At 37.6% G+C, this 60948-nt stretch overlaps 2 protein-coding genes and 1 pseudogene across 6 annotated transcripts; 2 read left to right on the forward strand and 1 right to left on the reverse strand.

Annotated features, from left to right (window-relative positions):
• Positions 1-35778: 35778 nt before the first annotated feature.
• On the forward strand, positions 35779-41441 carry LOC147499517 (uncharacterized). Its single transcript, XM_086563492.1, has 8 exons — positions 35779-35896; positions 36000-36045; positions 38774-38831; positions 39352-39519; positions 39820-39993; positions 40838-40884; positions 40994-41074; positions 41180-41441. Exons 1-8 carry the CDS (start codon positions 35779-35781, stop codon positions 41304-41306), a joined length of 819 nt encoding a protein of 272 aa, XP_086419618.1. The 3' UTR covers positions 41307-41441.
• A 5161-nt stretch (positions 41442-46602) lies between these two features.
• LOC147499518 (pentatricopeptide repeat-containing protein At5g19020, mitochondrial pseudogene) lies at positions 46603-48261 on the forward strand (annotated as a pseudogene).
• A 2262-nt stretch (positions 48262-50523) lies between these two features.
• On the reverse strand, positions 50524-60549 carry LOC147499519 (CMP-sialic acid transporter 3-like). Of its 5 annotated transcripts, XM_086561273.1 has the most exons (7): positions 58273-60549; positions 57712-57769; positions 53306-53362; positions 53085-53162; positions 52952-52993; positions 52601-52660; positions 50524-50829 (listed from the first exon to the last, which is right to left on the reverse strand). In XM_086561273.1, the coding sequence occupies exons 1-7, from the start codon at positions 58305-58307 to the stop codon at positions 50803-50805; spliced, it is 357 nt and encodes a 118-aa protein (XP_086417399.1). In that variant the 5' UTR covers positions 58308-60549; the 3' UTR covers positions 50524-50802. The 5 variants fall into 5 exon arrangements, 1 of the variants encoding a protein (XP_086417399.1); XR_015195909.1 differs by lacking the exons at positions 50524-50829; positions 52601-52660 and having other exon boundaries at positions 52667-53162; positions 57970-58386; positions 58575-60549; XR_015195908.1 differs by lacking the exons at positions 50524-50829; positions 52601-52660 and adding an exon at positions 57970-58138 and having other exon boundaries at positions 52667-53162.
• Between the last annotated feature and the right edge of the window lie 399 nt (positions 60550-60948).

Raw genomic sequence — 60948 nt, forward strand, 5'->3', positions numbered from 1 at the left:
AACAATGCCCCATTTGGGTTATCAGTATTAGAGTGTCCTTTAATCATAGAGTTCCAAATATAGACACTTGGTTTTTTAATTCGAACGAAAACCGTTTCGGCGTAATGCAAATCATGGGGTGATTCTTTGTTTGTTAAAAAATCAATGAGTTTACTTAATGGGATTATTGATTTGATTAGTGATGTGGTTATCATTAATCCATGTATTTGTTTTAACTGTTTTAAGGTTGTGCATTTTTCTAGCAAAGTGAGGATGGTGTTGTAGTAGTAGTGGTAGTTTTTCTTCATGAATGTTTTTTTTTTCTTTCTTCATTTTTTTTTAAAATTAACGGCTATATAAAGGGTTATTTTGTCTTTTTTGACTTTAACCGAACAAATACATTTCCATATGTTTGGTGCATATGAAATTTCCTTCTAGATGTTGATAAATGATAATACCTTTGATGGTTATCGCTCATAACTTATAAGGTACGTTTTGAAATGAAGGACAAATGAACGTTACTACTGCGGTGATCAAGTGTGATTGATGGATGAAAATGCTTATGTTTGAAGATTGAATTTGGTATGAACGGAACCAAGTTTTTGATTGATAAAGTTGGTTACAACTTACAAGTTTCTCTTTTTCTCTCCAGTTTATATTTGCAGTGGAATAGAATACAAGTAAATCCCAATACCTTGCAGAAAAACAGTATAAACAAAGAAAAGGCTTTTCATTATTATTTTTGACCATATATAATTGCATCGATCAACAAGAAATTTAGTATTTTTATCAACTTAATGTTTCAAAATACACGGCTCTATAAACAATTGAACCTTCTCGAACTATTTCTTTTTAAGAACCAAAAAGATTTGTGCCAGAATAACAGATGCTAAGAATAAAAAAAAACCTTGGACACGTGATGGGTCTTGAAGTACTATTTCTGCATCTCCCTAACCAAATCCACCCACATTGGGATTGCTCGTTAATGGTTGATCAAGCTTGATGGATTCACCCTCTGAAACAAGAAGTTCGTCCCGGGTATAATATCAACGACCGGTGTCCGTCGAATGCATCCGCTATGGTTATTTCATACCCCTTTTTTTACGCATCATTTTGCTTACTATACCTGATGTTGTAGCATTATAGACTGTATTGTTACTCTTACTTCCATCGGGATAAATCTGACCCCTTCCCCTATTACCGCCCACGTATATAGGATATTTTAAGAAGTAAGCGTCTTTTTTAGTAATGGGGTCCGGAGACAAAATAGGAAAGGTGATTTCACTATATTTCTGACCAGGAATAGGACTTATCACAAGAATATTTTTTTTAGTAGGACGATAACTCTGAAAAGACAGATTGCCCATCTTTTGTTTCATTTTCGGAGAAATACGATCAGGAGGGGCTGATTCGAACCCCTCGGGTAAAATAAGAACATCACCTACATTCAAAGAACCCCTTTTACCATTAGAAAGAACTTACTTCAGTTGGATATCATAAGGAATTCTAACAACTGCTTCAAATACAGTATCGGGAAGTACTGCTTGTGGAACCTCAATATCCTCAGACTTATTAGCTAAATGACAATTGGCGCATACAATACTTGCTTGCTTCTCGTGGATTTTCATAACTCTCATTGTGCAAAAATGGGATACACATGTGAAATAGATGTCCGAGTTATTACATATATAAATATAATGATCGATACGGAAATGAATCGATTCATCTGTTCCTTTATCCAAGAAAAAATATTTATATTTTGCATGGTCCAATTATTGATCCCAAAAATTTCTACAATAAATTTGATAGGTTGCTAGTAGAGTTCCCTATCCACGATTCTGCTATTTTACTGGAATCTAGGAGGAATTTCCTGGATGGGTAGAAACATAAATAATAAGTAATACTTTTAATGGTTTGTTTATGTACGAAGTAAAAAACATTATGAGTAGATTCAGATCAGCGGATCATTCTTTAGTCATTCATTGAATGATAAATCACTACAAATGACGGAGATACACGATTTAAATAATGGAAGATCCAATATTTTAAAATTGTATCTAGAATGACTGGAAAGGTGGAAACAAAACCAGATATAATTTGATTGTTATGAGAAAATCCAAAATCCTTATAGACAAAACCAATCATTAATTCCCAACCGTGAGGTGAGTGGAATCCAATACATAAATCAGTTAATAAAAGAATAAAAAAAGCTTTTATTGTGTCGCTTAAGTTATAGAAAAATTCCCGAACCCAAGAATTAATAATAACAAGTTCTTTATTACCCAGAATATAATAACCACTTAGAATAGCAAAACTTATTATATTTGTCGAAAAATGTAAAATGGTATGGATATAACCCTCATTGTGCATCTTGACCAATTGTATCGTTTCTTTGTGTATTCCTATAGAAAGCATTTGTATATGTGTATCCGGGTATTCCTTTACCATTTCGTCCAAAAGGAATAGTTCTTCTAATTCTATAAATTTTTCTAGAACGCCGTTTTCTTGAATATCATTTAAAAACTTCAGATTGCCACAAGATTCCACCAATTAGTCACCAAAGATTCCATACTTTTATTAAATGAGAGAGAAATCCACCAGGGGCAAAAATACTATAGATGCAAGATATAGAAGGGGGTGCAAGCTTTCTTTTTGACATTTTAATCTGTGAATTGCTAATGAAACCACCTCATTCCTCGACTCTATCCAATCTAATATTTCCATGAAACACGAAGTTCTATAACACGGTATTGAATCTATAGATCTACTCCCTCCCTTTTCATTAATTGGTTAGTCCTTCGATCCGAAACAATATGTTGTTTTATTATTTCTTCATTCAAGCAACTTCATCCTTTCGATGAATCCCTCATCGAGCCACTTCAAAAAAAGCTTTTTCGGATTTCGAGGCAAAAGAACCCCCTTAGATCAATTATTTCGAAAAATTTCGCCGACTACCCATAGATCGGGAATAATTGAGGGAAATTTCAGAAAAATATGGATATGATAAAATAAAAAACGAGTAGCAAAAAAAGAGAGAAATAGAATGATTATAGTTATAAACGACCCGCTTTTTTGATCCTCTGTTTTGAGCGCTCTGAAAAAACTTAAGCTAAGTTGTTATATAACAAAATTTATGAGGTCCTTACTCAATGCTGCGAAAGCATTAATTCTTCAATTCATTTCAAAATACTTCAATTGGTACGCACAAAAAATAGGCCAACTCCATGAGCCTTTTTTCAATTTCTCGGAGTGAAATTCTCATCAAGACGAGTCAAGTGGATGGCACCCTCGGCCTCTCGATTTCCATATAAAGTACACACCGAGGGTAAATACCTTCTTTAACCTCTATTCTAATCGACCGAATATCTCTCATAAGGAATCGAAGGAAGATGCGACGGTTTCTTCCAAGGAATCTCCAACGAAAAATGCACACTATTCCTTTTTTTTTTTTCTATTGAATCTATTATAACCACTACCTACATTCCACCTAAATTGTGCACCACAAATACGAAGCTAATGAACAAACCTCAAGATCCCATAGAAAGACATCACGATCCCTTGTGGAAAAAAAAGAATTTGCTGAGAAGGAAATAAGGATATAAGATTCCTACCAAGGTAACTAGAAGTTCCAACCAATAAAAATCCTAGTGAGCCTAAAAAAAGAATACAGGCCCAACAAAAATTACTTGTTTTTCCCCCGCTATAAGTTCTATCCATATACGTTCTGATCGCCAGTTCATACTAGATCCAGTTATTTCATTTTATTGGAATTGAGAGAATAACCCAAATTAATTTGACTTTCTTTATTTTTTTTTTATTCCCGAAGTAACTCTCATCAACTAGCACTATTATTAATTATCATGTGAACCATTAGGAGTAATTCATCGAATCAATTAGATAAAAAAAAATATGTATATATCTTCATATGATCCCACTATGGATATCTACATCCATATAGATACTTTTACTTTTCATTTCAGACATTTGCTAATTCCTTTTAAATAAAAATAAAATATATATAATGCACCATATATACCATATATCATGTCATGGTTACACGCCAAGATAACAACTTTTTTTTCGCTTGTGTTCGAAGAAGACACGCGACCGCACCCTATTCTACTAAATGGATATCTCATTATGATCCAAGTCCTAGCCTTGAAAAAAATGGATGAGATTAGGTCCCTCGTGCATAATCTAGACAATCTTGTTTTTTTTTGACATGAAGAGATAGAGAAGTCATTGCAAGTGCTGGAAATACTAGACCCACTAAAGGCACAAAAAAAGAGGGTAAGTTGAAAGTTGTCATAGAATGGATACCTCGATTTAATATTTGTACATGTTTTAAAGATATCTTATGATAAGTATATCTATTATCAGTATATAATAATAGGTATAGGTACAAGAAATATAGAACTAAATAAGTGTACCTATTTACCTTTATATTTATGATTATTCTTGTTTTCTTATACTTATCTTCTAATAAAGACCAAAAGAGTTTCTTACAAGTTATCAAAGGATTCGTTAGAATACTATCCAACAGGGATTCCTAGTAAAAAATGGAAGTTATCGGGGAATCTAGAAAAATAAAAGCAAGATTTCTATTCTTTATTTTCTACATTTTAATAAGGTAAGAGAACATTCATTTTTTTTTTTCATAACTTATGATAAGAATTGACTCTTTTATCCTGTTTATAGAGTCTTTACGATTACTAATTATGAATCTAGATAGAAATAAAATGGATCTGGAGGAAATAATAAAAAGTAATTATCAAAAACTTCGGATCCTTTATACAATTAGATCTTATGACCTCAAGCAAAACTCCATGCTTATTATTTTTTATTTTTACTTAGAATTTGATTACTATAAACTAAATACTTATGCACCTCAAAAAAATTGAATTAGAATTAAATGATCTACTTGATTTCATTTTGATTCAAGGAAAAGAAACCGTGAAGCTGAAATAACTCACCCAGAACACCTTTTAAAAGATTACGTGGTACGATTGGGTCGAATAAGCCCTTATGGAATAAATACTCGGCTTCTTGTGAACCGTCCGCAATCGTCTTATTCAATGTTTGTTCAATGACTCTTTTACCATAAAAATGCAATATAGGCATTAGGTTCGCAATAATGATATCTCATAACACACCAAAACTAGCGGCCACTCCACCGGTTGTAGGAGATGTAATGATTGCTACGTAGAATAATTTTTTATTTGATTGATAATCATATGAAGCTGAAGATATTTTAGCCATTTGCATCAAGCTCAAACTTCCTTCTTGCATGCTTCATCCGAAGCACACACTATAATAAGAGGTAGAGATCTATTAGTAGCATATTCGACCAAACGGGTGATTTTCTCGCCTACTACGGATCCCATACTGCCCCACATAAACTGAAAATCCATAATCCCAATTGCTATGGAAATACCATTTAGTTGACCTATGCCTGTTTGAACAGCCTCAATTAACCCTGTTTTTTTTTTATAAGAATCAATACGATCTTTATAGGGTTCCTCCTCCAAATGAAATTCAATGGGAAAACCATGTCCTCGTCCATAGCACCCCAAGTGCCTGGATCAATCAAAAGTTCGATTCTTTCTGAACCACTCATTTTCAAATGATATCTACATTGTTCACAAATATTAAGTTTTAACCTAAAAAATTTCTTATAATTTAATCCATAACAATTTTCGCATTGAACCCACAAATGCCTGTATTTTTGGCTTATATCAAGATCAAGATATCTTCCTATCATATCGAAATCACTTCCATTTGTGCTAGTTTGTATAATTGAAACTCTCATTTGTCAATATTATTTACGCTTTCACTACAAATGTAACTATAAATATAACTCTTATCAGAATTGTTTCTACCGCTTGAAATGGAACTATCCATATTTATGTCGAAACGAAGATAAATCTCAATGCAACTAGTAATGTGATTATTCCAACTATATTGAGTATCATACATGTAACGGTCATAGTAGTGATTGTCACTCTTAAACCCATCATTTGGATAACTAGAAAAAAAAAAAAAAAACTTCCAATTCACTTTCGAAAAGAACGATCATTTTCAATCTCAAAAATTTTATTTTCAATATCAAAATATATGGAATAATTTTCACCATTACTATCCCTAACTAAAAAGTGTCATCGAGATCAAACTCCTAATGTCTCGATACCAAAAAATTATCAACATTATTATTAGCTATCATCCCAACCATGAATCATATTATTCATAATAGGGTCTTCACTTCCGTTGGTATTTTCAATGGGACCAATACCGCTTAGTGATTTACTTAGCCCACACCTGTGTTCTAACTCTTCCTTAGACAACATTGAATTGAACCACCATTTTTCCATAGAGCCTTCCTGCCCCCTTTGAATGAAAAAAATATAATAGATGAATAGCCGCTCGATGAATAATCATTTGAAAATTTCCTCTCGGAATAAGCATATAGATCCAATCACTAGGATCATTAACTAATAACGAGTAAGTATTGAAAGAAATGATTCTATTGTGGAAATCGGGGTATCACTTCACTATAGATGATGGCACCCTTTACTTCAATTCAAATATAAAGAGAGGTTTCTCCCATGTTGTGAACAAATTTTCATCGAAAAGATAAATATTTTTTCTCTTATTATATTATATATTCTTATATTATAAATATGAAGAATTACTTTTCTTATAATTTCGTACAATAATAAGTTTCTAGTGCAACACGGAACGAAAAGGACAATATACGGGGTGGGTAGACGGTGTTGTGCTCCTTGGCTCAATCCACGGTATATAAATATCAAATAATCTACCAATCCCAAGATCCATAGGATTAATTATGGATCCAACAATAGAAAGACACATTTTGGTTGTTTATTCTTAATAATTAAATTATATATGATATGAAAAATATAGTAACTTCAGTAAAAGAATTGAGCCGAGTTTAATTGCAATTCAATTAAGGTAACGAGCGGTAATTAAATTACTAGATTACGATTACAAAGTGTCCATTGCTTCAAATTCGAATTTGATCTCCTTCCATACTTCACAAGTAGCAGCTAGTTCAAGGCTCCATTTGCAAGCCTCGCGGATAATTTCATTACCTTCACGAGCAAGATCACGCCCCTCATTACGAGCTTGTACACATGCTTCTAGGGCTACTCGATTAGCTACAAAGACCGGTGCATTTCCCCAAGGGTGTCCTAAAGTTCCTCCACCGAACTCAGAAGTACGGAATCATCCCCAAAGATCTCGGTCAAAGCAGGCATATGCCAAACGTGAATACCCCCAAGCAACAAAGTAACACCTGGTAGAGATACCCAATCTTGAGTGAAGTAAATACCGCGACTTCAGTCTTTTTCAATAATAAAATCGCCGCGATAGTAAATCAACAAAGCCTAGGGTGATCTCTCTTTCCCCTTCTAGTTTACCTACTACGGTCCTAGAGTGAATATGATCTCCACCGCACATACGTAACACTTTAGCTAGTACACGGAAATGTATACCATGATTCTTCTGTCTATCAATAACCGCATGCATTCTTGCGGTGAATGTGAAGAAGTAGACCATTATCTCGACAATAATGAGACAAGCTAGTATTTGCGGTGAATCCCCGTTAAGTAGTCATGCATTACGATGGGCACCCCCAACTCTCCGCAAATACAACCATTTTATCATTTCTTCGCATGTACCCGCAGTAGCATTCAAGTAATGTCCTTTGATTTCACCGGTTTTGGCTTGTGCTTTATAAATTGCTTCAAAGACAAAAATAGGAAACGGTCTCTCCAACGAAAATGGTTGGGAGTTCACATTCTCATCATCCTTGGTAAAATAGTCCACCGCGGAGACATTCATAAACCTTCTCTACCGTAGTTCATAGCAGATAATCCCAATTTTGGTTTAATAGTACATCCCAATAGGGGGACGACCATACTTGTTCAATTTCTCTCTCAACATGGATACCATGGGGCTGCCCCCGAAAAGTTTTAACATAAGAAACAGGAATTCGTGAGATCCTCCAAACGTAGAGCCGTGAGCTTTGAACCCAAAAACATTACCCACAATGGGAGTAAACATGTTAGTAACAAACCCTCTTCAAAAAGGTTTAATGGATAGGCTACATAACAAATATATTGATTTTCTTCTCCAAAGAACGGGCTCGATGTCATAGCATCGCCCTTTTGTAACAATCAAGGCTGGTAAGTCCATCGGTCCACACAGTTGTCCATGTACCCAGAAAGATTCGGCAACTATAGCAACCCCCTCGCTTCTTCGTGGAACTCCGTGTTGAGGAGTTACTCGAATGCTTGCCAGTGGTATCGGTATCTTTGGGTGTATATTGAGGAGTATAATACGTCAATTTGTAATCTTTAACGCTTTGAAGCCAACACTTGCTTTAGTCTCTGTTTGTGGTGACATAAGTCCCTCCCTATAACTCATGAATTAAGAATTCTCACAAGGACAAGGTCTACTCGACATGGATTAGGCTTTAATGAAAACCTTTCACAGGAATCCTTCACAAAATTATCAACAAATCTTATCAACTAATTCGAATGGTTCGTTATTACACCATGGTATTTGATTCGCCAAATACATCATTATTGTATACTATTTTATATGTATGGCGCAACCCAATCCCCTTTTTTGCAAGTTTTGAATCACTCACTTTGTATATATATATATATATATAAATTAAGTAAATATCTAAATAAAAAGAAATTAACTCTTGACAATGATATATGTTGTAGTTGTATATCTAAATCCTAGATGTGAAAATATGTGGAATTTATCCATGAATGAAAAAAAGGTATTATATATAAGTATAAAAAGAACAAGTATAAATAGATATGATGAAATAAAAAACAGCGGCCAATGTCATAAAAATGATGAATCATAATAATTCTTATCCATCTACTTTATTTTTGAAAATGCACTCATTGAATGAGTAAACAATTGAATTGGATTCAGTTGGATGGTACCAACAAAATCGAGTACTCACTTCCATTTCTTATTGAATTAACCGACCCACTTGCTATCAAACATTTTTTTATTTTATTCTGTTTGCAAAAAAAAATCAACATATAATACTTTATTATTATTATGAAAATAAATCCTACTACTTCTGGTCTTGGGGTTTCCGCACTTGAAGAAAAAACCCGGGCGATCGCTTCAAATAATTGGTCCAAGATCGATGTATCCTTTCCGGGGGAAAGATGCCTAATATTTACAATGCTTTGGTAGTTAAAGGTCAAGATAGATATCCAGCAAAAATTAACGTAACTTTATGAGGTACAACAATTATTAGGAAATAATCGAAGTTAGGGCTCAGTAGCTATGAGTGCGATGACGGTCCGATGAGAGGAATGGAAGTGATTGACACGAAAAAGCTCCTCCGAAAGTTCCAGGTTGGTGGAGCCGACTCTCGGACGAATTTTCAATGTTCTTGAGAACCCGTTGATAATTTGGGTCCTCAGATACCGCGACAACATCTCCTATTCATAGATCTGCTGCCTTTATACGCTTAGATACCAAATTATCTATTTTGAAACGGGATTAAAGTAGTGGATCTTTTAGCTCCTTATCGCCGTGGAGGAAAAATCGGGCTATTCGGGGCCGGGGGGTAAAACAAGCACTCATCATGGAATTGATCAACAACATTGCCAAAGCTCATGGAGGTGTATCCAGATTTGGCGGAGTGGGCTTAACGTATCGCGAAGGAAATGATCTTTACATGGAAATGAAAGAATTCGAGTGATTAATGAACAAAATATTTCGAATCAAAAGTAGCTCTAGTCTATGGTCAAATGAATGAACCGCCGAACTCGTTATGAGAGTTGGTTTGATCTGCCCTAACCATGGCGGAATATTTTCGGATGTTAATGAACAAGACGTGCTTCTATTTATCGACAATATTTTCGTTTCATCCAAGCGGGATCCGGCATCCGCTTTATTAGGAAAGAATGCCTTCCTCAGGTTATCAACCTACTAGTTAGTACGAAATGGGTTCTTTGCAAGAAAGAATTATTACTTCTACGAAAGAGGGATCCATAATTTCGATTCAAGCAGTTTATGTACCTGCAGACGATTTGACCGACCCCGCCCCTGCCACAACATTTGCGCATTTAGATGCTACTACCGTACTATCAAGAGGGTTGGCTGCCAAAAGGTATCTATCCAAAGATTAGATCCTTTAGATTCAACGCCAACTATGCTCCAACCTCGGATCGTTGGTGAGGAACATTATGAAACTGCGCAAAGAGTTGAGCAAACTTCACAACGCTACAAAGAACTTCGTGACATTATAGTTATCCTTGGGTTGGACGAATTATCTGAAGAGGATCGTTTAACCGTAGCAAGAGCACGAAAAATTGAGCGTTTCTTATCACAACCCTTCTTTGTAGCAGAAGTTTTTACCGGTTCTCCCGGAAAATATGTTGGTCTAATAGAAACAATTAGGGGGTTTCAACTGATTCTTTCCGGAGAATTAGACGGTCTTCCGGAGCAAGCCTTTTATTTGGTAGGTAATATCAATGAAGCTACCGTGAAGGCTATGAACTTAGATGTGGAGAGCAAATTGAAGAAATGACCTTAAATCTATGTGTACCGACTCTAATCAAATTGTTTGGGATTCGAAGAAAAGAAATCATTTTATCGACTAATAGTGGTCAAATTGGTGTATTATCAAATCACGCCCCTATTGCCACGGCTGTAGATATAGGCATTTTGAGAATACATCTCAACGACCAATGGTTAACAATAGCTCTGATGGGCGGTTTCGCTAGAATAGGTAATAATGAAATCACCATTTTAGTCAATGATGCAGAGAGGGGTAGTGACATTGATCCGCAAGAAGCTCAAAAACTCTTGAAATAGTTGAAGCTAACTTGAGTAGTGTTTGAAGGCAAGAGACAAACAATTGAGCAAATTTAGCTCTCGACGAGCTAGGACGCGAGTAGAGGCTATCAATGCAATTTCATAACTAGTTGTTTGTTGGTGCGGTGCGTCCGAATAATAAAAAGAGTTCTGTTTATACACACCCTATTTTGATTCTGCCGATCCAATCAAATGTAATCAGATTTAGGTGCAACGAAAAAAAAATTAATAGAATAAGAATACGAGTAGTGGAGTATGGAAAAGATAAAAAAGAAATAAAAAAAGTAAGGTGGGTAGAAATATTTATTAGATACCATTGACTGCGGAATCTAATAAGTTCTACCTACTATTGGATTTGAACCAATGACTCCTACCGTATGAAAGAAAGCAATACTCTAACCACTGAATTAAGTAGGTCATTTATCATCATAAAGAGAAACAAAAAGGAACCTATCACGCCACATCGATAGATTATAGATGGAATTTTACTTCTAAGCAATACCCGTCTTTGGTAGGAAACAGATCAGAGAGCTATCGTGTCGGATCATGCAATATTCACCTTGACAACAAATTATACACATATTAAAATATTTATCACAAACACAAGGGCTATAGCTCAGTTAGGTAGAGCACCTCGCTTACACGCTACCCAATGCTTTTTCAGAGGAGTCCATCATGCAATCAAATGTAATTTATCTTAGTAAAAATTGATGTCTTACTCCATGGATTCGAGGGAACAAGAGAACAATAGCCTGACAAATGGTTGGTTGGTCCAATTGAGGCACCAGTTTAGGGCCAAATAGAACCCACCATTGATTTTATAATTGATAAGGTGAATACCTAGTCCATTCAATGCCGGCATAATGAGTATAAGGATCTAAAAAAATATCTTTTTTCGGCCCTATGAACTTGAAGGTGTATGAAGTTTCATATTTGATGCTTTGGGCGAGCGATAGAGACTCCATTTAACTTAGGTTGATGTAGGCCGGAGGCAGACCTACGCCAAGATAATTCTTTTTGAAACACTTTGGTATTGCTAATGAATAAAAATAAAGAATCGAGAGCACGCGAGCCATCTCGTTATCTTTCTATCAAGAAAAAAGATGGCGGACTCGGCTGATATTTATATCAGTTGATGAAGGAGTCCAATGCAAAAAAAAAAAAAATGCATGTTGGGTCTTTGAAAACAGTCAATCATTTGGATAAAAAAATAAGAAGTTTGATCTGTTTTTACCGAGAAGGTCTACGGTTCAAGTCCTATAGCCCTAATTTTTCATTAATATTAATTTTATTAAAATAATTTTTTATTTTTACATAGTTTTTATTTCCATTTCCTTATTATTATTTGTTGTTTGTAGTGGTCGGTTGGTTGCTCCATCGAAATCGAAATAGAATCATTCCTACATTCTCGCTTTAGGGGATCCTTCAGAACGTACATGAAACTAAAAAACATTTCAATGGAACCAATTGGCATTTTAAAATTTCGACAAACCCACTCTTTTTCATTTATCTTCGTGGGTGAATTACATACACACGCATTTTCCTGTTTTCCTATCCATGATCAAAGAATTAGTGATACTACTTTTTGGTATACCAAAAAGTAAAATTTTGAAGTAAAAATCATGACATAAGCCCACTAATATACTCAAACCCAATTGCCCACCATTCCAAATTTGAATTCTCCTGATGCTGGGCTTTATCCAAGAAGATTGAGGCCCATTTGAACTTAGACGAATTAGGAAACCCCTACTTATCTTATCAACTTTTTACGTAAGAACAACCAACCCCAACTAATTGTTTCAGAGAAAATGAATTGATCCTAATGGGGATAGGAGCCTATGTGTTGTTATATGTAAGGGCTCCTCGCAATTCTACGCATTCAATCCAATCTTTAAAGTCTCGTACATGGAGAGATAAAAAAATAAATAGGTCAATGCACTCTATTTCCATATAATCTATTAATATAAAAATATTCTGCCTGGATCTTAATGATAAAGTGTATACGACACTTTTTTTATATATTCATTTTTTTTTTAAATATCAATAAATTTATTATTATTATATAAATATATAATAATATATTATTATACATACTGATTAATGTACTAATATTAATTAAATATTAATATAGTATTTAATTTAATATATATAATACTAGTGTTATTGTTTTTTTGTATACGAGCATGATATGTCTATACCATATCGAAATAGAATATCAAATCGAAGAAAGTTTAAATTGGGATTTTTTATTCGACAAATATTGAAACGAGACATATTTAGTTCGACTAAATACTTATGGATGAATTCACATTACAATTTGAATCGACTAATCCGGTATATTTTCCACATTCATAGGAGTGCATCTATGTTTCGCTTCACCTAATATGATATTTTTTTGGGCTTTTCTAATAATATCAAGTGTTATTCCTATTTTGGCATTTCTAATTTCGAGTTTTGGCCCCAGCTTATCGAAGGGCGGAGAGAAACTTTCTAGTTATGAATCGGGTATAGAACCGATGGGCAATGCTTGGTTACAATTCAATCCGTTATTATATGTTTGCTATAGTTTTTTGTTGTTTTTGATGTTGAAACGGTTTTTCTTTATCCATGGGCTTATGAGTTTCATGTACCGGGTGTATCCGTATTTTTATAGAAGCTTTAATTTTCGTGGCTTATCCTAATTGTTGGTTCAGTTTATGCATGGCGAAAAGGAGCATTGGAATGGTCTTAGCTCCTTAATATTCAGACAATAATAATAAAAATAAAAAAGAAGAAAAAAATTACATTGAGAGAATTATGAATTCCATTGAGTTTCCATTACTTGATCGAACAACCCAAAATTCAGTTATTTCAACTACATCAAATGATCTTTCAATTTGTCAAGACTCTCCAGTTTATGGCCAGCTTCTCTATGGTACCATTTGTTGCTTCATTGAATTTGCTTCATTAATAGGCTCACGATTCGACTTTGATCGTTATGGGCTGGTACCAAGGCGAGTCCTAGGCAAGCGGATCTCATTTTAACAAAGAGGCACAAGAACGATGAAAATGGCTCCTTCTTTAGTGAGATTATATGAGCAAATGTCCGAGCCAAAATATGTCATTGCTATGGGAGCCTGTACTATTACAGGAGGGATGTTTAGTACCGATTCTTATAGTAATCGCTCGGGAGTCAATAAGCTAATTCCCCTCGTCGATGTTTATTTGCCGGGTTGTTCGCCCAAAACCGAAGGCAGTTATAGATGCTATAACAAAACTTAAAAAAAGGTATCTAGAGAAATCTATGAAGATAGAATTGGGTCCGAATAGGAGTCTCGATGTTTTACTACAAATCACAAGTTTCATGTTGGACGAGTACTCGTGGCCGGAAATTATGATCAAGGATTACTTTATCAACCGCCATCTACTTCAAAGATCCCTTATGAAAATGAAACATTTTTAAAATACAAAAATTTAGTATCTTCCCACCTAATTAGTCAATTAGACGTGTCTTTGCGGATGTTTTGTTCAAAATAACAAGCAACAGGCCAATTTTAAAAAATTAATCGTAAATGTAAAATACTTTATTTATACTTAATTTATTTATACAAATTTCAATCTAGGGAGATCAAAAAGATGCAGTGGTCGTTTGTCCGCTTGGCTAGTCAAGCGTAGGCTAGTTCATAGATCTTTGGGCTTCGATTACCAAGGAATAGAAACTTTACAAATAAAGCTCGAGGGATTGGCACTCCATTGCTGTTATTTTATATGTATATGGTTACAATTATCTACACTCCCAAAGTGCATATGATGTAGCCCCCAGCGGATTGTTAGCTAGTGTGTATCATCTTACAAGAATACAAGATGGTGTGGATCAACCGAAGAGGTATGCATAAAAGTATTTGCCCCAAGGAGGAATCCTAGAACTCCGTCCTGTTTTCTGGATTTGGAAAAGCGCTGATTTTCAAGAACGGGAATCTTATGATATGTTGGGAATCTCTTATGATAATCATCCACGCTTGAAATGTATTTTGATGCCCGAAAGTTGGATAGGATGGCCTTTACGTAAGGATTATATTGCCCCTAATTTCTATGAAATCCAAGATGCTCATTGAATGATAAGAAACTAATTTTCATTTACTTCTACGATTCCCGATATTCAAGGAATTTTTTTACATTATGTTCTAGATCAAACAGAGTCATTGCACTCTCATTCGTATTATGGGTGCGCTAAAAATAAATAAATAAAGAGTTTTGTAACATGATGAACTTTGTACCGCGCACATCGCTTATATAGGGAGGAGTGAATAAATATAATATATGAAATAAAATCCAAAGAAATTAATAATTAAATTAATGTATCTGAAATGAATCTTGTCTATTACGATAGTTCCACCCCCTCTAGACTTTTAAATTTGAATACTCACCTAAAAAAAAATATGGGGTCTAGACACCACACCAAAAAGGATCCATTTTTTATATACACAAATGATAAGTATGTTATGATGATCTAGACTAGTAACGACTATGTATACCGATCCACATAGATTAATTTATATCAAGATCCATTATTAACCACATGCCAGAACCAGATTTGAACCGGTGACACGAGGATTTTCAGTCCTCTCTCTTCTACCAACTGAGCTATCCCAACTCTTCCCAATGAATCGTCCCCATACTATTTAGATTAGAGGGCTTGGGTCTATGTCAATCAATTAAATAGACTAAAAAAAAAACATTACAAAGTGTTATCCAAGCTTGGAATTTCTTGGCTCTTCAAAAAGAATACTTTGTAAGTTAAGTTTAACTATAAAAATGAATTATTATATTTACTGTGAATGATTCAAACGTGGATTCCTTTTTCATATTCATAGATGTTAATTTGCACATATGTTGTATATATCACAAGACTTGTAATAAGAGAGAAACCTTTCTCCCACGATCCGTTTGTGAAAGAGTAAAACGACTAATAAACATAACTAATGTGGAACCACTAAAAAAATGATAAAAAAAACTAGTTAGATAAATAGTTAGGGAGAAAAGCGGACTTTCTTTGGGGATAGAGGGACTTGAACCCTCAATGATTTAAAAAAAGTCGAATTTGATTTTCCTCTTACTATAAATTTCATTTTTGTCGGTATTGATATTGACATGTATAATGGGACTCTATATTTATTCTCGTCCAATTAGTGAGTTCTTTAAAAGATCTATCGGACTATGGAATAACAGATTTGATCGCTGAATATTCTATTTTTACTTAACCTTGGAATCGATTCACAAGAATTCCTAAATTTTGCATATAAAAAAAGAAAGAGTATTTCGATTGCCATGAATCTTTGATATTTTATTGTGTATATCGTGATGTATATGGGTTCATCCTTTATTTATATGGAGTTTAAATAGAAGGATTCCTCGATCAATGCAAATAACTCTATTTGTTAGAACATCTTCCATTGAGTCTCTCGCACCTATCCTTTTTTATTATTTTTGCTTTCTCAACCCCTTTTTTGTTTTCTCAAAACAGGATTTGGCTCAGATTGCCCTTTTTTATTCCGTGGTTTCTCTGGAATTTGAAAGTTATCACTTAATATGTTTCCATACCAAGGCTCAATCCAATTAAGTCCGTAGCGTCTACCAATTTCACCATATCCCCACTTTTTTTGAGACTAGGATCTCGTTGGGATACCACTCCCCTTTTCGTTCATTTATTCCGAGCCTTTTACGAGCTAGATATGCATTTCTCTATATAGAAAAAGTGTCTCTGTCTCCCTTGTTTGATTTCTTTTCTATTTTATTGCATTTCATATATCAGAGGACCTATATTTGTATTTATTCCAATAAAAAATGATTCTATCATTGATGTATCCGCAATTCAATATGGATGGATATATACCACATATATATATGCCTCTCTTACTCTCATTTTTCCCTATAATTTTTATTACTTGAACAGCCGATTGCCCCTTTTTTTTCGCCTTATTCTAATATGGATTTATCCTTAATCTTTATCCCTATCTTTTCCTTAGGACCGCCCCTGTATAATTAGAATACAGTTATTCTACTATAATATAAGTTTAAATTATTATAGTTATTTCCATAACATATATAGTATATAAATTGTTATAATATAAATTGTTATAAATTGTTATAATATAGTTATTTCCATAACATAATACAGTTATTCTATTAATTGTTATAATATAAATTGTTATAATAATATTGTTGCATTGTATATAAATATATTATTATTTATTCTATTTATGTTACATATTACATAACATATATAGTATATTCATTATCATTATGAATTAAAATTATAAAATTCATATGGAATAGCCAAGATTACAGTAGTTCACTAAAGCCTTACGCACAACACAAGTTCTTTTATATGAGCCCGGTTAGCTCAAAGGTTAGAGCATCACATTTGTAATGCGATGGTCATCGGTTCGATTCGATAGCTGGCTTTTATCTCTTTGGTCTTTTTTTACATAATCAAGTTACATAAATTATTAAGAATGTCTCCTTGAAATCAAAGAATATTGAAAGACTTCTTCCCCTTCCAAGGATCGCTGATCTATTATGACTAAGAACTTCCAACTATGAATAAAAATGGATTGGAGCAATTAGATCTCTACCAACAAATCGTAAAAGTATACCTAACTTCCTATATATACAAAGGGTCCGGATATTGATACAATTCATCCCATTCTTCTTTGTAATATAGTACTTCATTGGATTTCGCCGTTTATCATTTAGTTCACCTTAATTTAGGGTTATTCTCAGAAAAAAAAAAATCAATAAAATAAAGGAGTCTTTATGTCTCGCTACCGAGGGCCTCATTTCAAAAAAATACGCCATCCGGGTGTTTTACCGGGACTAACTAGTAAAAGGCCTACCCCGGAAGTGATCTTAGAAACCAATCGCTTACGGTAAAAAGATCTCAATATCGTGATTCGCCTAGAAGAAAAACAAAAATTGTGTTTTCATTATGGTCCGACAGAGCGACAATTACTTAAATACGTTCATATCGTTGGAAAAGCCAAAGGTTCAACGGGTTAGGTTTTACTATAATTACTTGAAATGCGTTTGGATAACACCTTTTTTCGATTAGGCATGGCTTCGACTATTCCCGGAGCCCGACAATTGGTTTAGTTAATGGCCGTTGTCGGGGCAAAACGTTAACCCAACACTCCCGATGTGATGGTGCTTCCGAAGGCTCGAAAGAGATGGGGGATTGGGATTTTTGAGGAAGAGAGACTGCACCAACGTTCTGGTTGCCTACGTACCCAGTGAAGAATCCGGGATCAAGTCTCTTAAAAACGTAGTTCTGGAGGATGCAGAAGCCTCCGTATATATAGCAATCTCCTGCCTTGGTGACCAAAAAAGTGATTCTCGGAGATTGCATTCTTTCATGAATCTTATCATGACTCTATCTAAAATAGGATCATTCTCTAAGATTCCATTCTATCCTTGTGCAAGATCTTATCGGATTGCATTAGGATCTTATCGGGTGACTGGATCAGAATGATCAAGACGGATTGGGTCCACGAACTTGGGCCACCCGGATGGGCCTTAAACCCGTTGTGAACTCTAACGGATTAGAGGACCGGATTATCCAAAGTGTTTGCCCCCAAACTGGTCCGCCGCTGGTCTTACACCCGGTTCATAGTCCGAGTACACTTTGGACCGGAAATATGACGTAGGGTACACACATTGCCCCCTCTTCAACAAATGATCAAAACGAAGATGAAGATGATGTGTTGAATAATTAAAGTACCGAAAAAACCAAAATGAAGTAAGAAGGAACGTGTAATGGAGACAAGCCAGAAAGTTTGAAAAGCTTAAACACTTGAGTGGGTAAAACGAGTGGCCAATTAAATGATATGACCATGGAAGAGGCTAACCTGGTAAAAAAAAGACTAAAACTGGCTAGAAAACCGGTTGATCCGGCAAGCACCGCTCACCCGTGAAGAAAAAAATGATGACCCTACCTGAAAAATGTAGGAAATTCATTAAACCCATATCTAAGTAGGCCCGAACCGCCCGCAACCGTTGGAACCGGCATGTATACCGACCGAATCGGCTGGAAGTCTTTGGACCAAAGCAGGAAACCGCCCGACAAGCCGGAAAACGCCTGAACCGGGCTAGAAAAAGAGTGAACCGGCTGAAAAAATGTCGAAACCGGATGGAAACCACCGAACCGGTTGGAAAAATGCTTGAACCGGCGGTCTTTGGTGCGGGTTACCCGGTCGGCCGGGAGAGGGTCAAGAGTTGAAGTGACCGCTCAAGCAATCGTGAAACAATTTTTTTTTTTTTGGGCCCTTTGGATGGGGCTTTGTTGAATACATGGGAGGCTATTCAATAATGAATTTCGGATGTCTTGAACGACCGGGCTTGTGGTCGATCAATTATTTGATAGTCAAGCCTTAAACTATATATGCTCTATCTATGCAAAATCTAGCCGACATGGTCGACTTCAGTAAAGGTCATCAACTAAGATGCTCCCGCCAGGTGTTACACGTCCCCAAAGATATAGCTCATCATTAGAAATAACATGGGGTTTGTGTAGGGATGTCCATTACGCCCAAAACCCAAAACCCGCCTAAAACCCAAAAAAACCAAGCGACCAACCCCCTCGAGCCCGACAAAACCCGAACCCGAACCCGCACCGAATATATAGAGGTCGGGTTTGGTCACACTATCTAAAACCCGGACCGACTGAACTGACCGATAATTTGGCCCTAAACCCGTTAAAAGGGTTAAAAAGCCCGAAACCATATCCAGACCGAACCCGAACCCAAAACCCAGTTATATAGGGTAAAAATGCCCGACCAAAACACGAACCCGAACCAGACCATAATTCCCAACAACTATATTTTCATTTATTATCTATTTATCTTCAACAAACTTTTGGTCTTTTGCTCATTACTATTTACTTTTGGTCTTCAAGACAAATTACCTTTGACCGTACCCTTACTACTCTTCTCTCTCTTCCCTCCAACAACTCCCCAAGAACAAGACAACCCAATCACACATTCATGATGAAGAGATTGGTGGGTTTGATGGTGCTGCTAAGTTTGCATTCACTTTCGAGTAAAATTTGCGGCCCTCCTTTAAATATCTCTTTCTAAATGTGGTCACCAAGGCTAAGCAAATCAACAGGTCGGATTCACACCACCACAAGAAACTGAAACTCCCAAAAAGCCATCAATCTTATTGTCAAATCAACATGTCGGATTCACACCACCACAAGAAGTCGAAACTCCCAAAAAAACCATCAATCTTATTGAGTTATTGTCTTAGAATTGCTTGCTTTGCTTGGTCTACTTTTGTCTTCTTTTTGCTTTTCAAAAATGCAATCCTCGGTGTTTTGAATCTTGACGATCATGGCTTTTTTACGATGTTAAAGTTAAAACGTGATCAAATCCAATAAAGAAGATGGCTTTTGATTAATTAGATGAAAAAGAGGTTTTTTCTTGAGATCTTGAGATCTAATAACTGAAAATGACGTTCCTGATGAAGAGATTTAATATTCTTTTATTTCATATATTTCGGGTCTTACCATACCCGAAACCCGAACCCGAGCCCGACGGGTACCCGAAATATAGGGTTAGGGTAGGGTTTGGTCACATGTATCCAACAAATACCCGAACCCGAACCCGACCCGTAAAAAATAGGGCCGGGCCTGGATAACCCGATACCCGTTCAAAACCCGAAAAATCGGGTTTGGGCCGGGTCGGGTACCCGTTTGGACATCCCTAGGTTTGTGACGCGGAATAACACCAAAATAAATAGTATCTAATGAACCGCACGCTGCATCCGTGTCATGTGAAGAACAAAGTCAGTAGCAGATGAAAGTATGGAAGCCAAATCAGGAGAAATAGAAGTGGAATCTTTGGAATTGGGACAACATCTCCAACCGATTCGACACTAATCCGTAAGATTCTCTTCATAGAACCTGCGAAAGTGGACGTAATAACTGAAAGAATATGTGTAATATCTTTATAAAATATTATACGGTGGTCTACCATTGCCGCGGCGATAACAATGCCACTAAGTCACTTGATGAACAAAGCGTGAATTACACCGCAAAGATTCTCCCATAGACGATCCTTGAGGAGACCAACGGACAAACCCGTAGTGCCTCGGTGGTTGGGTTTAAATCAGAGTGTAGCTTAGACTCCGCCACCAAGGGTATACGCTTGATGTACTCTAAACAATCGCACCCAAACCAAAAGCGAGACATTATCGTTCTTGGATTTTCATTGTCGAACCATGATGCCAGGCGTAGGCACACTGCACCCACGCAAGTTTAAACTGAAGTCGCGTGGATTGCCTTCGCCACCCGGGTAAATTTAAAACTAAATGACCAATTTGAAATTAAAACACAACATAAATGGAAAAGAATTTTATTGATAAAAAAATGGAAGGAAAGTACATTGTATGTGAAATTTATTGGTGGAACTAATGATAAGTAAATTACTTGTGAAATAAGTGCAAATGGTACGCGATCCATGGTTTGGTTAGGACATCGCCAGCCAAGTTCTTGAGAAAATAAGAACCTTTGGATGCGAGCCTTTCAATGATAAAAGGCCCCTCCCAGTTCCCACCTAGTTTCCCGCTGTTGGGTTCTTCGTTGCTCCTTTGCCGTGTACGTAAGACCCAATCGCCTGGTTTGAATGCTCGTGCGCGTAACTTCTTGTCATAACTGCGCTTCATATAATCCCGTAAAGTCATGAGATTCTACTGGGCTTCATCTCTAAAGTCCTCCACCATGGCTCTCATGAGCCAAGATGTCGACATTGACCTCGTGGAGATGGCTTGTGAGCGCGCCTTTGTTGGGGCGATTATTTCGGTTGAGTAATCGCTTCCATTCCATATGCCAATGAAAAGGGTGACATTCTGTTGAACGACGGTTGTCCTATAAGCCCAAAGCACCCACGTAACCGCTTTTAACCCGGTTTCCTTTTAGTCGATTCAAGCCTTTTCTTCAACGTGTCCGAAATAACCCGGTTCGTTGCTTCCGCCTATCCATTTCCACAGGGATAATAGGGTGCGGAGAAGTTATCTCTGTATCTTCGAGGATTTGCGTAAGATGTGGATCTCGCAGAATCAAACCGGGCGGCCGTTGTCCGATACCATTTCAATTTGGGACACCGAATCGGCACACAATATCGCGCCAGATGAACCGTTTGACGTCTGAAGACTGAATATGACTCAAGGAAACAGCTTCAACCCACTTAGTGAAGTAATCAGTTGCGACCAAGAGAAACCTCACATTACCTGGGGCCGTAGGTAAAGGACCCACAATGTCGAGTCCCCACTTAGCAAATGGCCAAGGGCTAAGTATGGGATGAAGCTCATTTGCAGGAAGCTTAATGATCCGAGCATGTTTCTGGCATGGTACACATATTTGGACAAACTGTTTGGCATCTTTTTGCATATATGGCCACCAATATCCTTGGGTGAGAGCTTTGTGAGCGAGGCTCCGACCACCAGAATGATTACCACAAATGCCTTCATGAATTTCTTTTAAAATTTGTTGTCCCCTGCTCGAGTAAAGGCACCGGAGGAGTGGGCTGAACCCATGGGTTTTCAGAAAGGCGGGACCCCCTTCCGAGGTAGGTAACAACACAACCGCCATGCATCCCGTTTGACTTTGTCGGATAAAGCCCCGCTCTAAGGGGGAGTTCTCCGTTAAGTAAGAATTCAACCATATTCGGCCTTGATCGGAAGTAGAAGTTCCATTAACTCAATGTTGTAAAACCGGTCATCCGGTATTTCGGGAGCATTGTCGCCAAGATCCGTTTGAATCGATTCGCGAGTCTTCCTTCAGTACAACCTCGTTTTTCGCCACTACTGGTCGGTATCCACCGTGGGGAGATGTCGATCCTCCTCATGGCTGTGAGGAGAATCCGAGAAAGGGATGCTCTTGGTGCTTGTCCCGCTTTCTTTGCGTGTAGTAGTGACGTGATAAATCTGCGTGAATGCCGCGCATTCGGCAGCGTAGACGTCAGCCATATCGGGCAATGGGAGGTCAATGCTAGGCAGAATCGGACCTCTACCCCGATATTCGCGAGGTTCAATTGAATCAATCGCTGCTGAAAGGTAGGCCAATGCATCGCGTGCGAACATCATTCCTTGGTCTTTGCAAAATTGATATCGCTCAAATTTTGCAAATGAGATCGCGTATCACATCTAAATAAGCCGCCATTCGCTCATCTCGAGCTTGATATGACCCTCCAAACCGACAAGCAACTAGCTTAGAATCCGTTACCATATTGATTTCCTTTGCCCCATTTCGAAAAGCTCTCTCATTCCAAATATTGTTGCTTCATATTCGGCTTCATTGTTGGAAGCAGGAAAGCAAAGTCGGATGGACCTCTCGATTCGGCTACCATTTGGGTCGACTATCACACAACCGATCCCCGACCCTTCCTATTACTTGAACCATCTCAGATACACAACCCGCCTGCCTTTCGGTGAAATTCTCTTCAACGGAGTCGCTTGGTGGTTGGAAAATCTGGTAGTTGTTCCTCCTCGAATAACTTCGGGTGAAACCATGATATCTTCTACCGGGAAATCTGCCATCAAAGAAGCTAATGCATGACCTTTTTCTGCAGTGCGAGGCTCATATAAGATGTGGTAAGCACTTAGGTAGACCAATCAGCAAGGCGGCCAGACTCTTCGGCTCGTCCGAGTGCCTTGCGAAGGGGATATTCTGTATACACTTTCACCACACGTCCTTGAAAATAAGGCTTAAGTCTGCGTGCTGCATGCACAAGGGCAAGCGCGATTTTCTCAATTTTAGAATACCTACTCTCTGATCCAGTCAACATTTTGCTAATGAAGTAGATTGGGCGCTCCTCCGGGTTTTCCACAAACAATACTGCGCTTACTGCGATCTCAGAAGTTTCCAAATAAATTCCAATGTCTTGGCCAGTTTGCGGACTAACCAGGACGGGGGGTGATACCAAGTATGCTTTAATTTCTTTAAAAGCCCTATCACAGTCCTCGTTCCAAACTGAGGCACCTTTCAACGTTTGAAAAAATGGCCTGCATCGATCTGAATACTTTGATATAAATCTATTCAGGGCTGCCAAACGACCGGCGAGCCGCTGAATTTCTTTTTTATTCGAGGGTGGGGGCATTTCGAGAATGGCCCGAATCTGTTCAGGGTTTGCCTCAATACCCCGTCGAGTCATCAGAAATCCTAAGAACTTTCCAGATGCTAACCCAAAAGAACACTTTGAAGGGTTCAACTTCAATTTATATCTTACGAGCCTATCGAATACCTCTTGTAAATGCTGAAGGTGGTCGGGTGTTTCTTTGGATTTGACCACCATGTCATCGATGTAAACTTCCATGATACGCCCAATCAGATCGGCAAACATTGTATTCATCATCCTCTGATATGTGGTGCCTGCATTTTTCAGACCAAATGGCATGACTCTAAAACAATACAGGCCATGGTCCGTTACGAACACCGTGTGCTCCTGGTCCTCCTCAAGCAGAGGTATCTGGTGATAACCAGAGGAAGCGTCCATGAACGACAGACGCTCAAAACCCAAGGTCGCATCGACTAGATCTGAGATGCGAGGTAATGGGTATGGATGCACTGGGCAAGCTTTGTTTAGGTTGGTGAAGTCAATGCAAACCCTGAGCTTCCCATTTTTCTTTGGAATCGCGACGATATTGGATACCCAAGTCGGGTATTCGACGGGCTTAATGAACCCTGCTTCAAGCAGTTTACCAATCTCATCATTGACCTTTAGTTTTCGCTCGGGAGCCATCCGCCTTGGTCTTTGTCGAACCGGTTTGAATCTCAGATCAATGTCGAGCCTGTAGCAAGCGACATCTGTGTCGACTCCGGGCATTTGGTTGATATCCCAGGCAAATATTTCTTGATAATCCCATAACAGGTGAATTAGAGTTTTTTTTTTTCAGGTTGGGGAGTAAGCCGGCGATGAAAAAGTAGTTTAAGTGGCTCTCGCCCTATCTGAACTTCCTCCAACCGATCGATCGAGGGACCCTTTTCAGAGCATCGGGCTTCGTGACTGATAAGCCCAACGTTTCTATAATTGCTATTTGGCATGATCAACCCGAGAATCGTGTTGCCCCGACTTCGGTTCCTCTCGTATCTTCTAGTGCCAAATCATGACAACGATGTGACATCATCCGTCAATGCGGATCTTACATACTCCTGTTGGCGTGGGGAATTTCAACGCCTGGTGGAAGGTGGATACAACAGCCTGATTTGCATGGATCCAATCCCTACCGAAAATTGCATTGTAACAAGAACCACAATCTATCAGAAGGAAATTTATCCCGACAGATTGATGCCCAACCGTGATAGGGAGATGAACCTTTCCAATGGCATGGGCTGGTTCGCCGTTGAATCCAATGATTGGGTTACAATCTTCTATGATCAGGTCCTCTGATAGTTTCATTCTGGAGTAAGCCCTGGTGAATAACATGCTAGCTTCCTGTGTCGATAAGAATCTTCTGCACCCTAAAGATTCCTATCCATGCAATAATGACAACAATCATTGTGAGGGTAATACACCCCTTTCGTCATTCTCGGTGAACTTCAACTCGCGACCTTCATAGGTTTCCGTATTGATACCTTGGTCAAAATTGAAACCGGCTGACCGGTAATGATCTTGTATATGACGAAGTTTCAAGCGTGTTTCTATCTTGCGCTGACGACGTGAGACGCTATCGACACGCGCGTGGCATACATCGATAACGTTGTGTTCAGCCAAGTTGAGATGGGCTGACCGAGGTTTGTTTTGAACAAACTCAATAAGTTGTCCCTCGTCAACAAGGCGTTGAACTTCTTTCTTGAAAGCTCTGCAGTGATCTGTTTCATGCCCAATATCATCGTGATATTTGCATTTTCGATTTTTATCCCGCCTACCTGTAGGATCTTCTGGTAGCGGCCAAGCTGGCATAGTAACATTTTTTTAGTTCTGATTTTTTCGTACAGGTCTGCAAGGCCAAGAGTTAAAGGGGTGAATACCTTTTCCTCTATATTTGGGGCCTTTGTATTATTCTGAGTACTCCTCTTGTTACCTTGACTGACAATCTTATCCTTTGTGGAGTCCTTGGAAGCTGGATCTGCGCCATCCTTTCTCTGTCGAGACTTTTGATCATCTTCCACTCGAACGTACCCTTCCACTCGGGCGAATAAATCAGAAAGGGTGGTAGGCGGCTTTCGAGTGAGAGAGTTGTAAAGTCCATCTCTGTCGAAATGCAACGCTTGATGGAATGCTTGTATTGCGAAAGCATCACTCACATCCTGAACCTCGGCGTGAAGCTTCCTGAACCGTCGTACCAAACTCTTAATTGTTTCGCCTTTCTCCATAGCGAGATTGAACAGTGTGCTCGAACTCTTCTTCGTCTTCATGTTGTACTGAAAACGTTCAACGAACATATCGCTGAGCTTGGTAAATGAATCAATTGAATGCGGAGGCAACTTGTTGAACTAGGATAGTGTGTATCCTTTCAACGTCGCTGGAAAAATACGACACATTAACGACTCATGAAATTCCCATAAGGTCATAGCCGCTTGGTAGCTCATGACGTGCTCGTTCGGAAAACCATCCACGTCATCGTAAGTCGGAATAGGGGGCTGTTTGAATACCTCAGGATGAGCACAGTCCCGAATGTCATTTACAAAGGGTGAAAATTTCGGACCTCGCACAGCCCTTTCCAAGAGTGGATCGTCTCTGATGGTTTGCCTGGTCACGGCTTGGTTAATCAATTCCTTAACCCTTTGTTCATTCATATTATCACAGCTGTCCTCATCTTGATTCTCTTCTCTCTAGATCCGTTCATCGCGGGCTAAGATTCGAAGGGGATTCGGTCGTTGCCGATGTTCGATTCTACCCCGCCTTCTGCCTGCCACTCTATTAGCAGGTAGCGGACTCTCATTCCGATTTGTGTGTTGGGATTCATATCTTGATCCGGACACATCCGCGGATGCTGGTGTTTCCGAACTGGAACTCAATGCATTTGCTGGCATTCCAGATTGTTGTGACTGGTGTGTCTGAGGATTTGTGCCCAAACGATCCCAGACATTGTTTGACTGTGAATGAGTGTGGACAGACATGATAGGGTGGACAGTCCGGCTTTGGCTTGGATCTCTAGCTTGACCATTATTGTGAATAAGGTTTTGGCCATTATTAGGATCTTCGCGCTGTCCCGGTTCGGCCTGTTGCCTTTGCCTACGTGCAGACAAAGGGGACTCGACCGATTGGTGCTCAGCGGTCTCTGAGCCGTTTGCCTAGTTGATTTCTCAAATTTTCGTTTTCCTCAACTACTCTTGTCAAAGAGAGATTAGAGCTGGATCCGATTGGTATTGCAAGTTCCGGATGGAGGCGCATGGGTTAGCACGTCGGCCTCCCCGGCCCCTTTATTGACGTCGCGGTAGCATCACAGGTGGGTTCAGCAGGACCATCCCCGACGTGGATTAAACGTCTCGTGCTCCGCGACAAATTCTGGGCGAGGGACACGGGGATTAGATTCCCGAGTCCCTAATGGCTCCAGAGTGTGTGGAACTACTTGAGCATACCGGTTTCCTCCGTTCGAGAGAAAGATCTCACGACGGCTCGACTGCCCCACCTCCGTAGTGGTGCACGAATAGTCTCCATGTTTTGCGAGTTGCTACATGCCGATCGGCGACTTTTCTCAGATTACTCATCGCAATTTGTTCAGCCATGGTAACAAGGGGCGTTATGAAAAATAAGGTCGATGATATCAAACTCCAACGAATACCACGTGGTCGGGGTTCGGTCCCCAGAGGCGGCCAAAGAATGTCGGGGCAAACGTTAACCCGACACTCTCGATGTGATGGTGCTTCGAAGGCTCGAAAGAGATGGGGATTGGGATTTTTGAGGAAGAGATCACCAGCGTTAACGCTTGCCCTCGTTACCCGCATGAAGAATCCAGGATCAAGTCTCTTAAAAACGTAGTTCTGGAGGATGCAGAAGCCTCTATATATATAGCAATCTCCTGCCTTGGCGACCAAGAAAGTGATTCTCGGAGATTGCATTTTTCATGAATCCTATCATGACTCTATCTAAAATAGGATCATTCTCTAAGATTCCATTCTATCCTTGTGCAAGATCTTATCGGATTGCATTAGGATCTTATCGGATGACTGGATCAGAATGATCCGGACGGATTGGGTCCACGAACTTGGGCCATCCGGATGGGCCTTAAACCCGTTGTGAACTCTAACGGATTAAAGGACCGGATTATCCAAAGTGTTTGCCCCCAAACTGGTCCGCCACTGGTCTTACACCCGGTTCATAGTCCGAGTACACTTTGGACCGGAAATATGACGTAGGGTACACACAGCCGTATAGTAGACATACCGAGTTATCGATGCAAACCCCCAGATATTATTACTACAAGGGATGAACAAAAATCTAGAGCTCTGATTCAAAATTATCTTGATTCATCCCCCCACGAGGAATTGCCAAAACATTTGGCTCTTCACTCATCCCAATATAAAGGATTGGTCAATCAAATAATAGATAGTAAGGGGGTCGGTTTGAAAATAAATGAATTGCTAGTCGTAGAATATTATTCCCATCAGACTTGAACCTAACTAAAAAAAAAGGTTCGGTGCCCTCTTTCGAGGAAATAAATCGGCCTAAGGCAAGGAATTTTATCTGGGTTTTTCTCCGATTCATGTATTATAAATGGGTCGAGGGGAAATTTTCATCCCTTGGCGACTCTTTCCAATATTTTATGTACCACAGTACCACAACAACTACAATTAGGAATATACAATCTATATTAAAGAAAGTTAAAACGTTGGAATAATGATATCTATTGTTGTTATTTTATTGGATTTGATCCATTGCGGTCGGTAATGTTAGTGAATTAGTTGCAGATGCGGAAAGAGAGGGATTCAAACCCTCGATAAACAAAAGCCTACATAGCAGTTCCAATGCTACCTTGAACCACTTTCGGCCATCTCTCTGCGAGAATCTTATGATTATGACCCAGAAATTGAGTGAATAGCGAGCCATTCATAGTATTTTGCAATATTCATATTATTTCAGTATAGGTATGGCCGATCAATAAAGAAAATAGAAAACTTTTCATCAAAGAAAGATCTTTCTCCGGGGGATAAAAATATCTATTTATCTTGTGAAAAGCCATAAAAACAAACATGACATGAATAGATATATATTTTGTTTATTTTGTCAAGAAGTCGTCTTTTTCTGATATTTATACGGATTAAACCAATGAATTGGAACGAATTGAATCGTCTGATGTATTTATATTTTATACTACATTTAGACCATGATTATATTTATATTATGGTTACGTGGGAATTAAAAAGTAACCTTCCCGTTTCAGATTTCTCAACAACAACTCCCTACCCTGTGGATCTATTACAAATTCAAGAATCATACCAGGTATTTTTATATTTCAATTATTAGTGTATACACGGTATGAGCACAAAATTGATGGTTATTCTATTTTTTATCATAGAATGGTTATTTGATTCTTTTTCCTTTTTGGATCATAATTCAATCAAAACTAACTCCTCGAGTTATACTAATCTATTGGAAAAATTACTCGATTCTTCCACTTAGATGAAATATAGTAATAGTTCTGTTCATTGGTATACTACTACATTGTACATTGTTTGGCTTAAATCCCATTGGATTCAAATATTTCTTCCCATCGATTCCTATCAAAAAGGAACAATTTGAGTGGAAGATCCACATCTTTTTTTTAGAATGAGTCTGTTTTTATGTTATTTAAGATCTTTGTACAATTCCTTTTTTTTGTGGGATCATTTTCCTCGAGAGGTAATCTAAGAAGAATTATCGAATGGATTGTTAACTATGCCCGGATCGCGGATAAATGGAAATTTTATTGATAAGACCTTTTCAATTGTAGCCAATATCTTATTACGAATAATTCCGACAACTTCACGGAGAAAAGAGGCTTTTACTTATTATAGAGATGGTGCGATTTGATTTTTTTTTTTTTTATCTCAGTCTTACGAGAAAGGCACATGATTTGGGATAGAAATAAAAAATATTATTGAAATAAACATAAACTTCTTTGAAGGTGAAGTTTGAAAATAGAACAATTCCTTCCGCGTATCCTCGGTTGGTGCGACCTCGGGCGCTTCAATTTTAGATTCTAGTCTTAAGCGAAAGGTTACACCTATGGGTTCTCAGATTACATGTCAACACCACTCCACTAGTACTAATAGGCAGCATAGGGGAAGAAGCACTACACCTAGGAATCAACAACACGAAAACTTTGTTATTGTTATAAATTATACCCTTTCCTTATCGGGATCGGGATTACCAAGAATGGTTGGGACAACAAACATCCATCTCGTTAAGTACTTTGGATACCCGTGATAACCATCGAAGACCGTTGAAGTGACTAATTCCGGAAATAGAGGGCGTTGAGGACAAAGAAATTGCTCGAGTTACCCCTTTTTCTATCTAGCACCAACGAGCTTGGTGTTAAGAAAAAACCTCTTGCAGGAGGGTTGGCTAGATATTTATTGTAAAAACGCTAGCCCCTCCCCTCTCAGTTTATAATGAGAATATTTAATTTTAATTCCTTTAATTCCATGGATTATTATCATTATGCACAGAAAGGAGGAGCCGTATGAGGTGAAAATCTCATGTACGGTTCTGGAACGGGGATTCTTTGAATAGAATGAATGACCGTAACGGATGTCAGCTCAATCCGAAGGAAATTATGCGGAAGCTTTACAGAATTATTATGAAGCTACGAGATTAGAAATTGATCCCTATGATCGAAGTTATATACTCTATAACATAGGTCTTATCCACACAAGCAACGGAGAACATCCGAAAGCTTTGGAATATTATTTCCAGGCATTAGAACGAAACCCATTCTTACCACAAGCTTTTAATAATATGGTCGTGATCTGTCATTACGTGCGACTATCTCCACTATAGAAAGGAAAAAAAAAATATGCTAGTAAATACTATGAAAGAAAAAAGAAAATGGGCTTTCTACATATGTATCGTACAAAACAACGATTTTTATCAGCTGTAGTAAAGAACGAGACTTCATATAAGCCGAAATATGAAGAAATAGATATGTCCATAATACTTTATTCTATGGATAAAAGATCTAATTGTTAAAGGAAGCACCGTAAAGATCAATTAGCAAGGTTTTGGGCCGATACAAAAAGAACTGCTTATGTCATGATATGAGATAAAAGTTAGGAATCAACTTATGTAATAGAGTCGATCCACTAAAATATTGAGCAGTAGTGTAGCATCAGATCCCAAAGATAGTAAGTCCTTTCTTTCTTATAGAATGGAGGAAAGCCTTTTTCAAAGATTCTATATGAATTTCTATATGAAACCGAGGTAGTTACCTTTCAGAAAATTATACCGAAAACGGGGGGTGTCTACGCTTCATTCTTTTGAAGGTGGGAGAAAAGATAAAACGGATTTAGTAAGCAAAATTCAAGTTTTAAACTCATGTAAATTAATTAATATCTTCTGGTTAACTCGAGAAAAAGGTGGGATAGATTTACGAAAAATCTTATCTTATTCGTTTAGAATTAAGATAAGATGGGACACCAAAAAATAATTGATTTCGAGCCGTTATGAGGTAGGAAACTCTCAAATCTGATTTCTAGGAAAGGAAATTACCCACCTATTCTAACCGAGGAGAACAGGCCATTCGACGAGGAGATTCTGAAATTGCGGAGGCTTGGTCCGATCAAGGCTGGCGAGTATTGGAAACGAGCTATAAACTTACTCACGGTAATTATATTGAAGCACATAATTGGTTGAAGATCACGAGGCACTTTGAATAAGAACACTTTTTATTATTATTATAATTGTTTGTTGGATTCATCAGTCAAATAAAACAGATCATTCCTCTGGGAATAGCCAATCAAGGAATTTAATTATACCCCTTCTAAAAGAAAATAGTTCTATTTCGTCTGGGGCCTTATAGGGAGAAACGTTACGCGACGCGGATACAGTACACAATATATCCCCTGCTGCTAGTTAAACTAAAAAAGACCTTAGAATGACTAAATATGGATGCCGAGGTGTCTCTTTTTATTAATGAATGGTGGCGGCTTCAATGATTTTGAATAGAATATAAATATAGAATTCATACGTTCCGTGTAAGACATGAAGTAGTTCCATCTTGGCATTTATACATTGAGATATGAATACACTAGGTTGGAAAAAAAAGTTTTTTGTTAAGCCGGGCCCAGAATAAGGGGTTTTCCAAGATTTGAAAGGTCCGTTGAAGCCTCATGGCTATGTCATAATAGATCCCAACACTTGCCCTGGATCGACTTCCGGACCATAATTGCTCTAGTGAATAACTAAAGAAAATGGATAGATGGGAGATAGAAGAAAACAACTAATTATAAATATCTCTCAAAAATTTACTAATTACTTGACTGTTGGCGGGTCTCTTTGTATGTTGTCCGGAAAGAGGAGGACTAAATGATTATTCGTTCACCGAATCGAGAAGTTAAAATTTTGGTGGATAGGGATCCCGTAAAAACTTCTTTCGAGGAATGGGCGGGACGGGTCATTTCTCAAGAACAATAGCTAAGGGCCGGATAGTACCACTTGGATCTGGAACCTACATGCCGATGCTCCACGATTTCGATAGTCATACCAGTGACTTGGAAGAGATTTCTCGAAAAGTATTTAGTGCCCATTTCGGTCAACTCTCCATTATATTTCTTTGGTTGAGTGGCATGTATTTCCACGGTGCCTGGTTTTCCAATTATGAAGCATGGCTAAGTGATCCTACTCACATTGGACCAAGTGCCGGTGGTTTGGCCAATAATGGGCCAAGAAATATTGAATGGTGATGTGGGGGGGTTTTCGAGGAATACAAATAACCTCCGGCTTTTTCAGATTTGGCGAGCATCTAGAATAACTAGTGAATTACAGCTCTATTGTATCGCAATTGGTGCATTGGTTTTGCAGCATTAATGCTTTTGCCGGTTGGTTCCATTATCACAAAGCTGCTCCAAAATTGGCTTGGTTCCAAGATGTAGAATCTATGTTGAATCACCACTTAGCGGGGTTGCTAGGACTTGGGTCTCTTTCTTGGGCAGGGCACCAAGTACATGTACCTTTACCGATTAACCAATTTCTAGACGTTGGAGTAGATCCTAAAGAGATCCCACTTCCTCATGAATTTATCTTGAATCAGGATCTTTTGGCTCAACTTTATCCCTGTTTTGCCGAGGGAGCAACCCCATTTTTCACCTTGAATTGGTCAAAATATGCGGAATTTCTTACTTTTTGTGGAGGATTAGATCCAGTAACGGGGGTCTATGGTTGACCGATATTGCACACCATCATTTAGCTATTGCAATTTTTTTTTCTGATAGCCGGTCACATGTATAGGACCAACTAGGGCATTGGTCATGGCCTGAAAGATATTTTAGAGGCTCATAAAGGTCCATTTACTGGCGTATTTGTGGGGATAAGATAATGATTTTTCTTTCCAGGTTCCTTCTTTATATAGCCTTTCCAAATGCCTTGCTCCAATCACCTGGTGACGCGTGTCCATTCATCTTATTCTTCATTTTCTTTCCCCTAATACCTGCCAACATATAGGGAGATATCGACCCTTATGTCGATATCTTGATATTTGAAAGTATATATAGGCTGAAATATCAGCTGACGATATTTGCCCACAACATCGCCCCCTCTCGAAACTTTCAACTTTTCCGCTATGAAAATTGAATGTTTCGAGAAGAAAATGATGACAAACATATTTAAAAAATCAATTTTTTTGGGAAAAACAAAACGGTTGCGTCTGGAATATGAAAAGACGTCCAAACTCGCAAGTATAAAGCCTCACTGACACTTTCTCTCTCTTCACTTTATTCTCTTTTTTAGAAAATCTCAAAAAAGAAAACAAACACCACCATTAACAAACACTAGAGCTATTATTCTCAAGTCTCTCAACGAAATACTAATCTTCTTTTTCTTTGCAAAACTTAACAAACAAGTTAGAAATTAACAACAAACTTATTATCTTACCTTTTAAACTCTTATTCTTATCGTTTATGTTCATCTTCCTTACTATTTTTACCATGTTTGTTCATCTTCTTAGTTACAAAATTTTAGGGTTCTTAATTCATGTTCTAATGCTATGCATTGTTTACACTTTTCGATACTATGATAGTTTGAAAAAAAAAAGGGTTTTTGAATTGCATGTTTTTACTTGTTTCAATATGACTAGGAGAAAAATCTTTGGTAATTTTAGACAAATTACCTCCATGCACTTCTGGCTTCAAAACTGAAGTCTTAGACATCGGATTCCACTCTTAGAACTCGGTCACCACCACTTCGAAATTTAAGGGTATATGTCTTAAACACGGCTCAAATATTTTGAGAGTTTTTGCAATAGTACTATTTAGCAGTAACATTTGCTCGAATATGTAAATAACTAGGGTATGCCCGTGCCTACGACCCGTGAGACCTCAACGCGCCTGCCGCGCTACCCGACAACTCGTTAGCGCCGGTAAGGCGGCGTCTGGCGATGCGTAAACACGGTCTTAGGCACGAAAAACAACGTTCGCCCGGACGCGAAACAACTTGTCACGCCTTCGGCACAAGGTGTATGTGCGTCTTCGGCGCGAAACCACTCGTCACGGCGCAAGGCCAGCCCAATTTCCCATTATCCATAAGCCCAATAACATCAATTGGGTCAGTCAATTGTTAAGTACCATGCCAAATTTGGAGGCCCAACAGTTTATAAGCCCAGCCTTTTGGCTGATTTTTGGATTCCTACCCCTACTATTACCATTTTTTTTTTAATTGAGCCCATGCTCATGGTTTCAAGCCCATAAAAGATTCTAACTCATAAAATTTTTGTCCAATGTTGACTTTTTGTGTGGGGGTGGGTGAGGTGAAAAAAACTGTTTAACTCATCCCATAAAAACTTTTTAATTCACCCTCCATGAGTTTTGAGTGGCTACGGTTAGGGGGTGTGTCGACCACGTCTCACCTTATGACGTGGAATCTGTGGCTACGCCACTGTTGCCTCAAAGACACCTCTAAACATCCACAAATTCCTTAGAAACATTTGTGGGATATTTTTTCTAACTAAACTCGATTTTAACTTATTTAAATGACCAAAGCATAGACTTAACTTGCACTCACAACCCAATTGTATAAATGCCTTACTTCTCTATGGTCGATTGTGGATGTATTTTGTAAAGTCCTGAATTATTATTAAGGGTATTTTTGTAAATTTCATATTAAATCTAGGGTCATTTATGTAAATTGGTCGTCGGGTTTATATTTCAACCGTACGTAACTTACTGAAACTTAACTCCGACTCATAAGTTCGTTAGGTAAACCCATATGCAAAAATTTGACAAAATGCCGTTAGCGGTTTTACTGTCACGAAAGACGAAGTTAACGTTTACACTGATGAGTGGGTTATTGTTATTATTCCCTCAAGGTGAGATAGAATATAGAAAATTAAATTTAGCGGGATGGGCCGAAAAATAATCAAGACGCTAAGTCGAATTAGTGGGGGTTAGAAGTTAATTAGGACCTTAAGCCCAATTGGGTCATATTGGGCTTGGGTCTTGACCGTATCGCAAAAAAAAAAAAAAAAAAAAAAAAAAAACGAAATCGCGAAAACAGAAAATCGCACCAAACAACCCCAAATCGCACCCATCTTTTCCCCAATTTCTCAATCCTTTAAACCCTAGGAGAGAGAAACTCAAATTCTCTCAAATTCGGTGATTAAAACCAACAATTCTTCGCACCAATCTTAAGAAACAGTGAATTCAAGTGTGGAGATTCACAAAAATTCGGAATTTTGCCGTAACACAGCGAAAGGTGAGTTTCATTTTTGTTTCAAATAATTATTTAGACTCGATTTAGATAGCTTGGGATTGTCTTGATGGAATTAATTGAGTTGGGGGTGATGTACTTCGGCAGTGGCAGTTTGGAGGAGCTAGAGTGGAGTGAAATAGTGGTGGAGCTGAAAATTCTTAGAGTGCGTCAGGTTTTCGCGAAAGGTTAGTGAATTTCGCCTACAAATCGATAGTGTAAACTCGATTTCGAGTTAATTAGTGGTATTTGATGAAAGATAATTGAATGGGGTGGTTGTTATGTCGACAGCAGCTGTGGGTGGCGATAGAGTGGAGCGATTTTTGCTGCTGACCTGGTAAGAACTTGGTTATTCATTGCAAATTCGAGAGATTCATGTCGATTTATAACTATTAATGTACATTTAGAGAGATTTAATATGAATCGAAGGGCGTGGGATTGGTTGTAGTTGAAATTTGGAATTTGAATTGAGATGTGATAGGATTGGCGTTGATATGAGGGCCTGCCATGGCCCGAAATAGCCGTAGAGACCGTCAGAGTAATAGTGCTCGAAATGGCCTGTAGCTTTGTTGACAGTAGTTATAGGAAAAAAAAATACCCGAAACCAACTTCTTAACGTCGAGATTTCTTCTCGGCTTACACTAGTTAAGAATTCCTCGTTGTTCGATCAATTCTAACAACCGACGTATATGTATATGCTGTTATAGGAGTGAATTCGAGTTGATTCGGTTAAGCGGGCTCGATTTGGTTAAGTGGGCTTGAGGAGAAGGAGCTTGCTAAGGTAGGAACCTACATACCAATATATAGTCCGCTTATTTTCATGCATGATTTGAATTGTTTAAATAGGAAATAGATAGTTGCGTATCAACCATGCATGTATATATGATATTCATGTTTTGCATTGTATTTCCTCGCTATAAACTATATATATAGATAGCTTTCGTGTGAAATGGGTTTTTTTTTGTAAAATCGGGGGTAGCGGAGATTTGTTTTCTTTGTTAAAAGAGAAAACTGGTTTTGGGAAGGGTTCACGTCTCTTGTCTCAGTGAGGAGACAGAGAGATGGATTTTGTATGCGGGTGAGGATTACCCGGGTGTTTGTAACTAGGTGGGAGGTTCTGGATTGTTCCTGGGATGGTCGTGTTATTTACGATGATTTACCGTTTGGAAATCATCGGTTGTTATTTACTATGACTGGCCCGTTTGGGAGTCATAGGTTGTTCTACTCGATTATGGGAAATCCAAGAACTCACACCTACAGAATCAACCGTTTTAAAAGAAAAACTAAATATGTAACTAGAGTATTTGAAAACAATCGGTAATACGAGTATATATATATATATATATATATATAGATATTACTATGTTTATCACGAGGGGATTTAGAAAAGGAATTGTGAATTCCTATAAAGAAGGACCTGTTGTCGCATTTCCCGGAGGCGGCGGTTAAGCTTCTAGGATTCCAACTGTGGTGTACACCTTTCGAGGTGGTGGGCCACCTTTAAAGGGATGCATCACTGGATGTAGTATGGGAATTACTTTTCTACTTTTCTAGATAACCATGCTTGTACGTGTCACGCTGTATGGTGATTAGCTTGTGTGGGGTTACATGCTACCTCGATGAGGTTTAGACGCGAGGAGTGAGAGTTTAGTCCACTCCTGGATGTGTGTCAAATCCCGAGGAAATCAGGACTACCACTTAAGCTCTTATAACTTACTTAAAAACTGGGCTGTTTTGTATTATAGATATCAATGCAATTGAAAATAACCAAGTCGATTCAAATGGAACATTAAATTTAGATTTGATTTAATTATATATGTTGTTCTTTATACAAGTGTAGAATTCAAGTAGCAACAGTCATGGATCAACCAGTATGCCAATACGTAATTCTCTCATAAACTTTTCTATCTCTTTATATAATAAATCATTTGCTATTATTGTCAAAAAGAATAAGTTATTAACAAAAATTACAAAAAGCACGTGGAACTAAGTCTAAGGGTGTGTTTGTTAAATTTTAACTCATGGAAAGGAAAGGAAATAAAATGGGTGGTCCACTATAGAATGGAATGGAAAGGAAATAATTTTAAATGGTATGTGTTTGGTAAACTGGGGAAAGGAAAGTAAAAACTGGGGAAAGGAATAATCATGTTTGTTTGTAAAAGCTATGGAAAGTGAATAATTGTATTGTTGGGTCATGGGTGTATTGGTAGTAAGTCCCTATCTATCTATTTTCTTTCCTTTCCTTTCCACAAAAGTCTTATACCAACGCCAACACAGCCGCAACATAAGCTACTGTATTTGGTTCAAGGAAAATAAAGTATTTTCTTGGAAAATAAAAACCCTTAGTTGTTTGGTTAACTTCATAAAACAAATCCTTCTTTGCCCAACTCTCCTTGCCGTTAATAAAAAAAAAAATCACCTCTCCTTACGCATTCGATGCGATCTGTAGTGCTAGTGACCAGACTGGGATGGGTTTTCGATGGGTATTATTGTCTGCTTGTTGGGGCTTTTAATCTTATACAATTTGATGCGATCATAGCCAATATAATCTTATACAAAATCGTTATGTGCCTTTTGACTTTGAATATAGTAGAGAAATAAGCTATTACTTATGAGATTTTTATGTAATTTTGTTTGTCTTGTATATTATGCACAAGTATGCGAACCGTGCTACGCATCAGTGTTTTTTCAAATTTTTAAACCTGTCGCTCTAACATCTCTCTGATAGTATGATTTTTTGAATTCTAGTTATAATCTAAAAAATAATATAAAAACATTAGGAGGGGTTGAATATAATTTGAGTGACGTGAATGAGGTTTTCTAAATTATTTTAAATAATATGAAGCTAATTCTAATTTCAATAAAGTGAGAGAGTTTTTGGTAAATTATTTAAAAATGAGGGAGCTGATTAGAATAATTAAGGGAGGTGGTTCTAAAATCATAAAATAGAGAGATTACAAATACACAGTTCGGTTGAGAAATTTTCCTCCTAAAGATCCGGCTATCATGTAGATATATATATGCTTTGTTTCCACTTTTGTCATTGTTAATATTTGTATTTCTAGGGTTTCAGAGGGGAAGAATATCATAGATACTGGTGGCTCGTCAGGAAAGTCTCTTAAGGTATGTGGTACTCTCCTTTAATTGCATCTGAACGTTCAATGTAGTTGCCCCCAATTAGTTGCTTATTAAATTTAGGCTTGATAAGGAACAAGTTCTCAGTTGTGTCATTTAACTTTAACAAGTTAAGAATCAGCATATCATTGAACACTTGTTTTTGTAGATGTTACCATTAAGCTAAATAGCTTTGTTACCTGATAGGTAGATTAGTTTCTCCAACTACATTTGAAAATGATGCTCTCAATCTTAGTCACACTTATTTCTGATACAAAATTATTTGCATAATTGTTTTTCACAAGGTAAAAAGGTAGAACATTCACCAAAAAGAAAAATTAGATTTTTTTTTTAATGATGCTTCTTCAAGGAATTTTTTGATATTCCAAGTCAAATAGTATCCACTTCTGAGTTGCTATCTTTGCAACTCACGAGTGATTTTATTAGCATTCCGTTCTTTCTTTCTCAGTGAATCCATTTGGGAGACCTAGTCTTGAATTGCTACTGCAACTTATTTCTCTTTTGGTAGGACATTGCAACTTCATCCAATAACCGTCGACAGTCTTTTACCCCTTCCCTACTTGCAAAATCAGAGGTCACGAGGAAGGAAAAGCTACCCAATATTGATGACAAGGGAAATATGCTTGACATATCTGAGTATATTGAAGACATCTATTCATACTATTGGCTTATGGAGGTGATAACACTTTCTTGGTTTCTTTTGGTTTTGTTATTATCCTTTTCTCCTTTAGTTGTTCTTTCTGGACTTCCAGAACTGAATTGTTATCTCCCCAATGTTAGCAGCTTGATGCATCTTAGGGTTTACAACCCTTAATCATCCCCAAATTAGTTGCAACTATTATTATTATGTTTAGGGATTTTGGAAACAAGGCTTGATTAATATTTTACAGTGTTTTAGGATGTTTCTATTTTCAGGGTTCGCTTCGCTTCTATTTTAAATTTCACAACATTCTATCTTGTTATGTTGTATGTTTAGGCACAACAAGACAGAAGCGATTATGTGATACTCAAAGCCGAAAATGAGGGTTTCAGGCTAGAAGCCGCGCTGAGGAGCATATCCTGTCTTAACTGTGGAGGTCCGGCAATTCTAGGAGAAATGTCCTTCGATGAACAACATCTTCGGATTGAAAATGTCAGACTCAAAGAAGAGGTATTATTTATTCCTTTACTCAATATTTCTGCTGATATATACTATACTAGCTAGGCGATTTAAGTGACAATGAATGGTAAGTGCATGTTAGTCTTATACATTATAATTTTTCCAAAAGTTGTCCCGTATCACTGGATTTACACCCTGCCCCATTCCACTGGATTAATCCCACCAATTTTCAGATAGCGGGTGAGAACCAAACTGTGCCGTTGTTGCGGATGATCAAGAAATTTAACAAAAAATGGTCCCTGATCAAACCACAAGTTAATAAGTTTTTTTGTGAGCATTTTCATTTTGTGCCATATTTAGTAATAATTTACGGAGATTTGACAATCCGCAATTTAACAAAAAATGGTCCCTGACCAAACTGTGCCGTTGTTCTGGATCGCAGTTTGGGAGGGAAACTCTACCCTGAAAGAGCAATGTAGGAGAGGATGCTTTCCTTCTATCTGCTTGCTTTTCTAAAAAAATTTATTGTTTATTTTATTTTCTGAAGTATCCTAGTAGCAAACTGTTAGTCTTGCTAGTTTACCTAACTTGATGTTACTTGTTGAGTATTATGACCGCATACTGGTAGCATCCATTATGCATTTATGTATAAATTCAGAAACCTTTTTTTTATGCATTTAATTAAAGAAAGCTATAATTAGCTGGTCTTGAGAAAAATTAAATCACAAACATCACATGCTAAAGTGGACATGAGGAAGAGGCTGGATCAACTAGTCTGGACATTAAGTTTTACACAGGCATGTCATACACTGAGAGTCTGTGACAGTACGATTGTCAAATCTCTCTCTCTCTCTCTCTAGTATCCAAACGAGGGTCATTTTATTCTATTTTGCAGGGAACCTGGGGCAGAGCAAAATTCGGGACATTAGCAATGCCTCTGAGGTAAGCAGTCAGTTTTTTTACTATCATATCCTGTGATCAATGTTTCAGCCATGGAAGATTTGCCTGCTGTGGGCTGTGATTTTGGCTACTAATAAAATTTTATATACAGGTGTTGTCGGATGATGAGAAACGGTCATTATATGACAGGTATGGAGAGTCTGGGCTTAAAGGTGCTGGTATGGGCACTGGGGTGAGTTCATCATCATTTATCACTTGAAGAAACAGTCTCCAAATATCAAACGCTACTATCAGTTTTGCATTTCCTACTCACAGGGGAGATTTGTATTAATTGCAGGATTTCAGCAACCCCTTTGATCTGTTTGAGTCTTTATTTGAGAACATGGGTGGTATGGGTGGAGGAGGACGAGGCACTAGAACAAGAGCAGTGGATGGCGAGGATGAGGTGCACAATCTTGTCTTGAATTTCAAGGAAGCAGTTTTTGGGGTTGAAAAAAAGATTGAGATAACTCGTTTGGAGAGCTGTGGCACCTGTAATGGGTCTGGTGCCAAACCTGGGACCAAGGCATCCAAATGTAGTACCTGTGGGGGGGGGCAAGGTCAGGTCATCCAATCAGCAAGGTCTCCTCTGGGTGTTTTCCAGCAGGTAATGACGTGTCAATCATGCAGAGGGACGGGTGAATTTTCCACCCCTTGTAATATTTGTAATGGGGGTGGCCGAGTGAAGAAAACAAAACGGATCAGTCTGAAAGTTCCAGCGGGTGTTGATTATGGTAGTCGATTGAGGGTTTGCTCAAAAGGTAGTGCTGGAATAAGAGGTGGGTCCCCAGGAGACCTCTTTGTGATCAGACATCCTTCCCGATCCTATCCTTAAACGTGATGACACGAATATCCTCTACACTTGTAAAGTGTCATATGTTGATGCAATCTTGGGTACAACAATCAAAGTTCCAACAGTACGTGGATGGCATGGTTGATCTGAAGATCCCATCTGGAACTCAGCCTGGGACGACACTGGTGATGGCGAAGAAAGGGGTGCCTTTGCTCAATAAAAGCAACTTGAGGGGAGATCAGTTAGTACGTGTTCAAGTTGAGATCCCCAAAAGGTTAAGTGGCGTGAAGAGCGAAAGCTGATTGAAGAGCTCGCCGACCTTAACATGTCTAAGACAGCAAATGCAAGAAGATAGTTATTGAGGTGCCACTACCTTCTCGTTTCTATTATTGACATCCTGACCTTCCTGGGTGCAAGTGCTGTTCTCTTGTAATGGGGCCTAAAAGGTTGTTCGACACTCTGATCTCTCAATCAGGTCTCTGGGTGCTTCTGTCAATTATACTGGCTGGTAATTATTTTGGGCTAGCTTTGTTATAAAACACCTTGGACGAAAAATGAAGACATCTTTTAGGACAGTCGTGTTACAATTTTATTTAAACTCAAATTTTGTTAGAATGATAAGCCTAATTATAGTATATTTTATTATATATGAGATTGCAATTGAGAATGTGGTAAATGCTTTCCCCTTTTTTTTTTTTATGATTATTTACTTTTGTCAGAGTTACTTCAGAATTCAACTGAGAAGTTGCTAGGATTTGTATCATGAAGTAACAAGAAGAAAATCTGTGAATGTATTTCGAAATGAGGAATAATGTTAATTTATTATTGCAATGTTAAAATTATGAAACCAATTTTATTTTATTTTTTATACAATGAAAATTCGTTAGTAACGGATACAGAACCGTTAGCAACAAAAAATCAAAGTGATGCTTATATCCGTTACTAATAGAGGATAAACAAATTTGGTAACCGTTACTAATAATTTATAATGGTTATGTATCCGTTACTTAAATTAATTTCAGTGACACTTTATAACCGTTAGTAAATTTTGTAACGGATAATAAGTGTTACAGATATCCGTTACCAATATTAGTCACGCTTTTGTGTCAACACAAGATAACTGTTACTAATATTTTTGTAATGGATATATATCCGTTACAAATAGGTTGTTATGGTGTAGTGCAAGGCGGCAAAATTTGGATCTCTCTTAGCAAAAAATGAGGCTTTTGTATCAAATGGCAGACCCCCATGGCTATATGAATGGGAGGTTCCATATGGCTGCTATTTTAGAATATCTTGAGCCTACATCGTATAGTATGTAGGTTTTACCACTCCTGTACAGTTATTTTATTTCGTTTCTTTTCTTAATTCAATTTACATTTACCGAGCAAAAAAAAAAAAAAAAAAAAAAAAAAAACTCAAACCCGCCCAAAACCCGAACAAAATACCCGCACCGAACCTGACAAAATCCAAACCCGAACCCAAACCGAAATACATAGGGTAGGGTTTGGTCACACTCTCTAAACCCAGACCGGCCCGAGCCCGACCCTATAATTTAGCCCTAAACCTGTTAAAATGGCTAAAAAACACGAAACCAAACCCGGACCGAAATCGAACCCCAAATCCGGTTTCAATTGCATATTACTAATCTCGTATAAAAGAATGAGTTAGATAAATATTTGGATTATGACCTCATTTATGTTTACAATGATGAGTTATTTAATATATTGGATTATGAAAAAATTTATGTCGGGATTTCTAATTTTTTCAGTAATTGCACTTGATTATGTGTCTATAGTTCATTCCGAGTCCATCTATTTTTAAATCATATCAAATAATTATGTCAGAGTATAGGTGATAATTACTTCCAAATTCATTAAAAGTTTTATTTTATTTGAAGGATTGGTGGATAGTCGAAGAAGGAATAAAATGTAGATATATATTTCAAATAAAGTTTCTTATTGTCTTTTTTCTTCATTTGTACTGGGTTTTATCCTATCCGAAACCCGAACTCGAGTCCGATCCGAAATATAGGGTTAAGGTAGAATTTGGTCACACTTCTCAACAAAATACCCGACCCGCTGAAAACCGGTCCGGGTTCAGATAACCCGATACCCATTCAAAACCCAAAAGTCATATTCGGGCCGGGTGGGGTACTCGTTTGGACATCCCTACTAAACTGCCAAGATACGGGTCTGCAAATTCGAAATATTCTGATGGAATGCGTTTGTGAAAATCTTATGGATTTGTGATGGAATGCGTGATGAGATGGGATGGTCTCGTGGATCACACGTGGAGAGGAGAGCCTCATCCAACGTCCGAAATCTCGATGTCAGGAAGTTACGTCCGAAATCTTGATGTCAGGAAGTTGTTTGCCCTTTTAGGGCAAACAAAGTTACTGGAGCTTTATCCCTCATTGGCTCTCACCTCACTCTCACTCTCACCTCATTGGCTCATTCCCCTTAGTCTTCCTCTCACTCATTCCTCTCTTCACATTATTCTTCTCCTTCTTTATCCCTCTCACCTGTTCAATGGCTGCTACGGGAGCTTTTCCAAGATTAACCAAAGTTATTATGGACGCAACAAAATACGTCATAGAACAAATATGGGGGAGAGCCAGGGCCGGCTCAACCATATAGCAAAGTAGGCCTCCGCTTAGGGCCCCCCACAATATAATCCAGTCGTTGTCCACTATTGATTTATTAGTGGGGAAATAAAGAAAAAAATTAAAACCAAAACCCACTATTGTTTTTCATTTATTTTTCATTGTTGGATAAACGTTTTTATATTGGTAAATTGGAAACCATAAAATCACGTTAAAGTAATGTTAAACACTTAAACTCCTTCAGTTCCTTCGCCTTCTCTAACAAAAAATAGCACATCTCCATACTAATTAAATTTCTTCATCACTCCATGACAAATAATCAAGTATATATACGCCAACAATTCAATCTTACCTATATCATTTTTTTGCCTTCTATATGATTTTCTCTCTCTCTCTCTCTCTCTCTCTCTCTCTCTCTCTATTTGTTTTATTTGGTGTAGAATTATTTTGCATTCTCTCTCTCTATATATTCGCAATTCTTTGTTAAATAAATCTATTGAAGTTTCAAATTTGTGCGAAGACTATTCAAGAAAGAAAAAAGATAAAGTTTGGATCATATGAAATAACGTAAACAAATCAATAACATGTGTGAGAAAAAAAATAAAAAAGATATAACAATTTTTATTTGTTAAAGTAGTGTTAAACACTTAAACTCCTTCGGTTCCCTCGCCTTCTCCAACAGAAAATAGCACACCTCCATAACTAATTAAAGTTCTTCATCACCCCATAATAAATAATTAAGTATAACACCAACAATTCAACTTTGTGCGAAGACTATTCAAGAAAGAAAAAAGAAAAAGCTGGGATCATATGAAATAATGTATACAAATCAATAAGATGTTGTGAGAAAAAAAAATAAAAAAAGATGTAACAATTTTTATTTGTTAAACACTTAAACTCCTTCGGTTCCCTTGCCTTCTCCAACAAAAAGTAGCACGCTTCCATAACTTATTAAAGTTCGTCATCACCCTATAACAAATAATCAAGTATATATAATGCCAACAATTCAATCTTACCTATATCATATTTTTGCCTTTTATGGTTTTTCCCTATAATCTCTATTTATTTCTATATTTGTTTTATTTGGTGTATAATTATTCTACATTCTCTCTCTATTTGCAATTTTTTGTTAAATAAATTAATTGAAGTTCAAGTTTGTGTAAAAACTATTCAAGAAAGACAAAAAGAGAAAGTTGGGATCATATGAAATAACGTAAACAAATCAATAAGATGTTGTGAGGAAAAAAAAAAAAAATAAATATATATATATATATATATATATATATATATATATATATATATATATATATATATATATATATATAACAATTTTATTAGTATATATTAATCATAGAAGATTTCCTATTCGAACTTTGCTTAGGGCCCCGATTATCTTGAGCCACCCTTGGGGAGAGCTGACAAAATTTTTAAATTTGGAAAGTCAGAGTTGGAGTCTAAGCGGAGAGAAGAGAATGAAAAGAAAACCGATCGTCACGCCCAACTGAAGCTTGTCTGACGAGGAAAAGAAAAAAACATGGTTGGAAATATATTTGGAAGACAACATGAAGGGAGCTGAAATGGGGACGAAAAAAAACAAGAAAGAGAAGACCTAAAAGAAGGGGAAAATGTAGAAATCCTCATTTAACGTTGTCGGATCTATCAAGTTTGAAGCCGGCCACCATCATATATATCATCTTATGTTTTTTTATATATATATTTTTGAAAAGGAAAGTACATTGATCATCATATATCTTATATTAAAATGAAAAGGAAAGTACTGATTATTGATCATATATATTATCTTATGTTTTTTTCATATATGTTTTTTTTTTTTTTTTTAGCTATTAAATGAAAAGGAAAGTACTGATTTTAATGAGATAACAATTATATCTGTGGCATGTACACGTAATCACCACCATATCCCGTTTTACTCGGAAACTTAAACTAAAACTTAACTTGAACTACGAAGTTAAAGATTGATTATTTAGGCCCTGATGGTCACTCGTCACTATCCCCTCGCTCCTGAACCCAGTTTTTTTCGCCCTTTGTCGTTGGGGCATCTTCCTCAGTCTTGTTAACCGATTCACTTTCACTCACCGTCTCGTTACCACGCTAGCTTGAATAGCCAGGCATTTATCTTGGAATGGCGGACTGAACACCAAACCTTCAAACCATTACAAAGGGGCTCCGCTTAGCTTTATCTATCTAATAAAAAGGCTTGGTGTAGGGTCTATAGGGCCCTATCCGCGGCTATTATTGTATTTCACAAATTGTGACATGGAGATCCAAAATCTTATAGAATATGTACAGTTTACAATGCCAGGTGTTTTTTGGAATTTTCAGAAAAGAAGTCAGCAAAGTCTTTTTTCTGTTTTTTATAATGACAGAAGTCAGCCAGTCCATAACTCGGTATATGCCGCGATCATTCATGGTCCTCTAAACCTTTGCCCATTCGGAAATTTCACGTGTTAAGAAGCTTTACGAAGTGCACTTGGAATTACCATCACCAACTTTCTTCCCTCCGTATTTCCCCACACTCGAAAATGGGTGTCCACATTTTCAACAAAAACCCATTTCCCACTACTCCACTCGTTTCTCGAAAGCCGAAACAATCATAAACACACAAGTTCAGAATAATCTTTAAAATCATGTACAAATCTCTTCCAAGGGGAAGTAATACATTGTGTTGTTTTCAGACTGGGACTAGATTCTAATGTTTATGTCAATAATAGTTTGATTAATTTATATGTCAAGTGTGGTAGAGTAGAGGAAGGTAGATTGTTGTTTGAGTTGAGTGGAAGGTTGGATTTGGCTTCTTGGAATATCATGATGGGTGGGTATGTGAAAAATGACCGGTTAGATGACTTAGTTTCAGCTTGTGGGAGGTTAGTGGAACTTGATGAAGGTCAGCAGTTACATTGTTGGACGGTAAAGACTGGCCTAGAGTGCTATGTCTTCATGCAGGCAACGATAATTCATTTTTACGCAGCTTGTTCCATGATGGATCTAGCTTGTTTGCAGTTTGAATCTGGGTGTAAAGATAATATCACATCTTGGAATGCTCTCGTTGCGGGGTTTGTAAGAAACAAGATGATGGTTGATTTGGCGAGGCAAGTATTTAATGAGATGCCTGAAAGAGATGTTGTCTCGTGGAAACTCTTTTGTGGTTGCAGGTTAAACTGCACAAATTTAAAATCTGATTCCACTCTAGAGTTATTCCACGAGATGCTAGAAAGTGGAGTCCAACCAAATGAAATAACAATGGTTAGCGTCCTCTTTAAAAATATTTTAAAGTACAGGAAAAATGGATCACAGAAAATGGGTTCATGATTATATACATGATAACTCACTCCCTCTTAATGACAACCTAAGTGCAGCTCTGATTGATATGTATGCCAAGTGTGGGAGCATAAGCACTGCCTTGGAAAAATTCCACCGAGTCCAAGACAGAATCATTTCAATTTCACCCTGGAATGCTATCATCTGTGGCCTGGCCATACATGGGCATGCAGATATGTCACTCAGAGTTTTTTCAGATCTACAAAGGACCCATATAAGACCCAATTCAATCACTTTCATTGGAGTCTTGAGTGCTTGTTGCCACGCAGGGTTGATTGAGCAAGGAGAATGGTATTTTGACTCTATGAAGAGAGTTTATGGGATAGAGCCAAACATCAAGCATTATGGTTCATGGTTGTATGGTCGACCTCTTTGGTAGATGTGGACGTCTAGCAGAAGCTGAGAGATTAATAATGAGGATGCCGATGAGGGCAGATATTGTCATATGGGCACACTGCTTGCTGCATCATTTAAGTTAAGAAAAATGGAATACTAAATACCCGTTCGATCCATCTCTTGGACAACTATCAGTGTTTTTCTTAAACAGAGGAAGCATATTTAAGTAAATATCTCGACTTGAGAGATTAATCCATTTCTATATCTTATATATAAAGGGGATACCAGATTTCCCAATTAGTTCCCAGTTTTACAGTTTTACACTAAAATTTTTAATAGGAAGGGTACCGGAAAGTCGGACAACTATCTTTTTTTTTGCTCTATCTTAGAAGGGCAAAATAGTAATTGAAAGCAAAATAGTAATTGAAACTATTCCCAGACTAAAAAAAAATAGATTTTGGATTATTATTGTTAGAGATTAAATTAGTTAATGAAGGCAAAACAGTCATAAAAAAAGTGACCAAGAGTCCCACATAAAAAAATTATTTTTTCAGTTTGCTACAACTGTAGGTGAGGCTGCGATTTTTAAGTTAGTAGAGATTTGATATCTTGATGAAACAATATTCATTTTCATCTACATACTTCCACATTCGATACGATAATCGATAGGTAGTCAAGTCTTCAGCAGTCAAAGGCTCTTAGGCTGAGCCCTTCATCCACAAGCATAGAACCTACACTTAGCCAGCCAGCACTTGCCTTTGACTGCATAGTGAAAAGCTTCTTGAAAAGCAAACATGTTTGCCTCTACATTTACTCGCTACACATACAGAGCAATTTTGACTCTACATTTACTCTCTACACATACAGAGCAATTTTGAGAGTACAAAGTACGTTTGACGCATGTTGGTTTTGATGGGTGGTTTGAAGATGATGTATTTTGCCAGTAACCAAAATACACTCACACTATTAGGTACAACCTGCTCTAGATGTGTAGGTACAACCTGCTCTAGATGTGTTCCATGGCGTGCAAGTCTGCCTCATACAGAGACAAGGTACTACATTGACCAGTACGGGGGGGACGATGATATATGGATCAGAAAAGTGACATACGATGATACATGCACTCGCATCAAAATGAGCATACATTTTGATTGAAGGTAGGAGAAAGTATTTTGCAATGTGCAGAAACTGCAGCATATACCTTGCTTGGCCATAGTTTTTCAGCACAATCAATGAATCAAACACCCTTAGGCAGTCCATCCGCATGCAGAAAGCCAGAAATCAGTCCATTAGCCACGAAAGTGTGCATTACAGGGAAAGTTAAAAGTACATTAAAAAAGAGAATAGCATGTGTCTTAATACATATATATGAGATGCCACCAGTTTAGTTAGTCATACTTTAGTAATATAAATTTATCTTCCGCCAGCCATGTGTGTCATCTGATCCCGGAAACAAAAGTTCAAGGTCAGAACCAAAGCTTCTGCATCTATCCATCCCCTACAAAATCAGCAGCATTAGTCTCAAGATGGGTCCGCTCAAGTTCTACCATCAAAGTAAGATCAAATGGTCCTGTGTAGCAAAATAAGTAAAACAAGCAGCCCTTTTCTAATATTGATATAACCACATCTGACTCTTTGTATCAGAGTGTATCAGAGCGGACTCAATTAAAGTGTCCGTTCAACACCATGAAGACATTTTATTGTTAAAAGGATGGGAAAATGCATGACTGCACTTGATGATTGCCAAGTCCTTTTTATTGTTAAAAAAATTCTTAATAATTTATTTGCTTGCACTTTTGGACAGATGCTGCTTAATCTGTTTGAGTTGGACATTTTTGAACTAGAGTTCATATTTTGATTTGAATTTTGAATTTTGAATTTGAATTATATATTTATTTTGTTTAATTTTTTGAACTAGAGTTGGTATCTTGATTTGAGTGTCCATAACGTATCCGTGTCCTACTTTTTCGAAAAATGTTGTGTACACATGTCCGTGTCGTAGCCTTCTACTTTATTTTACAATAGTAGATTAGTAGGTAACTCAGTGTAAGACTAAACCAAAACCATACCATCAAACCCTACTAAATTGGGGTTACAACTCCTAGTTTCTACTTCTTTTTATACACCTCAGGCTTCTCTTTCAGCTCAAAAGTTTGCATCTCATCTTCCTTTGACTTACTCGCCTCTAGAACCCTATGTAGTGGCTAAAGGCCTTCAATCATCCGTTATTGATGTGGAACACGATAAGGCAACTAGCTCACTGTTGGCCTTATCCAAAAAGCCCCAGAAAATAAAGCAAGTTACCCAAGTCCACCTCTTTCTGCTTAAAAATCAGACTAAGAATTTCTTTTTTTTCCTAAGTTACATTGACACGGACACGTGTGTGTGTCCATATCCGACACGGATATGAAGTGTCTGACATGGATACGTATCCGACATGGCGAGATATAAAAAAAATTGAGGTATATTACACGTGGATACGTATCCGACACAAATTATTTTTAAAATATGGTGTGTCCATGTAACATAGTTTTTTTTAATTTTTTTTTTAAACGGATGAAGTTATAAATCATTCCCAAACAAATTCCATTTTACAGTCACACGGAATCACCAAATAGTTAGCAAGATGCTAATAGTTAGACTCCATATAACCGGACAAACAAAAAATACAAAAATTACAAGACAGTATTATTCAAAACTAAACAGTAAAATCTTGAAGTCTCAACTTCCTAAAGTGAGCGTCACTCCTCAACCAATCATACAAGGTCTCTTTAACTTCCATTAAGATCTTGTATAATTCTTTATCCCTGCTTTCAATAACACCCTGATTTTGCTCCAACGAGAGAACTTACACAATCGCCTTCAGAAGATGAACCTTTGAAGACAAAGAACTTCATGTAAAAATGGATTTTTTTTCTTGGGTGAAGGTGGGAATACATCGTAAAGACATTGGAGACTTCCATCTATTGCATTAAGTATTTTTCTACGAGCACAAGCAGCACACAAACTAATAAACAGAAACAAAAGGAAATACTACTTGTAAATAGAACTAACAAAATTAGCAGTTGATCAAAGATATGTTACGTAAAAGGAGGACCTCCATACTGTTATCTGTTACTACTAGTTAACATTTGGTTTAGTTCATGGTGTGATACTTTAGTTTATGCGACACCCATTTGACATTGTGTAAAGGTACCATAGTCTACAAGTACAATGAGGTTGAACATCACAATGTCCCTATTACGCTATAGCCAAATTCGTAGTAAGGCTATCGGAGGAAATAACTGATACATTTTAACAACTATAAATAAACGTGACCGTGTATTTTCTTGGATATTTGTTTCATTAGCGTGGCATCACCAATGAGAGATTGGGGTAAAAGAAAACGAGTGTAAACACGATATAGAAGGGAAGCGGCAAAATTATTAAACATTTGCTTCTACTTGGATAGTTTGAATGAATAGTTGATACGGATCATTATCCTTCTTACGCGATGCAAACTTGTTTTAACACTGCGATTGAACTGTATGCGCTTATGGCTTGATTAGTAACGCTAACTTGCTGAGAATGAATCACGCTTGCTCACAAGGCATTTCGTGTTAACCAATAGTGTCCCATTCGACAATAGAAAAAAAAATCACTGTTTCCTGCGTGTGTTAACCAATAGTGTCCCATTTGACAATAGAAAAAAAATCACTGCTTCCTGCGTGAACATTGAGACAACATCTACAGATTTGTTGAGTCCTGAATTAAGTACCCCAGAAACTGGTGGCAGAAATGGTGTTCTCAATTCACATGATTTTAGTAGTTCTGACTTCTGAGAAGTTGCAACCCAGTTCCAAATTCTTCAAAAATAGATTCTTGAATTTTGTTTGCCTGGGGTCTGTTGTCAGTAATGCCAGCTGAATCTTTCTTCAAGAGTGAGATTCGAAGCAGACTATTCGTAACAGCTGTTTTGATTGTAATTAGTCGTGTTGACTATTTCATTCCACTACCTGCCTTTGATAGGCGGTTGATACCTGGGGACTACCTTAGCTTTGTCTCTGGATCTGTTGGTAAGTTTCTTTTTTTAACTATTAATTTTGGAATTTTACTTGAATCAAAGTCTTATATTAATTGTCTGAATTACACTATTACATTAACCTTCTTGATCAAATTTTTAAACCATGAGTACATGGGACAAATGATCTACAACTACAGTTGTATGATGTGACAACCAGGAGAAGAGAGGAAGTTCAAGGAAATCCTATGGGGCCTTGAAGATCGAATTGATCGAATATTTTTTTCTGGATGTGTTACTGAATACTGATAATGCCTCTTCCTTTGCTGCTGTTGGGTCTACTTCTAGCTTTGTATATGTGTATGGAATTGAGACTACAACTACACTAGGTAACGTACAGAAAGTCGGAACAGGGTTAGCTTAGTCAATGACTGGCTCTGAACATTTACCCAGTGATGGGACAGGAAGAGATACCAGGGAAGGTGGATAAATTCATTCATATGGAACTCGTGATCAGAGGTGGCATACGCAAGACCTCCATAGTCCTGGCTACCCCCCACTGGCCAGTATAACAGTAAATTAGAGGGAAAACCTATATTTTACTTTAAATACCTGAGTAGTCAAGGTGGTCAAACTTGAGACTAACCTGGATTATAGAGAATTTTCTTTTCATGACCATCTTTAACAGCACAGCAATTACAAGAACCTGCATGTGTTCATGGTTTCAAAAATGGCCATGAGTACTCAAAATGTCAACATGGAGAAATTTAAATGGTGTGGAACAATATGCTGCAAGTTCTTACTAGCCAACTTGGGGCATAACAATATGTGAATAAAGCAGAATTGAGACGAGATGAATTAGAGATCCACCATAAGAAAACAAATTCTGAATCCCCGCTAAAGTTTAAATCATGTAAATTGATTGAAAGAAAAGATAAAAGGATGTCCAAATGATATTCAGAACCCTAGGGTCACTTTAGTTGTGTATGGGAAATACCTTCAGGTTGCTCAACATCTTCACGGTAGCAGGATTAAAATGCTTATAGTTTTGAGGAAGTCAAAGTACACAATATCAAGATCAAATCTCAAATAAAAGGGTAAACTTTGTGCTGTTGTCATTAAACACATACCTGCATGATGAATTTTAAATAGTTGTTCACAGCATAGAGAAGAGCTGGAACAGCGAGAAGGACATTGTTGCGAGCTGCCTGTAACAAGAAAAAGAGGCATTTTCGATATAAAATGACAGTATTAATTATGGACACACAAGCTTCAGCTAAAAGGGACAAGAAACAAATATTAAACAAATAGTACAAACAGGGATGTAATACAGAAACTCTCACAGTCTCACCGGAACAAATGTAGAAACTGATAGAAGAGGTTTCTCTCCAACCTTCTGATGTCTGGCCTGTAGAGTTGATAGAAAGCAGCACTAATTGGTTAAATACTTAAATATATGCCTGCAGACAAGATCCTACTCTTGCTTTACAGGTAAAGGTCTACCCTGCTATCCAATCAGCCTTCACAAGCTTTTGGTGACAACTGACATGTAATGAAGGGCAACCAAAAGAATGTCAAATAGCTAGTATAGTCGGGAAAGGTGTAACACCCCGAATTTTGACAGAATTCGGAAAAACATTATTTGTTCCCGACTCTTCGATCTCCGAGGTGTAACGCACTCTCAACTCCCAAAAACCCATAAACAGTTTAAATATGCGGATAATAAAAACCAATAAAAATTTTAACTTAAACAAAAGTCTTCTTCATAACAAAGATTCACAAATAAGATTAGGTTACAACTATCCTTTCAATAACTCTTTAATAAAATTTACAAATGAAAATACAAAAACATTGTCTAGACTAAAATTCTATATCACCTCAAGGAAAAACAAAACAAATCCCGAGATGCAACGCTTAACGCAAACCACAACCCAAAGAACGACAACCAATCTTCAACACTAAACTGTCAAGACTTATCAACTGTGTTTCATTTAATGAACACACCCGATAAACAAACATGCAAATCGGGTCGACATTATAAAAATCTTTGGTGTGAGTAGCTCTAAAATACAACATATTCTTATACAAATATATACACAAACCATACGGCAGCTTAGTTCCTCCACCGAGGCGTAGTAAATTTCAACAACTAATACAACATCCTTAAGTACAATAATCTAGGCGGTAGTTCCTCCACCGAGGCCTTTAACTTCCCACTAACCATACAACAAACTATAATGCATCATAAATAAGGCATGTAGTTCCTCCATCGAGGCCTTAGGTTCTAACTAAACAAATAACCAACCAAACATATTACCATAATTAGATTATTTCGGGCTTTCTTTGCGTGTCCCTAAAATCACGCGTCATATCTATGTCATACCTAGTTTCCCCGGCTACCACAATCGCTACCCAACGCCGAACATGTACATCCACATGCCTCCCCTTACATAATGAACCACTCCGTGCGTAACCACCCTGAGCGGGATGCCGCACACCAGGTAAATCCTCACACGGAAGCAATTATGTAAGTAATGCCACTATTCGGCATAAAATATTGCGCATCATCGTTCTATTTTGCGAACGGAATAATCAAGCCACTATTCGGCTCGCCGGGAGGGCCATTCAAATTTTTACTAAAACGCCGGAAGGGCGCCTCCGGGCCATTCGGATTAACCGAAACACCGGAAGGGCCAATCACATGAGTTGTGGTAGTCGGGTTCTAGGATTTTTAGTTCGTAATTTATTCGGTGTCATATATTAATGACTTATAATAAATTCCACTATATCACGTCTTGGTCAATTACCTTATTGCACTAAGCCATAATATATAGAAATATCTCGGTTATTTCACATAACCACTTTCCGACTTTCACGTGCCAATATATTATTGCACTACACCACACTCCTCGCGTGAAAAATATTCATCAATACTATATCTTACCTCATAGTAGCATCTCCCATATAAAATAATGGAGCGTTTATACATCTCTCAAAGATATTGCATTCAATATATATATCCCAACATGTTATATAATATCACAATTACTTCAACGTTATCACATATATTTTATTATAACATCTCAATATCGTCACGCGTGTCAAAATACACAACATCAATGTCAAGTCTTTCTTGATAATGACAATCAAATATATACAAGCTTCCACAAAGATTTTATTACTATATGTGTCCATATAATATACAACATAAAACGTAAGACAATTAAATAAATCCATAGTCCACAATCAAAGCCCAATATGTATATCGCTTTTACACACTACCCACGCCAAATCTAAATTAGATAATGACCAAAAACCAAGTTATCTGATATCGACAATATTTTATTACTATATATATCCATATAAACAAACATATGAAAAACTGGAAAAGTCAACATTCACAGTCAACGGTCAAAGTCAACGGTCAACAGTCAAAGTCAACGGTCAAAGGTCAAATATCAACACATCATGGTCAAGGTCAAACTCAACATGTCATGGTCAAAGTCAAAGTCAACATGTCCTAGTCAAAGTCAACGTGTCCTAGTCAAAGGTCAACACATCATGGTCAAGGTCAAACTCAACATGTCATGGTCAAAGTCAAACTGTCGTTTCCATGTTCGACAGGTTCATGGTCATAGCCATGGTTCATGGCTAAGGTCAATGTGCATGGCTCATGGGCTCATAGGTGATGGTTCGGACCCAACTGGCCAAGCCCAAACCTTAAAACCCAAAAGTCTAAACATTGGAAAAACCCAAATAGATCTATTTTAAGTCCAATGGACTGGCCCCAAGCAATATTAGAAACTGGCCCAAAAACTTTAGACTAAACTGGCCCAAAACACAACTGAGTTCGGCCCAAAACAAACTCATAGAAACTGGCCCAAGAAAACTTAACCTAAATTGGGCCCAAACTAAACCAAATAAAATCGGGCCCAAACAAAACTACAAGATTTCGGCCCAATCAAAACTAAAGTGAGCTGGCCCCATCAACTAATAAAATCGGCCCATAGAAACAAATGAAATTCCGGCCCAACCAACTAAACAAGCTAGGCCCAAACAAAACAACACAAGGTCGGCCCAACCAAAACCAAAGGCTTTGGCCCAAGGCCCAAACCGATATTATCGCTTTCTTCTTCTTCGGTTCTCCTCCTCCTCCAGCAGCCACCGGATTTTCCGGCCACCACTCCCATTCCATCAAGTCGGTTCGACTCCAACTGAAAAACCCACTAACATTAACAAAGCCAAAGACCCCAACTCTTAAATCCACCATCTTCTCCAAAACTAGATCTAAAATCGTGACCGCCATTAATGGATTCCCCCAAGCTTCCAACAGCCCCCATCAAACTCCCTACTACCCCCATACATCAAACCACCAACCCACAATACCACAAACACAGTTCAAACACGAAAATCACAATAAAAAACCAAATTCTCCGATTATCCGCAAGAATGGCGATGCGCCATTGGACGAAGTCTTAGGAGCTTCCACCAAGCTTCCCAAAGACCCATTCGGCGACCTCATACTCTACACTACCCCCACTTCAACCCATCATCACTCAACCAAATGAAACCAACCCCAAACATGAATCACGGCCCCATTAACACGCTTCAAGCTTCATCGCCTCTAACTCGACCCTCATCACTCCAACACTCCACCACGACCACCTAACCTCATTCAATCAACCAATCCACAACAAGCCTCAACAATTTAATACAATCGACACCAAGTGTATAACCGAAAATAAATAAAATACAAAAGCGGTTAAAAGCAGTAATGTAACCATCGTTTATATACATGACCATTGTTTTGTGTGGTAGGGGGCTCATCCATTAATGTGCCCAAAATCAACCTTCGACGGTTCAATCTCAAATATTCGAGTTCAATAGATTTTAAAATTTTTTTTTTAATAACCATAGTTTTACCAATCGGCGGATCTAATATTAATACCGATCATACTTAAACATATCTCGTGAGATAGAAACTAATCTACTCACCAGTATGAACGAATTTCCTACTTAATTTCTCCGAGTCCGGAGCCGTCATTCCCACCTCCGTAAATCCAAATTTTCATCTCTTCCATTTTCATTATTTTATTATTCTCTCGAACCCTATTTTTACAGAACAATGTGTTTATATCTTTGGGTCCAAACCCAAGCCCAACATGCACTTCGGCCCAAAATCAGGCCCACGTATCCCGAGTCCAATCCGACGAATTTTGAAAATAAATAATTTAATTAATTAATTAATCATTAAATATGTCTTTTAAAAATAAGGGCGTTACAAAAGTACTGTGGGGATGCTTTTTTTTTTTTTTTTAATCTGGATGCTTTCCACAATTCCACCTAAACAAACAATATCTTTACTATGAAATGATGGAGATTAGAAAGAAGTTTTGCTTCTCTTGTTATTTCATCTCCAATCATACGCTGGCGCCTTACTTCAATCAACTCAAAACCAAAAGAAAGCATTGACTGCCAAATAAAATATCTGAATAACGTCAATGGAGACCCACACCGACGCATCCAAGATATTTAATTTAATACTAATGACTACAAGAATCATTGCTTGCCTCCTCTTGTCGGTGAAAAAAAAAATACATAATAGTATTTAAAATCAAAACTAATCAAAATAGTTAACTAAAATATAAAGAAAAAACAGCACAAAGACGAATGTGGAGTCGCCGCCACAAGAACGTAAACATTGACCACCTAGACCCAACCTAATTTCTAAATGATGTAAAAAGAAATTGGAATTACATTTTCACGGACTTCCTCTTCCAGCCAAGCCCAAAATTGTGAAAGAGCAGCTGCATCCCTACAAATGAAATATCATAGGTTATATACCCTTACACACATGTTGTTAAGATTATTCCCTTTTTTTTTTGTATGCATTGGATTTGCTACAAATTACCACTCAGACGTTCAAATCAAGGTTCAGAACAACCTAAATATTAGTCAGATATATCTCTCTTTGGTCATTCCGATACCTACAGATATATAAGAGACATGCTACACCTTTTCTGGGATAAGAATCTCTTTTAACAGAAGTGCTCTGTGTGCATGAACCATGGTTCAAACCAGGATCATATATATTACATTCACGTAGTTCCCGATATCCACTTGCTGCCAGGTTCTTGTGATACTTGCATGCTCCCCGAATGGTGATGACACGAGATGATGCAGCCTGTACATAGATCCAAATTCCAAACCAAGGTATTCCAATTGTTTTGATATGCGAAAAGAGAAGTCAGGATCTCACTACCTATCTTTTGTACTGGATAAAATTATTACAAATAAACAAACATAATTGCTTACTACCTCTTTTGCATGAAGGGCTTTCCCAACTGCTTCATTGTTTAGCCACCATGTAGCAATTCCATCACTCTAGAATCTCAACACTTCATTAAGAAAACTTTGAATGAGTAGCTAAACCTGAGTTCCAAAGATTCATCATTTAGTAGAGAAGCTAAACCTGAGTTTCCACATAGGTAATATCAGTGCCTAATTCTAGCACAAGGGGCAGTCAGAAATTGTCTCCCTCTATACTGTGAGAATAGAGTTCAAAGGAAGCACTTGCTTAAATGTAACTTTTCAAAGGCTGCACTCCTTTGAAAGTGTACCTGGGCACTATGAATCCCCGACTGACATGAAGGTGCAGGCAAAAAGATCAGATATCATCAAGACTGGTTTCTTTCGCTGCTTTGGCCTTGCTTGATCACACAATGGGGAAATGCAAGCTCATCCCACTCCCTCCACTGTAAAACCAACGAAGCATGTTATGAGTGTGTCACCAACAAATTGCCCAAAATTTAACTTCCATTATCACTCAGTAGCTTGACCCAATAGAAAATTAGCATTTCAAAATGGCAGCAGTGTTTCCAATAGTTGAACCTTGAGCACCAATGCCTAACTACTGTTTTGATTTTGATTACCAATATCAGCAGGAGTATAATGCTTCCTAATAACTACACTGTCATAGCAAACTAGCCGCCACATGTATCCGCCTTCCAAAGGCCCCATAATGAAGTCTTGGTCACTCAAAGAGTTTAATTTGCAGAAGTAAGAGTATCCACGGACTGATCAACACTGCCATCCATCAGCTGAGGCCACATCTGTATCGCAAAGGATCATCTGTTTCGAAAAGGGACATAACACAGTTAATTTTGTTCTGTTAATAGCTTCCACAGTGGTGAGCTCCCGACAAAGGAACTTAACCTTTGAAGAAATAGTAAGAACTCCTATGAATGTGATGTGATCAGGAGTGACACTCCCATCTCTTAGCATTTCACTAAAAAGATGTAGTGCTTCCTCACCATGTCCATGCATTGCGAAGCCTGTGATCATGCTAGTCCATGCTGTAACATCTTTCCTGGACAAACCATTAAAAATTTGGAAAGCACTCTCCGTATCTCCTGTCTTGGCATACATATCCATGATAGAAGTCCCGACAGCAACATCCTCGGCAAAATTTGTTTTCTCAACACAAGCATGAAGTCCTTGACCTAGCCTCAGTGCTCCTAGATGAGCACAAGAACCAAATAAACTCAACAGAGTCGCTTCATCTGGACTAAACCCAGCAAACTGCGTTAGCTCGACCATACTGATTATAGGCACCAATCATTGAATTCCAAGCCACAACATTCCTTTCAGGCATCTCATTAAACAACGCCCTCGCAACATTCAAGCTACCACATTTCGCATACATATCTAAAATTGCAGTACCAAGAATAACATTTGATCTCGAATCAAACCCAATTTGCCGAACACGTTCATGAACCCATCTTCCTGTTTCCAAGTCCCTACACTGAGCACAAGCAACTAAAACATTCACCATAGTAATCTCATTAGGTTCAACTCCCTCACATTCCATTTCCTTAAACACCCTTATTGCGTCACTAGCCCTATCATTATTAACATAACCAGCAATCAAAGTAGTCCAACCAACCACATTCCACTTAGGACTTTCTTCAAACAGTTTTCACCACTACCCAAATCAGCACAACATACATACACATACATCAAACTGGTAGAACTATACAAATCTGAGTCATACCCATTCTTAAAAATCCTACTATGAACACATTTCCCAAACCTAATATCCAAAACCGCGGCGCAAGCTTTAAGTACAAAGGGAAATGTGAAATGATCAGGTGTATAACCCAACACTTGCATTTCTCTATACATCAACAATGCCCCATTTGGGTTATCAGTATTAGAGTGTCCTTTAATCATAGAGTTCCAAATATAGACACTTGGTTTTTTAATTCGAACGAAAACCGTTTCGGCGTAATGCAAATCATGGGGTGATTCTTTGTTTGTTAAAAAATCAATGAGTTTACTTAATGGGATTATTGATTTGATTACTGATGTGGTTATCATTAATCCATGTATTTGTTTTAACAGTTTTAAGGTTGTGTAATTTTCTAGTAAAGTGAGGATGGTGTTGTAGTAGTAGTTTTTCTTCACGAATGTTTTTTTTTTATTTGTTCATTTTTTTGAAAAATGAACGACTGAACGGCTATATAAAGGGTAATTTTGTCTTCTTTGGCTTTGACCGGAAAAATTAGGACGCCTCAAAGGCTCATATGAAAATGGTGTATATGAAATTTCCTTCTAGATGCTACAAACCTACCCAGCGCCTTTGATGGTTATAATGTACGTTTTGAAATGAAGGACAAAACACCATCAGAAAAAAAAAATGAAGGACAAATGAACGTTCCTACAAATTGAACTGAAAAGTGAACTTGTACAGGTGTACGGTTTGTTTATATCCAATCCATCGCTTTTAACAAAAACCACATTTTACGGATACTATTGTATCTTTACACTATTATGATAGCCGGGTTTTTAAGAGGTACTCTTATCAACCTAATAGTGTATTTTTAATCTATCTATTTTAAGATTTTAAACCACTTTTCTTAATTATTCTAATCAGTTTCTTTTTTTTTAAACAATTTATAAAAAAAACTTGTTCACTTTACTATAGATTTAATG

The sequence above is a fragment of the Coptis chinensis genome, chromosome 5, assembly GCF_015680905.1.
Source record: "Coptis chinensis isolate HL-2020 chromosome 5, ASM1568090v1, whole genome shotgun sequence".
Lineage (NCBI taxonomy): Eukaryota > Viridiplantae > Streptophyta > Magnoliopsida > Ranunculales > Ranunculaceae > Coptis > Coptis chinensis.

What these genes read in the sequence shown, in the direction of transcription:
- LOC147499519 (XM_086561273.1), bottom strand. Translation starts at nt 58,307, where the DNA reads ATGAAGCAGTTGGGAAAGCCCTTCATGCAAAAGAG. An exon ending in CAGTTTCTACATTTGTTCCG is followed by an intron (nt 53,163 to 53,305) that starts GTGAGACTGTGA and finishes TTCTTGTTACAG; the next exon opens with GCAGCTCGCAACAATGTCCT. An exon ending in GAAAATTCTCTATAATCCAG is followed by an intron (nt 50,830 to 52,600) that starts GTTAGTCTCAAG and finishes TTGTCTTCAAAG; the next exon opens with GTTCATCTTCTGAAGGCGAT.
- LOC147499517 (XM_086563492.1), top strand. Translation starts at nt 35,779, where the DNA reads ATGGAATTAATTGAGTTGGGGGTGATGTACTTCGGCAGTGGCAGTTTG. An exon ending in GCGTCAGGTTTTCGCGAAAG is followed by an intron (nt 35,897 to 35,999) that starts GTTAGTGAATTT and finishes TTATGTCGACAG; the next exon opens with CAGCTGTGGGTGGCGATAGA. An exon ending in CGATTTTTGCTGCTGACCTG is followed by an intron (nt 36,046 to 38,773) that starts GTAAGAACTTGG and finishes TTGTATTTCTAG; the next exon opens with GGTTTCAGAGGGGAAGAATA.